This window comes from Aphelocoma coerulescens, unplaced genomic scaffold (assembly GCF_041296385.1).
Source record: "Aphelocoma coerulescens isolate FSJ_1873_10779 unplaced genomic scaffold, UR_Acoe_1.0 HiC_scaffold_75, whole genome shotgun sequence".
Lineage (NCBI taxonomy): Eukaryota > Metazoa > Chordata > Aves > Passeriformes > Corvidae > Aphelocoma > Aphelocoma coerulescens.
Genome location: NW_027184061.1, coordinates 10,106 through 71,053, shown reverse-complemented (window position 1 = coordinate 71,053; position 60,948 = coordinate 10,106). Strand labels below are relative to the sequence as shown.

The 60,948-nt window shown below is 52.9% G+C and overlaps 2 protein-coding genes across 2 annotated transcripts; both read right to left on the bottom strand.

Annotated features, from left to right (window-relative positions):
• Positions 1-4,648: 4,648 nt before the first annotated feature.
• Positions 4,649-52,168, bottom strand: LOC138102420 (zinc finger protein 436-like; the record flags this gene model as incomplete). Its single annotated transcript, XM_069000131.1, has 3 exons — positions 52,160-52,168; positions 47,130-47,378; positions 4,649-5,212 (listed from the first exon to the last, which is right to left on the bottom strand). Coding segments are annotated over exons 1-3 (822 nt in total), but the record flags the coding sequence as incomplete, so codon positions are not given.
• Positions 52,169-54,644: 2,476 nt separating this feature from the next.
• Positions 54,645-59,156, bottom strand: LOC138102419 (serine/threonine-protein kinase PAK 3-like). The gene is made up of 7 exons (XM_069000129.1): positions 59,106-59,156; positions 58,314-58,400; positions 57,344-57,461; positions 56,849-56,948; positions 56,233-56,429; positions 55,186-55,323; positions 54,645-54,734 (listed from the first exon to the last, which is right to left on the bottom strand). The coding sequence occupies exons 3-7, from the start codon at positions 57,428-57,430 to the stop codon at positions 54,645-54,647; spliced, it is 612 nt and encodes a 203-aa protein (XP_068856230.1). The 5' UTR covers positions 57,431-57,461; positions 58,314-58,400; positions 59,106-59,156.
• Between the last annotated feature and the right edge of the window lie 1,792 nt (positions 59,157-60,948).

The window sequence follows — 60,948 nt, the reverse complement described above, 5'->3', positions numbered from 1 at the left end:
ATAGCTCGCGTTGCTTCTTCCGTCCGCTGCAGGCTCTTGTTTCCTTCCGTAATCAATGCATATAAAGGTTTAGCAAGCGACCCATAATCATTAATCCACAGTCTGCACCACCCTGTCATACCTAGAAAGGTTCTCAGCTCTTTTGCTGTCTGGGGTCATGTCTCTTGGGTCTGGGTGGCTACTAGAAGGTCGTCCACATACTGAAGCAGTTGCTCTTCTCCCGGTGGGGGTTCCCAGGATTCAAGGTCCTTTGCAAGCTGTTCCCCAAATATAGTAGGGGAGTTGTTGTACCCTTGGGGTAATACACACCATGTGAGTTGAGTTTTACATCCACTCTTGGGGTTCTCCCATTCAAATGCAAAAATTTGCTGGCTGGCTTCATGGAGAGGGAGGCAAAAGAAAGCATCCTTCAAATCTAAAACAGTAAACCAGGTTAGTTCAGGTGTTAAACGAGTTAACAAAGTGTAAGGGTTAACAACCAGTGGGTACAAATCCTCAGTCACTTTATTGACTGCCCTCAAGTCTTGTACCAACCTGTATGACCCATCAGGTTTCTTCATGGGTAAAATGGGAGTATTAAAATCTGATTGACACTCCCTTAGCAATCCAATTTGCAAAAAGCTCTCAATAATTGGCCTGATCCCTTCTCTGTCTTCCCTTTTCAAGGGATGTTGCTTGGCCCTTACAGGCCATTTCCCTTCTTTAAGCTTCATTTGAATTGGCAGGGCAGTCTTTGCCCTCCCTGGGGTATCAGAGGCCCATACTCTACTTAATTTATTATCTTAATAATTTTTCATTTACTATTTCAGTTTCTTTAGTTATTAGCATTAGGCTCAGCAACTCTATATATTGTTGGTCTTTTACTTCCAAACTGATTTCTCCATTTTTAAATATTATTTTTGCCTCCAGCTGCTCTAGCAGATCTCTGCCCAAAAGTGCAGATGGAGTGTTAGGCATATATAAAATCAATAAATTCCCCACTGTTTTACCAACTTATATTTCAGTGGTTTACAAAAGTATGCCTTTTCAGATTGACCAGCTGCCCCTGTCACTACAACATAATCACTTGATATAGGTATCAACTGAATATATTGCTCCTGTATCCACTAAAAATTTCACTTTCTTTTCTTTGTTTCCTAGTTTAACTATAACCAGAGGGTCCCCTAGGGTAGGGGCTTCTTTTTTCTTCTTCTTCTTTTACCACCCTTATTAATTTTTACATCCTCTGTTTATGTCCCTCTTCCTAATTGCTATAAACTCCCCATGCCACATTAAGCAAAGTCTCTAGATTCCGGATTGTTGGACCTTGCATCTTCTGAAGCTTTGTTCGCTCCTGGGTCCTTAATGTTATAGGACCCTGTGGGGAGGGTGGTTCATCCTCTTCGCTGTCACTGCTTGGTAAAGGTGGGCAGAGGTTAGTTGTTATCGATTCCCCAGAGGGAGATGAAATAAAAAGTGGAGTGAGGTTCAGGGACGGAGATGATGGTAACTCTGATTCTGTATCATTTGCTAGCCCTCCCCCATCTCCCTTCTTAGGGGGTGACTTAAGTAGATCTGCCAGTTCTTGTTCTTGTGCTTCTACTTGATATACCCTGTTTCTGGTTTATTGAACATGCACTGCAACATCGCTTAGGTTTTTCATTATTAACTTTGTTATCCTTTTCAAAAGCCAATACTAAGGGATCAGAGGGTGGTCTGATCCCACACTCTTTTTATCACTCAGGTTGATTTTGAAGAGTGAAAAATAAGTCAACATAAACAATCTCTGGCCATTTTTGTTCATGTCTAAGAAAAGCATTAGTTGCAGTAATGTTTCATAATCCAGTGTACCAAAAGGCAGCCACTTCACATCCCTTTCCAGTTTATAAAGCGGCCACCATTGGATGCATAACTTAATAAGCTCTCTCTTGGTCTCTGCACCACTATGATTCACCATCTTTTCCCAGTGTGTCAAAACACATCCCAGGGGGCTACTCTTAGGAACCTCTTTGTTTCATTTGCCCCCATTTTTAAAGTTCACAAAAAAGCTTGTCCATAAAATTCACAACACACTCACACACTCCACCACTCAAAAAGAAACCAAAAACCCCTTCTTCTTATTCAAATATAAAAAAATTCACACGGCACATAATTCACACCACACATTCAAATGCTTAAAACAATTTACTCAAAGCACTTATACCAACAATTTTAAACTTATAAAACCCACCGCAAGCCTTTTGCAACCCCGAGCAAATATTCTGCTGGGGTTTCGCAAGGCTCCGCTAAAATCTGGCGAGCTGGCGAGTTCCAGCTTGTGCTGCCGCCTCACTCCCTCTGCCCAGCGGGGGGTTTAGTCCCCGCCGCTTCCGCGCTACGCCGCTCTGCCTCGCCGCTAAGGTTAAAAGTATTAGCCCTTCGTCTGGATGTTACCCCGCACCAAACTACCTAATTTAACTCACTTACAATCAAACTTTTCAAGATATACTAAAGGCTTACAAAACAAAATCCAAGGCTACAAACTCCAATCACTCCGCCGGTCGCCACGGTGACGCCGGGCGTAACTTCAAACTAGCTCCGCTCGCTCCTTTAAACACAAATTTAACAACTTTCAAGCACACAATTACCCCTCTTCCTTAATGTCTTAATCAAATTTCACCGTCACCCTTCACACAACTCAAAACTCACACACACTACTTAGTGCCTTTCTTCCAACTCACACACAAAAAATCAAATTCCTCCGCTCTTTCAAACACAAAAATCCTTCCACCAACTCCACTAAACGCAAACTTTTACAAGCTTTTCACACAAATACGTAGCTAATCTGCTTCAAATACACACAAATCACAATACCAGCTAACTAAACACACACACAACGCACTGCTAATTCATAATCCCAACGCGCTCTTTGGCATAACCCAGCCATCGTACCCCTGTCACGCTTGCGCAGCCCAGGGGGTCTGAACTCTCTGATCCAATGAGGTCCCTGTAGACCTGCGGCGCGTCTCTAACGCATGCGCACAGCACTCAAAGTAAAGTTGGTCTCTTTCTCTCTGTTCACCACTCATATTCCAAACTACAAGCTAATGCTGATTTTAAGCCACCAACCGAACCGGAGCCGACGGCGCTCCCGCCGCTACCGCCCATACTCCTCCGGTGCGCAACCGCGCGGTCCTCGCTCCCCTCTGCGGGAACGAACCAAGCCGGAGTCCGCACACACATACACAAACACACGCCGTACGGCCACGCACACTGCGCGCCCGGCTCTCCTCTACGAGAGACCAACACAGAGCCCCTGTGCCCCGTTCCCCTCCCTGGAAACAGAGGCAGCTCTGCATCCCCTCAGGGGAAACAGACCCTTTTTCCACGGACACTTACAACCAAACTTTCCCAGGCTTCCACTTCACACAGGGCGTCCTGCTGTGTCTTACAAGCTGCCTTCCTTAAGGTACCCTTCAATTTTATAAAACATACCTCTTTGTCCGTGGTTCCGGCAGGTCCTGGTCTCTCCCCAGGGTGTCAGAGGATCAAGGAGCCCCGAAAGAGCGGGGCAGGCGCCTGAGGGGGGTCCCTGGACTCCTGGCCCCACGGCCAGATAGAGCAGGGTCCCACCAGAGTCGCCAAAATGATTAACCAAAATATGAATATTGATCTAATATCAATATCCACCTGAGATGGACAAAAACTCTCTAACAGTTTAAAGTTAGAAAGTTTATGTTTTATTTGGCACCAGGCGCTGCGTGGCATAGCTCCCTAAGATGCAGGCCCTGATACAAGCAAACATGATACCTTTTATTTCCAAATATTATGAATATCCAAAATACAAATGTATATTCATAACATTAACACCTCCCATTCTCCTCTTCATATGGAAATGAGCTTAAATGTCATTAAGCATGCGTAGTGTGTGTCCTGAATTGAGTCGGTGGTCTTGAATTGGGTCAGTGGTCCCAAAGAAGATGAAGTAACTTATCTTCCTCATTTTGACCATTTTGCTTCTCTTGAGTTTTAACAATTCTAATTACTTTAGTGACCTGTAAGTTTCCTCTTGCATGACTTTTGGATGGGCTCCCACAAAGGGAGGAAATTGGTGATTGTCTTTATTCTATACACCAACTTATCAATGTTTCTGCTCCTTATTCTAGGCACAGCTAAACAAACATGCAAATGACAGATCATCAGTTATTTGGTAATCAGTTACTAACATCTAAAACTCTGTTTCAAGTCCAGCTCTCCTAACTATTTTGATTAACCCTCACTGGGCCCAAGCCTACAACTGAAATCCCAAGCCTATGACTAAAATCTTTGTTTCCTCTATGTTTCAACAGGAAATGCAAGGAAAGGCCCAGGAGCTGAGAGAAGGTCCCGGAGAGATCCCACCCCGAGCACCGGCACGGGCACAACAGACCCAGCCTGGGCACAGGGAGGGAATTTATTACCAACCAAATCCCAGCAGCACAAGGAGAAGGCAAAGAAATCTCTCCAACACCTTCCCCCCACCCAGCGCGGATCACCCAGAACGGGGGTCACCAGGGCTCTGCCCCACGGGGGTCAGTGGGGATCATCCAACGCCAATCCTCCCACGGGGGATGGAGCTGGAGCAGCGCACGAAGCTCTTCCCGCACTCGGGGCACTCGCAGGGCTTCCCTTAGCGGTGCCTCCGTTGGTGTTGGGTCAAGTGAGAGCTCCTGGAGAAGCTCTTCCCACACTCGGGACACTGGTAGGGCCTCTCCCCGGTGTGGATACGCTGGTGGCTGATGAGGTTGGAGTTTTGATTGAAGCCCTTTCCGCAGTAGGGGCAGCGGAAGGGCCTCTCATCCGTGTGAATGCGCTGATGTAGGAGGAGCTGGGAGCTCCTTGGAAACCTCTTCCCACACTCAGAACACTCGTAGGGCCTCTCCCCGGTGTGGGTGCGCTGGTGTGCCCTCAGGCTGGAGCTCCACCAGAATCTCTTCCCACAATCCAAGCACTCATAGGGCTGCTCCCTGGTGTGGATCACCTGGTGCTGGATCAGTTGGGAGCTGTTGATGAAGCCCTTCCCACATTCCCCACACTTGTAGGGCCTCTCCCCAGTGTGGATCCTTTGGTGCTGGATCAGGCTGGAGCTCCGGCTGAAGCCCTTCCCACATTCCCCACACTCGTAGGGCCTCTCCTGAGTGTGGATCATCTGGTGCCGGATCAGGCTGGAGCTCCATCTGAAGCCCATCCCACATTCCAAGCACTTGTGAGGTTTCTCCCCACCCTGACGCTTCTCCCCCAGCTCCGAGCTCCCCCTGGATCTCTGGCTGCCTTCCCGGCACAGGGGGGCTCTTTCCTCCTTGGATCTCTCTGGGCTGCGTTTGCAGCCCCTCCTCGTGCGGCATCTCCGGGGCTTTTCCTCCTCCTCCATCCAGCCATGCCTTGGGAATGACAAATCCTGGGTTGGGGGGAAAAACAAGGGGTGAGCGCCTCAGGCTGCGGATTCCTTCTGCCCGAGTCCATCACCAAGTATTTTGTGTCTGTAAAAACCTACAAAACACCAAGAATCAGACCAAAAGTCCCACTAACATCAAGACATAGACACAAAACACCCAAAACATCAAGTTCAGCTAAAACCTCCTCCAAAATACAAATACATTCAGCCCCTGAAAAAAAGCCAAAGCACCAACATGGAGCCCAATAAACCTCAGAAACACCAAGATTCACCCCTGGGAAAATCGTGGATCCCCCTCCCTGATCACCTGCTGGATGGGGGGGGCAACGCTCCTGGGGCTGGGGGGAGGCTGCAGATACAGCGAGTGCTGGAACCTTGCGGTGCCTCCTCTTCCACCTCCTCCTGTATCCCTACTCTTCCTCACACTCCTCTTCCTCACACTACTCCTTCTCCTGCAGAATCCCACCTGCTGCTCCCACGGCCATCGTTTCACCATTCTGGTCTCCAGCCCTGCTCCTCCAGCCTTTCTCCTGCTCCCCCCAGGCCCAGCACCCAGCCCTGGCTCGCTCTGCCCCCCAGAGCTCTCGGATCGCACAGCACGAGCAGCGATGCAGCTGCGGCAGCTCGGGCTGGGGCAGCGCTGGGCTCTCGGCCGCTCCTGCCCGCACTCGGCCCCCGCCGCAGCCACTTCTGCCAGCACAGCACGGCCCGGCCCGGCCTTGGCGCTCCCCCCCTCCCACCTCCCCAAATTCCCCTGGCGGGGGGCGCCAAGGCCGGGCCACACGTGGGCTCCAGCTGGGGAGCGCCGGGCGCTGCGGCTCTGCCTGGCAACTGCTGAGTCACCAGCGCCGCGCCTTCTGATTGGCTGAGCGCTGCCTGAGGGCCGCGCCTGCACCAAGGGGGGACACCCTGCTCCAGGGGGGATGTCCCGAAAACCGGGCACCCCCAGCGAACCAACAACACCAACGCCTCCTTACAAACACATGCTCTGAATCTGCTCGGACACAGCCACACGCACTTGCACACAAGCAAGTGACAGCACAAACCAGCAGCTCCACAAAATGGCACTGACTGACACACACTGCTGCTCAACCAAGCTCCTGCTCAATTCCTCAACTTCCAGAACAACAACAAAGCCTGAACAGAACCATGGACATCGTTTCCTAATCAAAAGGCAGTTTGCACATTCTCCCAGAGCTAATTAAGGACATGGACACCCAGCAGGGTAAAATGGGAAGTGGAGAAGGGGTCTCAGCAACAGGGGACGGATGGTGTTGGTGTGCTGGGAAGGGATTGGTTGAAGGGAGTGTGCAGGAATATGGTTAAGGCAAACAGCAGCAGGAGGAATCTATGTGGTAAGAAAGGAAAAGGAAGATGGAAAAGAGGAGGAAGTGAAAAAAGTGAGGACTGGGATGCTTTTCAGCGCCATCTTATCCTCAACATTTGCCAGCTGATCCAGATCTTTTGTATCCCCGCGTTCCAGGACATGACAGAAAAAGAAGTTCAGGATTTTAGGGTGTTTCTCTGTGGCGGGGAGCAGCAGGACAGGGCAGCACGGGCTGGGGGCCTGTGGGGAGCTGTGGGGCCGGGCCGGGGCTGTGGGGCAGCCGGGGCTCAGCGCCGGGCACTGCCTGACCCCAACACCCCCCGGGCAGGGCCGGCAGTGGCCCCCGGCCCCCAGGAGGCTGCGGGATGTGGAAGGATCAGGATTTACTTTCATTGATCTTGTTTGGGTCACTGGAGAAACGAATGATTTTGCAGAAAGCTCAGCAGCTGTCAGAGGATGAGCACCCACGGACAGTGAGATGCCACGGGTACGGCTGCTGCCATTGGCTTTGGCAAGAAGAAGAGCCAGACCCAGGGCAGATATTCAATTATCTCCCTGGAATTGAGGTTTGCAATTCCTCCCCCTGCTAATTCCCGACCTAGTGGGGGGTGGAGATCAGGGATGTCTGTTTCAAGCAGTCTGTGGCCAGAATCCTGTCTCTTGTGAAATCTCTTCCACAGGAAGCTCGGCTGGCACAGACCCTGCCTGGGGACTTTAAGGGAAGTTACACCACTCAACAGAGATGAGCTTAACATCTCAACAGACTGGGAATAGCCCAAAAGATACCCAAAAGATAACGCCCATCAACAGAACATCAACGCCCATCAGCAAACATCAAGGAACAGCTACCCCAGACACTGCCCCCGGCACAGCTGGAGACCCCTGCTCTGGAAAAGGCTGAGAAGGAAATCAAGGAGTGTGGACCTAATGAACATCAGAGGCCAAGCAATCCGGGGCCAACAGGAAACCAAATACTAAGAACTACCCAACTTGGAACCAATGAACATTAAACCTACGGATTTCGATGGGTTTAGACTGTATAAAGTTGAGGAAAAATCGAGTAAAACTCGTGTGCCATGGAATGATTTTCTCTGCACACCCGGGCTCTGTGTGGATGAAATGATTTCTGTTGCACATCCTGGCCAGAATAAAGTAATGCCTTGATCCTCTAACACTAAAAAGGTCGTTGGAGAGTTTTTGTTCTTCCAGGAGTTTTGTTGACAGGATTATATCACTAGAATTTTTTTTCTTAATAATCCTACTCTGACATTGTCAGCTGGGTTTGGGCCAGGGGTGTGAGAGTCAATTTTTAGTCTTAGGGGAAGAAGTAGAAAAATCTTTATTGGTTTAGGCGTTTTTCTGTGTATGTGTGTGCGTGGCTGTTAGTGATGGGAGAATTTTAGAATGGGTTTTTCAATGTTCACCTGTAGGCAGCATTTTGCAAAACTGGAAGAGGTTTAAAGATGACCCTTTAACTCATAAAGAGCTAAAAAAACATAAGAAAAAGAAAAAGAAAAAGAAAAAGAAAAAGAAAAAGAAAAAGAAAAAGAAAAAGAAAAAGAAAAAGAAAAAGAAAAAGAAAAAGAAAAAGAAAAAGAAAAAGAAAAAGAAAAAGAAAAAGAAAAAGAAAGCAGCTCTGGGGAGGGCACTTGTGAGTCACCTGATGGTTGCCCTGGAGGAGAAGCTTCCTTCCAGGCAGCCAGCAGAGGAGCTTTAGAAATGCAAATTATCTCTGCTGGGGGAAGTGTGCACAATGTCCCAGGCTCTCCTTGCCTGCCAGAGGAATTGGGCTGATTCCCTCTGCCCCTCACCCCAAGCTCTGCCTCCCTGCACAGACGGAATTTGCATCGCTAAAGGCAGAGCCCACACTGAGCATCTCGGACTCTGCAACAGAAATCCCTGAAGCTGCAAAGGAAAACAGCAAACGGAGAATGTTGGGAGAACTTCACTCACAAAAGCGGGGGGGAATCATCCCTCTCCCCACTCCAACATCTGCTGGCACTGTCTGGGTTATACAGGGTGCGTTTGACCACTGGGCTGCTTTTGCTGCCACAAGGTCAGCGAAATCACTTGGGAATCCAAGGATGTGATGATTTAATCAGAGAAAAGCGGTCAATTGATGCATCCCTGGATGGAGGGAGTGCCCGAAAATGGGGAAAAGATGAACGGCCACCAGAACAAATCCTACAACACCATGGAGCAGCCCCTGGGAACCCGAACAAATTCATACCAGGTGCCAGAGAACCCAGTGATCATTTCAATGCATCATTAGATTACAAGCTGTCCTCCAAATCATAACCAAGCACACAGCTCCAGCTCCTGACCTTCTCACCCACCAATCCACTCCCATGTTTCTATTTCCTCCCTTCCTTCCTTCCTTCCTTCCTTCCTTCCTTCCTTCCTTCCTTCCTTCCTTCCTTCCTTCCTTCCTTCCTTCCTTCCTTCCTTCCTTCCTTCCTTCCTTCCTTCCTTCCTTCCTTCCTTCCTTCCTTCCTTCCTTCCTTCCTTCCTTCCTTCCTTCCTTCCTCTTTCGCTCTCTTTTTCTCTGTTCTTTCTGAATCACAGCAGAAGGGGTGAGGTGCAGACGAGGGCCAGAGCCCGAGGAGAGGCGCAAGCAGGCCGGGGCAGGAGGGGTTCCCCGAGCCGCTGATCCCCCCCGCCCCGAGCAGGAGGAGCCGATCCTGGATGCCGGCAGAGGGAGCGCACAGCTCTCCTTCTCCAGGGCCTACGGAGCTGCCACATTTCACCCTGGGATGGCATCAGATTCTCTTCCAGCAGAAGGACCAGGAGGTTGTGGAAAATTAAATGACTCAAACTGCTTTTGGCAAAGAGATGGCCAAGGAAAAGTGGGGAAACAGAGAACAAAGGAAATAAAACTTAACAGAGCCATGAATATCGGATGTAATACAAAGTGGGGGTGCACATTAAGGGGCACATGCAGCAGGCGCATCGGGAAGTCTGTACCTTCCAAGGACCTCAGCCACGGGGGAAAGGGACACGGAGATGCGGCCGGGAAATCGGGAGAAAAAGGAGGCTGCATCCTCCAACACTTGGACAGAGCCCACGGGAAATGCCCCGTGGCCTCTCCCTTGCTCCAGGAATAAAGTTCCTTTTACAGGACTCCTCCGGCTCCTCTGGGCACACAAACCTCTGGCCACGGGAACTTTCCCGCACACTCCCGCCGACGGGGCAGCCACCTCTGTCCTACCCACAGCAGCCGGGACGAGCCAGCGCTGCTCCGGCACCGGCTCCTGCCGAGGCAGCAGCGGCAAGGAGAGCGCGGGCAGCCGCTCCCGCAGCGCCCTCACGCCAGGGCGAACACGGCGCCCACACGGCACAACGAACCCGCCCCAGCCCCCTGCCGCCCCCTCCGCCCGCAGCCAGCGCCGAGCCCCGCCAGAACCGAGCGCGGCTCCCACCTGCGCTGGGGCCGCCTCCGAGCTCCGCCGCCGCCTCACCGGGCTCCGGCCGCCGCCGCCGCTCCCGGGCCCGCACAGACGCTCCGCCAATGGCGCCTCTGCTGCGCCACGGCCGCCCTGCCGGCGGCTCCGGGCCCGGGCTGCTCCCCGCTCCGACCAATCAGCGCGCCAGAACCACGACTGACGGCAGCACCGCCCAATCGCAGCGAGGGGCGGGCTCTGCACACGGCCCAGCCTCGCCCCGCGCTCCCAGCGCCCCCCGGGCTGCGTGAGGGGAAAGCCGCAGCTGAGGAACAGCCCTGGAACGGGCCCGGCCCGAGCCGCCATTCAGCTGGGAAGGGAAACAAAGCTCTCCGCTGCTCCCGGCCCGACTTGCCCAGCCCTGCGTGTTGCCTGCCTCCGGCTCCTTGGGAAGCCCTGCAGCCTCCCGACTCCCGCCTCTAATTCGGAGCATCAGTGCATGGCTTTGATTTCCCCGAAAAAGGGAAAACCGCCCCAAACCCCTTTGGCTGAGTGCACGAGGGGAGAGATTTGTGGCACAAAACTCCAAAAGCTCAGGGCAGGGTAATGCGAAGTAGAAGAAGACCCTTCCGAACTTCTTCCTCCCACCCCTCCCTCCTTCCAGCTCCACCTCCCACCCCGGCAGTGCAGGACACAGGGAATTGGGGCCATGCTCAGTTCATCCCCGGTGCCTTCTCCCGCTGCTCAGAGACAGGAGTCGTTCCCCTGCTGCACTCTGGGCTCCCTCCCACCAGACAGTTCTCCAGGAACTTCTCCACCCTGAGTCCGTCCCACGGGCAGCAGTCCCCTCACACTGCTGCAGCCCCGGGGGTCACTCTGCCCCGGGGTCAGTCCTGCAAGGAGAGGCTGCTCCACGGGGCCCCTCTGTCCACGGGTCTCCCACGGGGTCACAGCCTCTCCTCAGGCATCCCCCTGCTCTGGTGGGGGCTCCTCCAGGGGCTGCGGGGGATCTCTGCATCCACGTGGATTTCCAAATCTCTTCCACATTCCAAGCACTTGTGGGGCTTCTCTCCACCCTGAGGCTTCTCCATCAGCTCTGAGCTGTGGCTGGATCTCCGGCTGCCTTTCTGTCTCACGGGGGGTCTTTCCTCCTCGCAGCTCCCTGGGCTGGGTTTGCAGCCACTCCTCGTGGATCTCTTCAGTTTTTCCTCCCCGCTGGATTCCTGCATCGAGGAGCTGCTCAAAGCGGCCTCTTCCACGAGGTTCTGCCACAGGGATTTGTTCCCCCCAGTCTCCATCTGCAGCTCAGTGCCTGGGGCAGGAAGGAGAAGGAGAGGAAGGGACAGGGAGAAGGGAAAAGGAAAAGCTAGAAGGAGAGGAAGGAACAAGAAGAAGAAACCAGGGAGGAAGGAGAGGAGGAAGGAAAGTGGAAGGAATAAGGACAGAACGAGGAGAGGAAGGAGAGTGGAGAAGGAGAGGATGGGATTTGCCTCCGTGCCATAGGGAAGGGGAGGGAGATCCCCCCAGTCCATCCCCAGCAGGACGGCGTCGGCAGCGGGGTTGTCCTGCAGCTGGGGGTGATGCTGGGCTGGGAGATGGAGCAGGAGAGAGGGGGAAAGGGGCAGTGACTTCCTCCCCACCTGCCTGGGGGTCCCGGGACATCTTCCTCTTTCTTGCAGCCTCCTTCTCCATCCGGCCATGGCTTTGGAATGACAAATCCTGTTTTCAGGGCAAAAACAAGGGGTGAGTGTGTTAGGTTGGGGGTTCCTCCAGCCCAAGTCCATCTCTAGAAGTCACCAGGCATTTGTGTCCATAAAACCCTCCAAAATATTAAGATCCAGCCACAAAAGCCCCAAAGACACAGCCCCAAAACTCCCAAAATCTTGATATACAGGAAAAACTCCTCCACAATAGGAAAATTCTGCCCTTCAAAAAACCAAACCATCAACATTTAGATCAATAAACCTTAGAAACAACAGGATTCCCTCCCTCACCCCAAAAATTTAGAAAATATCAAGATTTGGCCCAAGAGATCCAAATTCAAACAGAAAATGCCAAGATTCAGCAAAAATAACCTCTCAGGAGTTCCCTCTCTCTGGGTTTCTGGGGGTCCTGTGTATTTTGAGGTTCCCCCATATCCGGAGTTCCCGCCTTCTCTGGGCTACGAGGGGTCTGGGGAATCCCAGGGGTCCCCCCTTTCCAGGCTCCCCACTTCAGTGTCCAGGGGGTCCCTGGTTCCGCTGCTCTCCATCCTCCCCCTCCCTTCAGGCTGCAAGGGGTCCCACAGCTGCGGGATCACCCCTCTCTGCTCTTCCCACTCCGTGACTCTCGGGCTTCCCCCAAACCTGGATCTCCCAGGCAGTCCCCAAAACCGGTGTCCCTGAAACCGGTGTCCCACTCACTCTGCACTGTGACCGGGTGATCGCCACATGGTACCAGAGCCTGACCCAGGGAGACCAACCCACACGTGGGGGGAGACCCCGCATCCCCCCACCCATGGCCAGGGCTCTGCTGTGAGCCACCAGCGGGAACCCCCCCCAAAAAACCCTCCCAGGGACCACCCAAGATATTTGGGGCAAGCTTCCCCTCCCCGGTCCCCTGCAGAATGCGGGGGGGCGATGCTCTCGGGGCAGGGGGGCTGCAGATACGGGGAGCGATGGACGCACGTGCTGCCTCCTCTTCCTCCTCCTGTTCCTGCTCCTGCTCCTCCTCTCTCCCTCCTCTTCCTCCCACTCCTCCTGCACTTCCTGCTTCTGCTCTTCCTCCTGTCCGTTCTCCCCCTTCTCCTTCATCCCTCCTCCTCCACCCCTTCTCCTCCTCCCCCCAGGCCCAGTGCCCACCCTTGGCCCCCTCCCCCCAAACCCATCGCATCCCATGGGAGGAGCAGGGATGGAGCTGGGGCCGGTCAGGCTGGAGCAGCGCTGGGCTCTTGGCTGCTCCCAGCTGCTGTGGGGGAAGCCAGGAAGGGGAAAAGTGAGAAGATTGTTGTGTGGAGAAAAAAGTTTGCGGCTTGGCCCCCTTTGGTCTCACCGCCGGAGCTGGGAGATTTTGGAGAGGGGAATACAGAGATGGGTGGGGGATCCCAAGGGATTTTGGGGACAGGGTGAGGGGTTGTGGGAGCCACTTGCTGGGGGCAGTCAGGCCAGAGACCCCTGGGCTGGACTCCTGGTCTGGGCATTCCAGCTCCCATTTTCTGCTCTCTTCCTCCCTTTTTCCCACCTCTCTCAGTATTTTCCCATTGTCCCATCCACACCCCTGAGACACCCACATTCACCCGAGTCCTGCTGGCCCCCAGACCCGTGAGCTCCCAGCAGCACCAGTACCACCGGTACGGCCCCAGCTGCCAGCACACGCCCCATGGCCAGCGCCAGGCAAGAGCTGCCAGCCCCAAAGCAGCCAGGCTGTGCTGTGGAGGGGTCCCCATGGCCCTGCCCCACACGGCACTGGGAGCACCAGTCCGGACCAGTGCAGAGGACAGGTGGGCAGCATCAGAACCCATGAAAGTGGTTCCACCACAAGCCATTTAGAACCCCGAAAAGTGGTGGAAAGCATCAGGATCCTCCCAAAAAAGGCCTCACCTCCACCTCCGAAAATGACCGGGGAATCTCCCAAAGGAGTTTACAACCCCCAAAACTGGTGGAAAGCAGCAGGATCTACCCTAAAATGGGCTCCCCATGTCCTTCCCTGTGGAGCCGCACTCCAAGTGCAAGAGCCAGGTGTGTCCCCCCTCCCAGTAACACATCCCTCAGGATTGGAGGGTGCCCCAAAACCTCCTCAGGAACCGGATCCCCCAAACGTCTTCACCCCAACATGTGTCTGTCTCATTCCAGACCCCATCCCAGCCATCCTGCCTCTCCCAAATACAGCCCCGTTCTTACGGGGGCCAGAGCTGCCTCTGGGGGCGTTGGTGAGTGCAGGGGATCCTTTATCCCCCTCGTGCAGCTCCAAGCTCCCGAGGGCAAAGCCCTGGTTTCTAGGGCTGTGCCCGCTCCTCAGATCTGTCGGATTTAATACCCAAGTGTGGCAGGGACACGGCCCCGGGAGCTGCGCTAATGCCCGACGGTGCCCGGGAGGGTCTGAGGGGAGGGGAGTTCATAAGGACTCCCCCCGCACCCATCACTGCACACGAAAAGCTTTTTTAGTGCATGCCAGCGATTTTTCGTGGTTTCTGGGCTCGGCGGGGCCGAGGCGGCGGCAGCGGGAGCCGCGGGGCCCGGCCCGTGGGGGCGGCCGGGGGTGAAAAGTGCGCGGCGACCCCAGCGCGGTGCCCGAGGGCTGAGCGGAGCTGGTCGGGAACAACCCCCGGAACCCCCCGGTGCCCGAGGGCCGAGCGGAGCTGGTCGGGAACGCCCCGCTCGTCTCCGCCGCTCCAAGCCGCTTTCCCGGCTCCGGCTGCCGCCGCCGCCCGGCCCCGGCGCGGTCCCGCGGGGTCGCCGCTCGAGGCGCAGCTGGAGGGGCTCGATCCGGGCCGCGCCCCGCCCGTCCCTCGCTGCGCCTCCTTCAGTGACTCGGGGCGGCCGAGATCACTCGGGGCGGCTCCAGGAGACCCCAGAACTCCCCCCGGCTGCGGCTCTTTCGGTGACACGGGGCGGCCGAGAGCCCCCGGTGCTGCCCCGACGGTCCCTCGGTGCGGCTCTTTCAGTCACGGGCAGCGGCCACTCCCGGTGCGGGGTTTTTGTTATTTTTTTATTCTGTTCTCTCGAGTTTAGTCCATTCTCACCTCCCATCCCAAGCCCCTCCAGTGCGGCTTTTTCACCACCGTCACCTCTCGTCGCTCTCTCGGTGCAGCTCTTCAGTGACTCGGGGCTGCGGAGATCCCCGGGTGAGGCTCTTTCATTGCATTTTATTCTATTCTCTCTATTGTTTTTTCTGTTCTCACCTCTCACCCTCCTCGGCGCTGCCCTTCTAGCCACACCCGACAGCGCCCGTCCCGCCGTGCGGCTCTCGAGTGACACCGGGCGCCGCGGACATCCCGGTGCAGTTTTTTATTCTATTTTACTCCATTCTCTGGATTTTATTCTACTCACCCTCCGCCCGTCCCTCGGTGCAGCTCCTTCAGACGCGGGCGGGGGAGACGCCTCTCGGTGCGGCTCTTTGGTTGTATTTTATTCTCTTCTCTGTATTTCCTTTCGTTCCCAGCTCGCCCGTCCCGCTGAGCGACTCCTTCAGGGACCCGGCGTGGCACAAACCCCTCGGGGCGGCTCCAACAGAGCCCCGCCCGCCGCCGCTCCCCGAGGCCTCCCCGCTGCTCCCCGGCCATCGGACACCGCAGGCCGACCCGGCCCCTTCTTCCTCTTCCTCTTCCTCTTCCTCTTCCTCTTCCTCTTCCTCTTCCTCTTCCTCTTCCTCTTCCTCTTCCTCTTCCTCTTCCTCTTCCCCTTCCCCTTCCCCTTCCCCTTCCCCTTCCCCTTCCCCTTCCCCTTCCCCTTCCCCTTCCCCTTCCCCTTCCCCTTCCCCTTTCCCTTCCCCTTCCTCTTCCTCTTCCTCTTCCTCTTCCTCTTCCTCTTCCTCTTCCTCTTCCTCTTCCTCTTCCTCCTCCTCCTCCTCCTCCTCTTCCTCTTCCTCTTCCTCTTCCTCCTCCTGCCGGGATTCAGCCCCCGCCGCCGCCCGGCTCCTTCTGCCGCTCCTGCCCGGCACGAAGCGGCGCTGCCGCTGACGGGGCCGGAGCGCGGCTGCCCCGCGACTGCCCCGCGCCTCAGGGCCGGGCCGGGGAGTGACCGCACGGCTGCGGAGGGACCCCCGCTGGACACGGCAAGGATTCCTGTCCCTCCGGGGGAAGCACGGACTCACCGAAACTCCCATCCCTTCTCCGTGCGCCGCTGGCCAGAGGAGGGAGGGAAACGGGGATTGAGCTGGAGTTTTACATTCAATCCTTACAAAGCAGAGTCACAGATGGAGCTCCGCTTTCAGCTTCAAACGAGGGAATCCAACGGGAGCGCTGGCGCTTCTGTAACCTCTCAAACTGTTCCTTGATACTCGACACTTTAGTTCTGGCCATAGGAAGCGCTTCAGCAGCAATGTCTCTCCCAGCCACTGGTTTCTGGCTCACACCCAGCTCGCAGCTCAGACAAGAAACCCAAAGTCCCAGGAGAAGAAGCTCTGCTGTTACTTTCTTTATTCAGAGTTCTTTTTATTATATTTTAGATATCATCTATATTTTACTGGATTTTTTTTCTTTTTCTAAAATCTCGTGCTTATTCTCTCTTTGCCCCCTCCAGCCCTTGTCCCCCTCCCGGAGGTTTGTGGAGCACTGCTGTCCCTCAGCCCTTCCTGCCCCGGCACCCGCGGCCGCTCCGGTGCCCTCAGGCCCCGGCTGGAAGCAAAACCACAAAACCCTCTGGAAAGGAAGCTGGGCTGGGGGAAAACCCTGCAGGGGGGATTGAACCCCAACACAGCGATTGCTGAGAGTTGGAGATTCCAAACGCTCCAAGGGGCCCGAGGGAACCGCGCTGCGGCCTCGGGGCCTCCCTGGGGCACCGCGGGGACCCCCGAGCAGAGCGACTCTTCCCGCCCCTCAAAATCCACAGCTTTGGGTCAGCTGAGAAAAAGAGCTGGAAAAAGGGGCTGGAAAAGGGGCTGGAGCCCGAGGGGACCCCTCAGCCATGGCCCGGAGCAGCCGCAGGAAAATGCCCCAGAAACCAAGGAAATCGATGGAAGTAATGAGGAATTTTGGAACTCTTTCCGCTGCTGTTTCCAGAAGGTCCCGGCTGGGTCCTGCCGGGAGGAGCCGGGGGTGGGGAGGGGCTTCAGGGCTTAATTGGGGAGAAAAGTTGAATTGGGGCAAGGAAACTTTAATGGTGGGGAGAAAATGTGAATGGAGGGGATTTGAATGGGAGGGGATGATTTGAATTGGGCAGAGAAAATGAAGTGGGGGAGGAGCCCCCCAGCCCTCGGCTGTGCCCCGAAGGTGCTGCCAGCGGTTCCCCTGCTCCCACCCCCCGGGCTGGGGGCGTGGAGCTGCTGCTACTCCCCGGGAATGCCACGGGATAAAAACTCCACTCAAGCTTTTATGTTCCCAGTCACTCCCAATAAGATCCCAGTTGCCCCCAACATGGTCCCAGTTGTTCCCAGTCATGCCCTGTAGGGTTCCTTTCACTCTCAGTCCCTCCCAGTAGAGTAAGGTAGGGCCCTGGTCACTTCCAGTATGAACCCAGTCACTCCTAGTCAGTCCCTCTATGATGCCTTTTGTCCCCATCATGGTCCCAGTTGCTCTAAGCATGATCCCAGTATGTGTCCAGTCACCCCCAGTATGATTCCAGGTAACTTCCCAGTATGAGTCTGGTTTGATTCCTGTCACCCCCAGTATGATCCCAGTCACTCCCAGATGCTCCCAGCACTAGGCCAGTCACTGCAACATGACCCTGTCACTCCCGGTATGATCCCAGTATGACCCCAGTATGGGCCAGCTGCTCCCAGGATGATCTCAGTTGCCCCCTGCATCTTTCCAATTGCACCCTTTCACCACCACTGTGGTTCCAGTCACTCCCAGTACAATCCCAGTCATTCCTAGTATGATGCAAATCACTCCCAGTATATCCTAGCAGCACCCATTGGGCCTCAGCATGTTCCCAGTAGCCCTCAGTGTGGTCCCAATATATCCCAGTATAATCCCTGGTGCTCCAAATGTGGCCCTGCCCAGTCCTGATCCTGGTCCCAGTGTATCCTCCTGTCCCATTCCGTCCTAGTCCATCCCATTCTGTCCCAGTCCATCCCATTCTGTCCCAGTCCATTCCGGTCCCTTCCCAGCAGCCGCTGCCGTTTCCCGGATCCTTCTGCCCTCCCCCCCCCAAAGCTGCCCCCCGGCCCCCTGACGGGGATCGGGGGCTTCGTGTTGGGCTTCGTCTTCCTGGCGCTGGGGCTCGGCTTCTACCTGCACAAGCAGGTGATGGGAGGGGCCCGGGGGTCGTGTCCCCCCTCCCCCGGAGCTCTGTGCTCCCTCCGGGGCCCCCCAGCCGGGTGTCACCCCCTTTGCTCTGCCCACAGAGCTCCTGAGCCGCCGGCGGCCGCAGCCCCTCCCCGTGGCCTCGGGCCCGGCCGGGACCCTCGCCCCATCCCCGCGATGATTTTGGGGGGTCGTGTGTCCCCCCAGCCTCGCTGTCACTCTGCCCCTGCCCGGCTGCTCCCAGTGTTCCCAGTTCGCCCCGGTCCCGTTTATTGGGCAACAGTGGGAAGGGACTTTGGGGGATCCCGCGGGGGGACCAGGAGTGGGGGGGGCAGAACCGGCCCCAGGATGGATCGGGAATGGGGACCCCCGTGTGTCACCCCTGTGTCATCCCCCCCGGGGGGTCCTTGGGAGGCACCTGAACCCCAAATCGGCACCAACGAACCCCGAAGGCGCAGAGACCCCCCCCTTAAGCCGCCCCACAGCCCCCAACGACCAACCAAAATTCCCCGCGAGTATCAGATAATCAGAGCAGGCGTTGAACAACCTTCAGCCAATCAGAGCGCGCGGCGCTGGTGACTCACCAGTTGCCAGGCAGACCCGCAGCGCTCAGCGCTCCCCACCCGGACCCCACCTGCGCCCCCCCCTCGCCCCCAGCGCCCCCCGCCAGGGGAATTTGAGGAGGGGGCGCGTGGGGGGAGCCCAGGCCGGGCCCAGAGCCCAGCGCTGCCCCAGCCCGACCTGTCCCGGCTCCATCCCGGCTCCTCCCGCGGGATGCGACCGCGCTGGGAAAACGGGGGGCCAAGGGTGGGCGCTGGGCCCGGGGGGAGCAGGAGAAGGGATGGGAGAGGAGGAGAAGGAGAAGGAGGCATCTTTTAATGATATTTTATTGAGTCTCATGTTTTAGAGACCAGGATCAATACTCCCCGGCCATCAGGGCGAGTCCCTCAGGGCTGCGGGGCCCTGCTGCCGGCTCACCCCGTGCCAGCCCAGCGCCAGCGCTCAGCGGGGCTTTGGCTTCCCGTGCCCTTTCCCGTGTCCCCAGCCCAGCGTCACCACCCCCGTGTCCCCAGGTCGTGCCCCACCCCTGCCCCCCTCCCCCTTTGTCGAGACACGGAGGATGAGAATTTCCCCACCATCCACCCCAAAGGTTCCCCCGAGGCCATTTCCTCTCGTGCTTTCCCTTGGGAGCAGAGCCCCACCCCTCCTGGCTACCCCCTCCTGTCAGGGACTTGGAGAGAGCCAGGTCCCCCCTGAGCCTCCTTTCCTCCAGGCTCAGCGCCCTCAGATCCCTCAGCTGCCCCTCAGAAGTCCTCCAGAGCCTTCCCCAGCTCCATTCCCATCTCTGGACGTGCTCCAGCCCCTCCATGTCTTTCTTGACGTTTGAAGCCCAATCGCTGCCCTGTCGCTGCAGGTGCCAAAACCCCAGGGAGACTCCTTGGAAATGGGGGTAGAGAGGAGCCCTTCAAAGGGAAACGTGTGCAAAACTGCTGCCAATGGCCGAGCGGGTTTGGTGTGGCTGCGGGAGGGAGAGATGCTCCGGGACTCCGCCTCGGCCCCGGAGCGGAGCGGCCCGTGCTGCCCCGGGGCGCGCGGGGCTCGGCCGTGGGGCGCGCGGGGGGGAACGGACACACGGGCACCGGACACACGGACACGCGGACAAACGCTCCCAGCGCTTCAGCGGCAGCAGCGGCAGCAGCGGCAGCAGCGGCAGCAGCGCAAAAGCAGCGAGTCCACGAACCCTCTGCGTCCCTTCTCCTGCTCCTCCTCTCCCTCTCCCAGTGTCTCGCACCCTCTCCCGCTCTCCCTTTCGTTCCCCAACCCCCCCTCCCGCGGCCTCCCTCTCCCCAGGCCCGGCCGGGCCATGCCCCCGGCCCGCCCCCGGCCCCGGGCGGGGCTGCCCCCTCCCCGCCCCCGGGCGTCCCGCCGCGGTCCCGCCTCCGCCCGGCTCTCGCCGTCCTGGCTGTGGCGCTGCTGGGCGGGCATCAGTGCCTGGCTCCTGGGCACCATCGCCAGCCCCTGGCTCCGGCTGGCCCGACCCCGAGCCCGGCCCCGGCCTCGGCTCCTCCCGGGGCCCGCCGGGGACACAGGCGGCGCGGCCGCTCCCGCCGCCTCCGCAGCGTCTTCCCCGCTCCGAGCTCCGCCGCTCTTGAGCGCGGCCGCCGGCCCCGAGCCGCCGGTGGCCCCTCCAAAAGAGCCCCCATGTGGGGATGGCCGGCCCGGGGCGGTTGAGCGGCGCTCGGGGGCCGTTCCTGGCCCCGGGCCGAGCGCTGACGGCCGCGTCTCGCGGGCACGGAAGGCGCAGCAGGGCCTGAAGGAGCGCTACCGGCTGGGTTCGCTGCTGGGGCGCGGCGGCTTCGGCAGCGTCTTCGCGGCCACGCGGCTCTCGGACGGCGCCCCGGTGAGTGGCGGGGCCGGCGGCGGGCGCAGGAGGCGGGGGGCAAAGGAGGAGGAGAAGGAGCATGGGGCTGGGCACGGCGGGCGGCGAGCTCAGCCCGCTGCTCCCCTTGCCTTGCAGGTGGCCATCAAACGGGTGCCGCGGAACCGCATCGGCCATTGGGGCGAGCTGGTGAGTGAGCGAGGGGCAGCGGGAGAAGCCGGGGCGCGACGGGCGGGGATGAGCCGAGGCCCGGCAGGGTGGAAGCCGCCAGAACGCCTCGAGGGAGAGCGGCCGTGGGGCCAGCGGAGCGCGCAGAGCGTCCCCGGCTGGCTGAGGGCTTCCCGAGCCCCGGCACGGCATCAGCCCCGCTGACGGCACCGTGCTCCTCCCGCAGCCCGACGGCACCCGAGCACCGCTGGAGATCGTGCTGCTGGACAAGGTGTCCGCTGGCTTCCCTGGCATCGTCCAGCTCCACGAGTGGCTGGAGCTCCCCAGCAACGTGCTGATGGTGCTGGAGCGCCCGGAGCGGTGTCAGGACCTCCTTCACTTCATTCGGGCACGGGGCTTCCTGTGCGAGGAGGTGGCGCGGCACCTGTTCCGCCAGGTGCTGGAGGCCGTGCGGCACTGCACCAGCTGCGGGGTCCTGCACCGGGACATCAAACCGGAGAACATCCTGGTCGACCTGGCCACTGGGCAGGCCAAACTCATCGACTTTGGCTGTGGCACCTACCTGCAAGCCACAGCCTACACCAGCTTTGCAGGTGAGCCCACGCAGGGGGAGGCTCCTGGTAGCGGCATCTCACAGCCCAACATCTCACGGCCCAACATCTCACAGCCCAACATCTCACAGCCCAACATCTCACAGCCCAAGCCGGCTGTGGCAGGGGGGATTCTCCCTTTTGCTGCCAGTCATGGCAGCCGGAGTCTTCAGCTGAGCTGCTTTTGAGCGGTGCTGGCTGAGGGGCCATCTTCCAGCCCTGCTGGCAGCCTCTGCCAGCCACTCTGCCCAGGACTGGCGCTGGGGCTGGGGCAGCCAGCGCCACAGAAACACGCGTGGGTGGGGGTAGCAGAGAGGGGGGGCCAGAACCTGTGCTCCAGCCCGTTTGGTGTGCAGGCGAGACAGGGCTCGGACTGCTCTGCTGCCCGTGGTTGCCTTGGCTTAAGAATGGTTTCTGGGGCAGTGCAGGCAGGGAGGATGAAAGCGTGGTTTTTCCCCAGCACCAAGTGGGTTTTCCCTTTGCATGGAATGCTCGGGCCTTGCCAGGGCTTCCGCTGCCCTCTTGCAACACCAGCGGCTTCTTTTCCAACCCCCAGTTTGTACGCAAGTCCCAGGTGCTGGCCAGAGGGCAGCGGGTCACGCCGCGTGCCGCTGCTGCGGCCCCCGCATGCCCAGGGATGCTGGGGCGAGGCTCTGGGAGCAGGCAGCGTCCCCCTGAAGAACTCCATCTCTATTCCATAGGAACACCATCCTACAGCCCTCCGGAATGGACCCAGTTCGGCTGGTACTACGGCGAGGCAGCGACCGTCTGGTCCCTGGGCATCGTGCTGCACCAGATGGTCTGCGGGGAGCACCCTTTCAGGAGGGGCTGGAACAGCACCTGGGGCCGGCTCTCGCTCCCACGACGGCTCTCTCCAGGTGGATCCTCGTCTCTGCAGCACGGGGGGAATAGCAGTGCTGGGAGACAGCAGCGGGCTCAGGAGCATCCCACACTGGCAGCTGCTGAGGAGGTGGCAATGTCCTGCTCTCCTGCTCTCCTCCAAAAGAAAGAATTGATGGCAAAGTTTAGGCACAGCCCTGTTTAGGCACACACAGCACGGCCTGGGCATGGCAAGAGTGGGGCAAAGCGGACAGGAGCCTTCTGCAACTGACTGGCGCTTTCTGCTTTCTCTCCACAGAGTGCCAGAATCTCATCCGACGGTGTTTATCCGTGCTCTCCTCGGAAAGGCCCTCATTAGAAGACCTGTCCTGTGATCCCTGGATGCAGGATATTCACGTGCCATAGGAGAAGGGAGAGAGCCACACGCACGCTTTGACCCAGGGAGCCGGTAAGTTCCAGCTGCACACGCGCCTTGGCAAGAAGCAGCAAAGAAAGGCAGAGATTTTGTCCTGCCTGAATCGCTGCGCAGGGCTCCTCAGCTGGGCACGCGCAGCCCTGCTGCTGGAGCTGAGCTGCTCTTCCCAGCACTGGTGGCCCCCATGCCAGCTGCTTTTGCTTGTCCTTCTTCAGCGACAGCCGGGGCCCTGGGCAGAGCACTGACAGCCTGCTCCAGCCCCAGGGAAGAAGGAGCCCCTGGAGAAGCTGTGCCAGGTGCGGCTGCTGCTGCTGGAGACATGGAGGGTGACATCAAGGATGACAAGCTCTTCCTCCAGCTGGCAAGCTGAAGATGATGGACTTCAATTGTGGCACCTTCTCCAAAGCCAGGCTCCACAGCGAATTTGCAGATGAGTCCACACGCAGGGGGATGCTCCCAGATTTGTGCATGGCACAGCCTGGCCGGGAAACAAAGGTTCCCCCCTTTGCTGGGGCAGATGCAACCAATTCTTCAGTTGGCTGCCAAGCTGCTTTTTGGCAGGGCTGGGGGGATGGGCTGGGCTGGTTTTGAACTGGGAGTCTGCTCCTGGCCCTGCCAACAATCCCCAGCACCCACCGTGGCCCCTGCACTGGGGCTGGGGCTGGGGCAGCCAGCCCGACACAAACAAAGCCCCATGGTGGGAGCAGAGGTTGGACACCAGAAGCTGTGCATGGGCTGCTTCGCTCTGCAGGCAAGGAAGGGCTTGGGCTGCTCCACTGCCCTTGTTGGCTTTGGGCTCAGCATGACTTTTGGGGGCAGTGCAGGGGGAAGGCAGAAAGCGTGGGCTGCCCTGGCCTGTGGGTGGGTTTTTCCCTCGCATGGTGGGCTTGGGCCTTCCTCAAGGCCCCAGCAGAGAGAAGATTTTTGACCATTTTCCTTGTTTTCCGTTTTTGTCTGTAATCTCTTTTCATTGATTTATGGTTTGTTTTTCCAAAGGAAGCGTTCTAGGTGCTGTCTGGTCCGGATGGCGAAGTGCTTGGAAGCAGCTGTGGCGTGGATGGGACGTGCCCTTGGAGAAGGGCTGAGGACACCGTTTGGGAGCAGCTTTTCTTCTGGTGGCAGGAGGCGTGAGGTGGGTGCCCGTCCTCTTGGCACGGCTGGGATAAGGGCTTTTGGGAGACGGCAGCGGGCGCAGCAGCATCCCGCTCTGGGCAGCTGCTGAGGAGGTGGCTGTGCCACGGCCGGCTGCAGGCTGGGCACGTGTCCTGCCCTCCTGCTCTCCTGCCAGAGGCAGCAATGCTGGGCAGCTTTGGGCAGAGCTCTGTGTCGGGAAAGGCGCGGGAGACAAGCTCATGATTTCATGATCGGCAAGCCTCGATTTTATTGTCTTTTCATCTCTTATTTATACAACACTTAAACAGCTCATACATATTGCAAAACCTGAGCTCACGATTGGTCATCTTCTCTCGTGGGAACAACACACCCCGCGGTGATGGTTTCTTCATTCCAGTCTGCTCTGGCTTGTGTCCTGTTGGACACCTTGTTGATAAGAAACCCCTTTTCCCACGACAGGCTGACTCCTACATCCTGCAAGGCTCTATTTTATCATGTCCTCTGCTGCGCAGCCATTCCTCAGATAAGCTCTCTACACTTCCCCCGTTTTCTTTATGTGCTATCATGCTCAGAGTTGTTGTTTTTAGCAGTACCCTCTTGATACAAGTTAGAGCGCAGCTGAACAGGACTAATCCTACCAAAACCATGATCAATAAGAGAAACAATGTTTTTACCATGCTTCTTACCCAACCACCCAATCCCAGTTCACTGACCAGCCCATCTAGGCCAAAGAAACCTGTATCTTCCTTAATTTTTTGAGAGTGATTTATAAGCTGTTGAATCTCTGCATGAATAGAGCGAGAATGATCATTTAGATTCATGCAGCATAATCCCTCAAATTCTTCACACCCGTGTCCATGAGCTAACAACAGAAAATCAATAGCAGCTCTATTTTGTAATACAGCATGCTGGACTGTGCTTAAATCATCTGCAAGTGCGGACAGTACTCTACTTGTTTCATTTGCTTGCTTCACTACCCAGCAGCTTAATCTCTCTATATTGCGATGAGCTCGAGCTGCTGCCCCTCCAGGCAAAAATAGTGATGAAAAAATTACCTCCCACTTGTTCCACAAGGTCAATTCATCATCACAATTTGATTGGAGGGTCTGGGATAGGTCTCTGCGCCATCTGGTGGGGTGGGTTTTATTTGGGTGGTGCTGTGGAAGGGCTAAACTAAGCTGTCCGATTGTACACGGACCGCCAACGGGCAAGGTAGGGATGCCGGACCAAGCACGATTTTCACAAATTAGAAAATATCCAGGGGGCAGCCTTCTGGGTATGACTGTGCCTGGTGCAGGTTTTTCCTGTGTCCTACCAGTGTGGTTGCACCACGATTTTTCCCATTCTAAACTGTTCCCTATGGGAGACAACCAAGTAGGAGTAGATACATTTTTCCAGCAGTTGGTATGCGTGCCTTCAGAGCCGTGTGAATTTCTGCTATCTATATAAAAGCAACTAGTGGCGTTTAAAGAATCAATCAATTCAATCTCTTGCGGCTCAGGCCCGAATGGGAGGCGGTCATCCCAAACATCATACTGCTCGAAACTTTCAATGATGTTATTGCCAGTAATTCGGCCTGATCGGAACCCTGTATTATTGGCGGCTGACCTGAAATGGAGCCAAGTTGTATTTGTTAGGGGGACTCCTATTAGGCACGTAAGAAAAGGAGTACTTGGGGTAGCTAAGCTGGCACAGAACGTAGTTGTATTTAATTCGTGTGCCAAAGATACCCAAACATTTTGCCTTGGATCGAATAGCTTAGGAGGGTATCTATGCTTGAGGGCCAAAGTGCCTGGGACGCTTAGAAGACCCAATACGGCGAGTATACCGGCGGCACACATTGTCCCAGTCACGGGGTTTAACCTGCCACAGCTCTGGGACATCAAGGCCTGTCTTGCAACGGGCTTCTAGGATAGCGGAACGTTTGTTAGCTAGTATTTTCTCTGCAATATGCTTTAATTCCCACCGCAATTCTCTTAGGTGGAGGTCTTCAATATTTTTTAGTAACGCTAAACTCTGATCTAGAGGTACTCCCGTTAGTTTACCAAGATTTTCCTGAGCTGATGCTCGATTCCACTGAAACTCACAATTGAGGCACCTCAACTCTGTGGACACTTGTCGCTGAAAGATCCACCACTGTAAATTACAACCTCTGCAATGAATTCTAACCCGAGCTTAAATGGCAACAATTATAACAAACAATGCATGAGCGTTGGCAATGTGGCAAAAAGTCCGCGTATAATCGGGGAATGAGGGACTCTTCAATTTCCCGTTCAGAGTCTATTAGAAATTTAGTATGGGATTCCTCTTTGGTGTTATGTAGCACTTGTGAGACCACCTGTTGGAGTCGTCTCTTCTTTCTCTGTCACGGACTGTCCCTGCGTATAAGCTGGCTTAGTCCATTTTGCAGGGATCCACTGCGGTCCTGTCGGGGTAGAAACACAAACATAACCTCTGCCCCAGTACAAAACTTTGGCTGGGTCCTGCCATAATCCTGACTGGGGGTCTTTAAATCTGACCCACACTTCTGGTTGCGGATTAGAAGGTGGGGTAAAATGGATTATGGCAGGAGGAGACTGTCTATCTCCAAAAATGCAAAGATGATTTAAAACAAATAAGCATTTCAGTAGTTTGTCTTGGGTATTAGGAATGTCAGGATATTTTTCTAGATACTGTTTTAATGTACCGTGTGCTCTTTCCACAATTGCTTGACCCGTGGGGGAGTGAGGAATTCCCCTTTTGTGGACAATATTCCATTGGGTCATATATCTGGCTATTCGCATACTACAATAGGCGGGCCCATTGTCTGTTTTAACTGTTATAGGGACTCCCATAATAGCAATACAGCTATTCATGTGGCGTTCAACATGTTTGGCTGTTTCTCCTGCTTGAGCAGTTGCCCACATAAAATGACTATAGGTGTCTATAGTAACATGAACATATTTTAGCCGTCCAAAGCTGGCGACATGAGTGACATCCATTTGCCAAATTTCGTTAGCCTTTAGGCCCCTGGGGTTAACACCTGCTCCTAAACCTAGCCCCTTATTGTGGAAACTGCACACGGGACACGCTTTAACTATGGCTTTTGCCTCTTCAATTGGGATACCGAATTTCCTTGACAAGCCTTTGGAATTCTGATGGAAAATAGCATGGCTTTCTCGCGCCATTGTTTGTTTCGGGAGAATGTTTTGGGCAAGTGAGACAAGTTTATCTGCTCTTTCGTTTCCTTCACCCAGGCCTTCATTCCACATATGGCTGCGAATATGGAGAATGGAATAGGGGTGTGACCGTTCTCTTAGGGCGCGTTTTAGTTGCAGAAAGAGTTCATAAAGCCTTTTGTTTTGTACTTCCTTAATGACTGCATCCTCAATTCTTGAGGCGACGCCCACTACATACAGCGAGTCTGAAACTACGTTTAAGGGTCCTGTGAGGTGGGTTACTGCCCAAACGACTGCAAGTAATTCTAAGGTTTGCAGGGTATCATCTGACGAGGCGTTTATTAAATGCTGATGCCATTGCTGGTCTTGTTTCCATACGACGGCTGCTTTCCTTGTCTTTCTTCCGGCGTCTGTGAATGCAGTAATGGCATTGTGGATAGGCTTATCTTCTCGCAAGGGTTTTGAAATCCAGTTCCATGCTCCTATCCACTGTAATGCCTTGGGAAACAGGGGACTGGTCTGAATTTTGGCTCCTGAGGACAATAGAGCTTCCGTGAGTAATGAAGAATTTAGCAAGTACCAGTCCAAGGCAGGTTTTTCCATTGGGAGATTGATGCACTCAGGTTCTTGTCCTCCAATTTCCAAAATGCGCAAACGTCCTTTCTTAATTAAATTAGCCAAATTTTCAAGTTTTGTGGTAATAGTTTTTCGTTGCTGCAGCTGTGGTGATATCCATTCTAAAACCGTCAGCTCCCCCGTTTTCTTTAGCTGCGTAATTGCGCCGAGGAGGTGAGTTTCAGAATTCCAAATAGTAAGAGAGAGGGGGATGTCTGGATTAAGACGCGAAACAAAACCGTCTGTGATACAGGTGGTGATTTGTTGTAGAGCTTCTTGCTGCTGCGGCATTAGGTGTACCGGTTTGCATGGATCTGATCCTTTTAGTAAGGGACGGAGCTGATCTAAAAGAACATTGGGGATTCCTACTATTGGCTTCAACCACTGCAGATCACCTAACAGTTTTTGAGCGTCATTTAAAGTGGTGATTGAGGCTTGGATATGCAGTTTTTGAGGCTTCACTCTTTGATTGGTGATGACCTATCCTAAATACTTCCACGGGGAGGATATTTGAATTTTGTTAGCAGCTATTACTAAGGACCATTCTTGAAGAGAGGAGGTAATAAGCTGAATTTCTGTTTGGTCAAAAGGCTCTTTCTGCGCAAACAAAATATCATCCATATAATGATAAATGATGGTCTGAGGTAGCTTTTGTCGCAGTGGCTGCAACGCTGCATCGACATACAATTGACATATGGTGGGAGAGTTGCGCATTCCTTGCGGCAATACGGTCCACTCAAAACGTTTGTCTGGTTCACCACGATTAAGAGCAGGCAATGAAAAGGCAAATCGCTTTGTATCATCTGGATGTAGTGGAATTGTGAAAAAGCAATCTTTTAAGTCAATAATAAGAAGAGGCCAATCTTGTGGCAACATTGCTGGATTAGGGAGTCCTGGCTGCAGCGCTCCCATAGGCTCCATACGAGCATTGACAGCTCGAAGGTCTTGTAGCAGACGAAATGTGCCATTTTTCTTTTGGATGACAAAAATTGGGGTGTTCCATGGGCTTGTCGAAGGCTTGAGATGTCCTTGTTGAAGCTGCTCATTGACTAGAGCGTGTGCTTGAAGCAGATTTTCCTGTTTTAAAGGCCATTGCTTAACCACTACAGGGTTATTGTCAGTCCATCTTAGTGGCAGCGGGAAATTCCAAGCAATGGCCCTCAGCAGAAATGGTGATCATCGGTAAGCACAAAACTCATTTGGGCCAATACATCTCTTCCGATGAGGCAGTTGACTGTGGGGGGTAGAGGGGCGATAGAAAAAGTTGCGATAGTTTTCTTGCCCTCAATTTCTACAGTTATCAGCGGAGATTTGTGTGCTAGTTTCATTCCTCCGACACCAGTGATGGCTGTCATTGCTGGCAGAAGAGGCCAATGTGAGGGCCATGTGTTCACATTGACAATGCTGGAGTCTGCCCCTGTGTCTAGGAGGCTCTGTAACGTGATTGTTTCTCCTTTGTAGGTTAGGGCACACGGCTTCCGTGGACGGCTATTAAGATCGATGGTGAGCAAGGTTAGTTCCCCAGTTGAGCCGTAGCCTGTATGAGCGTTTGGTTGAGCCTGCAAGGGTTGCATGCCTTGTGTGGCTTGAGGCAAAGGTACAAATTGAGCTAGTCTTTGGCCTTTAGGAATCCTTACAGGTGGATGAACAGTATAAGCCAGTATGAAGATATCACCCTGTGAGTCAGCGTCCACCACGCCTGGTTGAACGAATAGTCCTAGGGCAGTGGCAGATGATCGGCCAAGAATCAAGCCTCCTACTGGTGTACCATTGAGGCAAATGGGTCCTGTGAGTCCTGTAGGGATGTTATGGATTTCAGACGTCAGGAGATCACAGTCTACTGAGGCTGCCAAGTCCAGGCCGATGCTGCCACTTGTTGCTGGCTGGAGGCAGGGCAAGGGTTTGCAGCTGCTACTTGTGTCCCTGCGCGGCTGCTGGACGCGCTGCTCCGGGAGTTTCCCTGCTTCTTGTTACGGCAGGCATTCGAGTTATGCGTGTTGGATTGGCATTTGTTGCACCAAACTCCGGATGCTGAGCACTCCCGACGAAGGTGACCCGACTGGCCACATCGATAGCATCTCATTCTGTTTCCCTCTGGAGGCAACCGGGGGCGCGTGGCTGCTGCTTGGAGGGGAGCAAGGGCGGCCATTACCTGCATCTGAGAACTAGCTGCTTGTTCCTTCAATCCTTCCCCCAGCTTTTCTAACGCGTGGACTAAAAAGGCTTGAGCACCTGAGGGCAAGGTCGCAGCTTTATCTAGTAATGCCTGAGTGGTCCAATCACCAGGTATAGAGGTAATCAGAGATCTAGTGGCAGGATTGCTATTTTGCAAAATGCACTGTCTTAAAATAGCATCTTGCATATGATCGGGTATCCCTGCCCTAGAGATAGCATCCATAACCTTATCAACAAAGGAGCTTAACGATTCATCACGACCCTGCTTGATGCTCATATATAGGGGGGTCCCTCCCGATGTCCTGACTTTATCTATTGCTCTCTTAGCTACTGCCATTGCCTCCCTAAGTTTATGTGGCCCTAGTCCAGCTTGAGCTTCAACTCTGAGACACAGGCCCTGTCCCATAAGCTCGTCTACAGTAAGGCCTGTTAAGGGGTCCCCTTGGGGTCTGGGGAGATTAGCGCTACTTGCCGCTTCCTCTCTCCACCTTGCCTCAAAAAGCAATCTCTGAGAGGGGGTGTAAATGAGTTTCGTGATGGCCAGGATATCGGCAGGCAGAAGAATGTGGGCATTAAAAAGATAATCTAACATCTGCTTAGCTGGTTCACTAGACACCCCAAAGTTACTGACTGTTGCTCTCAGCTGGGACAGGAGTTTCCAGTCGAGATGGGCAAACTGCGCGTTCTGACCCCCTTGCGCATTAGTAGTGAAAACAACAGGGAAAGCCATCGCTTCTTGTGCCGCTGCTAGGAGCTCGGAATCTCCCCTTTCCATGCCGTCTCGGGCAAGCGCCTGCCACAACTCTCTCCTCCTTGCTGCCATAGCCTCCGCCGGGTCAGATTCTGCCCCAGGGACAGGCTCCGTGGCATTAGAGGGGTCGGGCGGCAGCGGCGGGCATGAGGGGGTTAATGCAGAAGCGGCGATTGAAGCGGAAGGCGGGGGGGCCGGCAGGGGGGTAGGCAGCGTGGGGGATTGACTGTCAGTGGGGGGTGGCTCTGGCGGGATCTCAATAGTGGCAAAGGCAGGGGGGTTGGGGGCTGTAGGGAAAACCGAGGAGTCATTATCTTGGTTACGGGAATGCGCTGTCTTAAAACCTATGACTGCTTGCTTCTCTGCCTGCACTAACAGTAACTCATTATGAACTGCTTTCCAAAGTTTGCTTATTTTCTTGGCTGACTTATCATCGTCTAAAACAAGGCTAAAAAGTTCATCCCCGTACCTCCGCCATTCTGCTAATTCGTGAATGCTGTGAGGGTCGTTAAAGAAACCATAAGAACACGCGTGAGTTAGTAGGGAAGGGAGGTCTTTTTCTAAGTTAAAAGCTTTAAAGTGACGCTTAAGAAGAAAAGCTTTAAATAAATCCTGTGCTGCTTGCCTATCCATACTTACGGTACCGTTGCTAGCCCTCCAGGCTTCGGCAGCACGTATCAGCGAACCCACCGGTGTGGTCGTTCGGGCACGGAGACGGAAACAGTTGTTCTCCGCTCTTATTGCCGTCCCTCTAGCTGCAGGACCTGAACCCAACGCACCTTTCCTTGTGGAAGTGGGGGCAGGGGGGGGTAACTGACGTGCCTTCTGTTCGGGCGTCAGATGTCGGGAAAGGCGCGGGAGACAAGCTCATGATTTCATGATCGGCAAGCCTCGATTTTATTGTCTTTTCATCTCTTATTTATACAACACTTAAACAGCTCATACATATTGCAAAACCTGAGCTCACGATTGGTCATCTTCTCTCGTGGGAACAACACACCCCGCGGTGATGGTTTCTTCATTCCAGTCTGCTCTGGCTTGTGTCCTGTTGGACACCTTGTTGATAAGAAACCCCTTTTCCCACGACAGGCTGACTCCTACATCCTGCAAGGCTCTATCTTATCATGTCCTCTGCTGCGCAGCCATTCCTCAGATAAGCTCTCTACAGCTCTGAGCACGGCGAGCACGGCCTGGGCACCGCGGGCGGCTGGGACAAGGGGGACGGGAGCCTTCAGCTGACGGGCGCTTTCTGCTTTCTCTCCTTGCAGCCAGGCTCTGTGGATGCTGAGGCTGCTCTGGGCTCCGCCAGGGCTCTGCTGCGGCTCAGCCCCGGGGCCACGAGAAGCCAAAGAAGAAACGCCGTGACCTGCAGCAGAGACGTGCTTGAGCAGCTCGGCAGCGCAGCTCAAGTTTGCAGAGCGTGCACCTCCGGGGGAAAATATGACACCCCCCCAATAACAAACTTGTTCAGTAACTTCTGAAATGAAATCAGTCTGGGATGACCCCCAATGCCATTTTTCAGCTTGCTCAAGCTGAAGCTCAGCCTTTCTCTCAACAGTTCTCTCCCCCACCTGCCTTTTGCTCCACAAGTGCTCCCTTTTTCCCCCAGTGAGTTCCCAGCTCACCGCAGTCCCCATTGCACTGTAGCCTTCCTTGATGCCCCTGGCCACGAGGAAGAGTGAGCCCCAGGTTTAGGGACTCATGTTGTCACTGGCTGAAGAACAGCAATGTCTCAGAGCTCTGGTGAGATTTGGGGGTCATTCAGAGCTGCTCTCCAGGCCTCAGCTCTGCTCACTGCTGGGTTCCCACTCCCTTTTCCTCATTCTTCACAGAGCAGGATGAGCTCTGGGAATGCCCCTGACCCACGCCCCTCTTCCTAGCCCAGCCACCCAGCCCAGTTAGGCTTAAGCTGGAGCTTCTCTGTCTCCTCTGGCACCCCAGTGCAGTCCCCTCTGCGGGGAGCAGCAGCCCCAGAGCGCAGCACACAGCAGTGCAGGCCGCACCTGGAGCAGCTCCCTGCAGCCATGGCCTGGCTCTTTGTGGCAACCAAATGCTCCCTGTGTGCAGCTGTCCCTGGAGGATGGCCCCAGGGCAGAGCCCAGCCGGGCTCCCACTGCATCCCCTGGAGCCTGGGGCAGACAGCGCTGGCAGAGCTGAGGTTCATGGTGAGCACCCAGAGCTGTGGCTCACAGTCGGTGTTTGCAAGCGTTGTGATCTCATCTCCTGCAACCTGTGGGGAAAACGAGCTGTGCAGCCAGGCCAGCGCTGCCCCTCTGGGCAGGGACGAGGCTGAAGGCCTTTCCTGTTGCCGAGGAGGCGGCATTAAGCCTTAGCGGGGCCTGGCAGCTGTGGAGCCGGATCTCGCCCGCTGTCCGGGACTCGCTGCCCACCAACCGCCCCCACCCGCCGGCTCCGTTCTGCAGGGACAGAAGGCTCTGGCTGTGCGAGGGTTTCCATCACGTCTGTGTACCCGTGGCTGTGGAACGCACACGGAGAGGGAAAGTGTCAGTCCCGGTGCTGGCACACTCCTTCCTTTCCATACAGGACACGTCCCTGCGCACCCCGTGTGTGGATCTATTCAAAGGAGAGGCGTGGATAGAGATTTCCCACAGAGCTCTGACTCTGGTGGAACTCACCTTGTCAGCCAGCAGCCAGGGCATTTGTTTCCCAGCTCTGTGTCAGTCAGTGCCCCAGAGCTGAAGGGAGCAGCATTTAGAAGCAGTTTCCAGATTTCTAGGCAGGCAGTGGAGCTGACAAGCATCCGTGCAACTTGCTGTGTTCATCAGGAGGGGCTGCTGCTTGTTTGGGAATACAGTACAACGGAGACACGAGACTTGGAAAAATCCCAGCTCTTGGTGGATTTGTGCAGGAGGGGGAGCAGCAGAAACACTTTGTGTCTGCTTGTGGGGACACAAGGTCCAAGGAGCGGGGCTGGCAGAGGGTGACCTGGGCCGCTGGCAGCTCAAGTCCCGCGTGTTGGGTCTGCCTGAGGGAAAGTTCACGGGCCTTCCAGGGCTGTGCTTTGCATTGGTAGCTGGACGGGTGCTGGAAACAGAGCGGTGTTCTGGCTACTGCCCAGCAGCGCTGTCCCTCTGCCATTCCTTCCCCCATCAGAGGGGATGGGAGTGGGCAGGATCCTGGCAGGGGACACAGCCAGGCCAGTGGACCCAAATCAGCCAAGGGGATGTTCCAACCATATGACTCCAGATCAGATGTATAAAGTAAAGGGAGAGAGGAGGAAGGGCACCTTTTCCCCCAGAAGCTGAAGTTTCCCTGAGTGTTCCAGTTCCAAACTCTTGACCCTTTTTGGAGGCATAAGGTTCTCACCCCATAGTCTTCCAATCAACCCCCAGCTGTAGACTTTTAGAGCAGTCAAATTAATCAAGTTCACATTTTCTAGCTATTGCTGTGTCATTTCCTTGATATCCATGCGAGAGGGGACACAGTGATGGATGGGTTTGCATGGGAGGTGCAGAGCCCGGAATGGAGAGCCTGAGTGTCCCAGCAGGATTTGCAGGAGTGTGGAGGGCAGCTGGAAAGAAGACGGTGGGCAATATTCTCCTGCCTCCATCTTCCAAGGAAGCTTTGATTCAATCCCTGTCTGCATTGTGCCATGGGGCCTCCAGAGGCCCAGGGAGGTGTCTGGGTGGCCCCAGAAGGCGCTTGCAGAACCCTGGGGCAGCAGGGAAGGGGCAGGAGCATCCCTGTGGTGCTGGGAGAGACACCCAGAGGGGGCCACCCCTGGTGCCCAGGCAAGAGCTGCATTCAGGCAGCCAAATTCATGCAGGGTCTGCCCAGGCACCGCCAAGGACCAGTCCAGTGAGCTCCTGTCCTCTTTCACCGCTTTGTATTTTCTTTGTATTTCTTTGTATTTATTTCTTTGTATTTATCCTTATTATTATCTTTGTATTTGTTGACCCTCAAAATGCCATTCGAAATCATTTTCCCTCAAAATAAATACTGACTTATTTTAGTGTGCTGCTTTGGACAAATTTGGAGGAAAATATCCTCTGACAGAAGGCAGGTTACAACCAGCCCTCTCCCACCAGGTCTGGCAAAAAAATATTTTCCTCTGAGGAAAGTGAAAGAGAAAAAGAACCTATTTATTTAACAAACACACAGCAAAAGGATAAAAATGCTGAATACTAAAACCTCTCACTGTGGAGAGAAACCTGGGAAGATTTCAGAGTCCTTCTGTAGGTGTGCTCTCTCTCCTCCTCCTTGGAGCTGGGTTGGTGTCCTCCAGGGCCTTGGTGGAAAATTTTCCCGCTGTGTTCTTATGTTGAAACAGTCCAGAAGAGAAGAAGGGAAAAAGCCCAAGTCCCAGGAAAACAAATTTCAACTCTCCGTCTCCCTCCGGAGAAAAGGAGCCGAAAGCGCGCTGGAAAGCAAGCAGGGCGCTCCCTCCGCTCTTCTCGCTGCCGCAGCAGAACGCAGAGGAGTGTGTGTCTGTGTCCTTGAACAACCGCTTTGAAAAGTTCGCTCGGTGTTTTCTCTCTCCCCCGTCGGGCTCAGTTTAAAGGCACAGAAAGGCACAGGATTGATTTCTGGGCAGAGAGCAGCGATAGGGGATACACATCATAAAGTCACCCCCAGACAGGAATGTATGCAGTTGGAGAGCTCTACAGTCCTGTGTCTTTAGTTCCAAGGGTATGGAAGTGTCCTGGGTTGAGGTGTATTCTATTACCATCCTCATGAGCTGTTGAAATCAGGTGGGGCAGTGTTTCCTTGCCTCCTCCCCCCAGACTATCTTTCTGTTAATGGCCCATCATTGTCCTGCCCCATGACTCAGAGATAACTCCCTCCGGACTATCTTCTGTTAACGAGCCTAATCAACACTTGGCCTCATGACTCATTACTCCATTGTGAGATGCTCCACCCAGAGGGAGGAACCAAGCATCCCATCGTGGATATAACTGGGACTCTGAGCACCAAAGACACTGGCTCCACTGGATTTCCAGAGGACAGGAGCTACACAGCCACCGCTGGACTTTCTGAGGAAGAGCAGACCCCTTCTACTACAGGATCACCACTTCAGAGGACTGCAGCCACCATTCCACCAGACTGCTACCACTACCCTGCCTAATAGGGACTCAGGTTGTATCTTGACTCTGTCAGTATTTTCTTTTACTTTCTGTTCCTTTTCTTTAATTTCCATTAAATTGTTATTCTGACTTGGTGCCTCTCACTGGTTTGTTTTCAAACTAGTACATAACTTGGCGCCCAAGGTGGGGCCTGCCCTGAGAGAAAGTCAGAATTACAATCTTGTATTAACAGAAACCTATTCACCATGGTGCTCAGCTTGTCTGCATGGGTTCTGTATCTTGCTCTCTATATTTTTCCTCACATGGGGAACTGCCTACCTGTTGTGTTACTCCTGTTAAAACCAGGGACTGGTATGAGAATTGCTTTATTGGTTTATTATGTCTATAGCATAATAACCTGCGAGGCGATGAATACCATTCGGAATATATACTCAATTTTGTTTGGCTGTCCGAGTCTGGGCTCCTATGTCTGGGATCTCTTCAACAATCGCACCCAGCCCCTGGTGGGAGGAGTAGAGAGTGGTTTCTTCCAGCCTTTCAGGCCAAGCACAGCAGTTTTTGAAAATATTGAGTTCCCTCTGGATGTTAAGGATGGTATAATCTTCTTGTCAGCTCTATTCTCTTTTTTCTCTATGGCCTGCATTGTGTACACCATGCTTAGAAACAGAACGCTACTTAGTGTGGTGCAACGTCTGCTTGAGGAGGAGGTAAAAAGGAGCAAAGCAGCAAATACCATGTCTACACAGACTGCCACACAGAAAGGAACCAAAAGCAAAGCAACCGCATCCATCTCTACACAGACTGTCACAAAGGAGAGAGGAAGAAAACGCAAAGCAACCGCATCCATCTCTACGCAGACTGACACAGAGGAGAAAGGAGCCAAATGCAAAGCAACAGTGTCCATCTCTACACAGACTATCACAGAGGAGAAAGGAACCAAGAACAAAACAACAGCGTCCATGACTACGCAGACTGACTCAGAGGAGAAAGGAACCAAAAGCACTGTCAGCGTCCCCATGCAAACCACCACTGAACCAGAACAGCCCAAACCGATTGCAGTTGCCCCCGTGCAGAAGAAGAAATCAAAAAGCAAGTCAGTCCGCATAGTGACTGATGAGGATGCAGCAGGACCTTCACATCCAGCAGAAGAGGCAGAGCCGGAGATCATCACTCAGTCACTATCCCTGGGTGAGCTGCGTGACCTGCGGAGGGAATTCACGCGCCAGACGAACGAGTCCATCCTGACCTGGCTGCTCCGCATTTGGGACGCTGCAGCCAATGACACCATTCTGGACGGAAGTGAGGCCAGGCAGCTGGGATCTCTGTCCCGGGATGTGGTCATTGACCAGGGGATCGGGAGAACCCAAGAAACTCTCAGCCTCTGGCAGCGACTGCTTACAAGTGTCAGGGACAGGTACCTTTGTAAAGAAGACCTCCAGGTGCACCAAGGGAAATGGAGCACAATGGAACAAGGTATCCGGTGCCTGAGGGAATTGGCTGTGCTGGAGATCATTTTCTCAGAAGACGAGAGATTTCCTAAGAGCCCAGATGGTGTCTAGTGCACGTCACAGATGTGGTTGAGGTTCACACGCCTTGGACCAGAGATATACTCCCGTTACCTGGCAACGCTGCAATGGAGGGAAGGCGAGGACAGGGTGGGCGTCTTGGTGAACAAACTGAGGATTTACGAGGACACCGTCACAGCCCCGTTTCGCACCCATGTCTCATCCGTGGAAACAAGTCTTTTGGCTGAGCAAGTCCGGAGTTTGATTGAAGAAGGCCATCAGAAATTGAAAAAGGCACTTAAGGAAGAGATTTACCAGATCTCGCCAGAACCAACAAGAGTCTCTGCCATTAGGAGCCGGCGTCCCCCAACCAGGGAGAGAGGATACACCCCACGAGGTAATCTCTGGTTTTTTCTTCAGGAACATGGAGAAGACATGAGTAAGTGGCATGGAAAACCCACCTCCTCCTTAGCAGCCAGGGTACGTGAACTAAAAAGAGGGACAACTACCACAAGAAGCGCATCTAGAGTCAACATTGCTCCGGTCTCTCGCACACAGAACTCCAGACGATACCAGAATGATAGTATGACTGATCCTCTTGAAGGGACCTCAGGAACATACTCACCGGAAGGGAGCAACATGCACCAGAACCAGGAATAGAGAGGCCCTGCCTCTAGCCAGGTAGAGGAGAGGGATAATCGGGTCTTTTGGACTGTGTGGGTCCGATGGCCTGGCACAGCTGACCCACAAAAATACACGGCTTTGGTTGACACAGGCGCTCAATGTACTCTGATGCCATCAAGGTATGTGGGAGCAGAACCCATTTCTATTTGTGGGGTGACAGGAGGATCCCAGCAGCTGACTGTACTGGAAGCTGAAGTGAGTTTAACTGGGAATGAGTGGCAGAAACACCCCATCGTGACTGGCCCGGAGGCCCCGTGCATTCTCGGCATAGACTATCTCAGAAATGGATATTTCAAGGACCCAAAAGGACATCGTTGGGCTTTTGGGATAGCTGCTGTGGAGACAGAAGATATCAGACAACTGAGTACATTGCCTGGCCTCTCAGATGACCCGTCTGCCGTGGGACTGCTAAGAGTTGAAGAACAACAGGTACCAATCGCCACAGCAACAGTACACCGTCGGCAATACCGCACAGACAGAGACTCTGTGGTTCCCGTCCATGAGATGATTCGTAAACTGGAGAGCCAAGGGGTGGTCAGCAAGGCCCATTCACCTTTCAACAGCCCTATATGGCCAGTGCGTAAGTCCAACGGAGAATGGAGACTGACGGTGGATTACCGTGGCCTGAATGAAGTCACACCACCATTGAGTGCTGCTGTGCCGGACATGTTGGAACTTCAGTACGAGCTGGAGTCCAAAGCAGCGAAGTGGTACTCCACTATTGACATTGCCAACGCCTTCTTCTCCATTCCTTTGGCAGCAGAATGCAGGCCCCAGTTTGCTTTCACTTGGAGGGGTGTGCAATACACCTGGAACCGACTGCCCCAGGGGTGGAAGCACAGTCCCACCATTTGCCATGGACTGATCCAGACTGCACTGGAAAAGGGTGAGGCCCCAGAACATCTGCAATACATCGACGACATCATCGTGTGGGGAAACACAGCAAAGGAAGTATTTGAGAAAGGAGAGAAAATCATCCAGATTCTCCTGGAAGCTGGCTTTGCCATCAAAAGGAGCAAAGTCAAGGGACCTGCCCAAGAGATCCAGCTCCTGGGAGTAAAGTGGCAAGATGGACGACGTCAGATTCCCACCGAGGTCATCAACAAGATCACTGTGATGTCTCCACCGACCAGCAAGAAGGAAACACAAGCTTTCCTAGGCGCCATAGGTTTTTGGAGAATGCACATTCCTGAGTACAGCCAGATTGTGAGCCCTCTCTACCTGGTTACCCGCAAGAAGAACGATTTCCACTGGGGCCCTGAACAGCAGCAAGCCTTCGCCCAGATCAAACAGGAAATCGCTCATGCCGTAGCCCTTGGCCCAGTCAGGACAGGACCAGAGGTGAAGAACGTGCTCTACTCTGCAGCCGGGAGCCATGGTCTGTCCTGGAGCCTCTGGCAGAAGGTGCCTGGTGAGACTCGTGGTCGACCACTGGGATTCTGGAGCCGAAGCTACAGAAGATCTGAAGCCAACTACACTCCCACAGAGAAGGAAATCTTGGCCGCCTATGAAGGAGTCCAAGCTGCCTCAGAGGTAATCGGCACAGAGGCACAACTCCTCCTGGCACCCCGACTACCAGTGCTGGGGTGGATGTTCAAGGGAAAGGTTCCTGCCACGCATCACGCCACCGACACCACATGGAGCAAATGGATTGCTCTCATCACACAGCGTGCCCGTATTGGAAACCCGAATCGCCCTGGGATTCTGGAAATTATAACAAACTGGCCTGAAGGTGAGACTTTTGGATTATCTTCTGAAGAAGAGGAAGAGCAAGTGACTCGTGCTGAGGAAGCCCCACCATATAATGAGCTACCGGAGACTGAAAGACGTTATGCCCTCTTCACTGATGGTTCCTGCCGAATTGTAGGCACTAACAGGAAGTGGAAAGCTGCAGTATGGAGCCCCACACGACGAGTTGCACAAGCTACCGAGGGACAAGGTGGATCGAGTCAGGTTGCAGAACTTAAAGCCGTCCAGCTGGCTTTGGATATTGGTGAACGAGAGAAGTGGCCGAGGCTCTATCTCTACACCGACTCGTGGATGGTAGCTAATGCTCTGTGGGGATGGCTGGTTCGCTGGAGAAAAGCCAACTGGCAGCGCAGAGGGAAACCCATCTGGGCCGCTGAGATTTGGCAGGACATCGCCGCCCGAGTAGAGAAGCTGACCGTGAAGGTTCGACATGTGGATGTGCACGTACCCAAGAGTCGGGCTAATGAAGAACATCGCAACAACGAGCAGGTGGACCGAGCTGCCAAGGTGAAAGTATCACAGGTGGATCTGGACTGGCAGCACAAGGGAGAACTATTCCTAGCTCGTTGGGCCCATGATGCCTCTGGTCATCAGGGCAGAGATGCAACATACCGATGGGCCCGTGACCAAGGGGTGGACCTTACCATGGACAGCATCTCACAGGTCATCCACAGTTGTGAGACCTGTGCTGCAATCAAACAGGCCAAGCGGGTGAAGCCTCTGTGGTACGGTGGACGATGGTCAAAGTACAAGTATGGGGAAGCCTGGCAAGTTGATTACATCACCCTTCCCCAAACCCGCCAAGGCAAGCACTACGTGTTGACCATGGTTGAAGCAACCACTGGATGGCTGGAGACCTACCCTGTGCCTCATGCTACAGCCCGGAACACCATCTTGGGCCTGGAAAAGCAAGTCCTGTGGAGACATGGCACCCCCGACAGGATCGAGTCAGACAACGGGACTCATTTTAAGAACAGCCTCATCAAAACCTGGGCCAGAGAACATGGTATCGAATGGATATATCACATTCCTTATCATGCACCAGCTGCCGGAAAAGTTGAACGCTGCAATGGACTACTTAAAACCACCCTAAAGGCACTTGGTGGGGGGACCTTCAAAAATTGGGAAGTGAACTTAGCGAAGGCTACCTGGATGGTCAATACCCGAGGGTCCATCAATCGAGCTGGTCCTGCCGAGTCTGAACCCTTGCACACAGTGGATGGAGATGGAGTCCCTGTGGTACACCTGAGAGGTATTTTAGGAAAGACTGTTTGGATTAATCCTACCTCAGGCAAAGGCAAACCCATCCGTGGGATTGTCTTTGCTCAAGGACCTGGTTGCACTTGGTGGGTAATGCAAAAAGATGGGGAAACCCGTTGTGTACCACAGGGAGACCTAATCTTAGGTGAGAACGGTGTGTAGGGTTTCATTGTATATATATATATATATATGTATGTGTGTTTAGAGTTTAAGAAGGTATTGATTTGGGATGATGTAGATGGTAATAGAATAAGGGGTGGATAATGTCCTGGGTTGAGGTGTATTCTATTACCATCCTCATGAGCTGTTGAAATCAGGTGGGGCAGTGTTTCCTTGCCTCCTCCCCCCAGACTATTGTGAGGAATGAGACAACTCTTTTTAGAAATTAAAACAATTTATTAAAACAGAAAAATTGAAAAATTGCAAAAAAAAAAAAAAAACTAACAAAATATAAAAATTTGGGATCCAGATGGCTCGAGAGATATGCCCCAGGAGCGCAGGGATTCAGGAGCTTTAGGCTTAAGACAGCTCTGAACCTCAGGTAGAGAAAAAAAATAAACTTGCAGTTTAGGCTGGTCAAAAAGAAATCTATTTCTAAAAAGCCCCTAGAAAGGGGTAGGCTTCTCCAGCACTGCCTTAGCAAGCTGGAGAGGAAGGGACAATGAGACTGACCACGTGTCTTTTTCTTCCTTTTATAGCTTTTGCTCCGCCCACAGTCCGCCCACAGTCCGCCCACAGTCCACCCCCCTGGTTCAAGGCGGTTGGTGTTTTCCCCTTGACAGACCACCTCTGTCCACCAATGGCTCCTCCTGGTCAGAGGGGTGATATCAGTTGAGATAAGGGTCATGTGCTTATGGGGGGCTGGGCTGTTTGTTGCAACCGGGGTTTTTAAAATCTGCCTTGAAACCAAGATACAAGTAAAACATAAAAATACATCCAACACATCTTAAAACACTTGTAAAGGTATACAGTAAACACAGGAAGACCATAAAAACTTGATTAGTGTACCTGAACTGATGGATTGATTTTAACATTCAATTTAAAAATATTAAGCTCAAATTAATTAAAGCACTTAATATGCAAAGACCAAGCACAAATAGGGATTTCATGTATGACAAGTCCCCCCTTTTTCTCTTATGTTCACATCTTTGGTCTTTGCATTTAAGTGGAGGTGGATAACTCTTCAGGGATAGATTCAAGCTCTTTAAAACTGTCCCACACTTGCTGGGCAATTTTTCTCTCCTTTCTAGTTTTCTTATTGTTACTATTATTGATATGCATAATCTTTTGAGTGAATGGTGGACGCTGCTGTTGTCCTTGAAGATCCTGGATCAGTGGCATGCTTTGGACGACAGTGGTGATTAGACGGATGAAACAAGGGATTAAACAAGGGAGAAAAATAAGTCCTGTAAGGGAAAGTCCAACAATAATTAAAGCTTTCTTCCACCATTGTCCTTGGAAAATATTTTCCCACCATTCAGAAGTGATCAAGGGCTGCCATTTCTGCACTGGAACATGGGCTAGTTTCCTGATGTTTTGGGTAATCTTGGTGATGGCTTCGCCGTGATCATCAATATGGATGCAGCAGTCTGAGGTGTTAAACTTGCCACATACTCCACCTTCTTCAGCTAGTAAATAGTCTAATGCCAGCCTATTTTGGTACACGGCTGCTCGAGTTTGCCCTTGCTGTGTGTTAAGTAGTTCAAGAGCAAGAGAGGTCTCATTAGTGATTACCTCAATTAGTGCTTGCAGTCTGATGATCCGGTTTAGCATGTAGATGGGAGTTCGGTACCCCCAGCTCCCATCCTGTGCCCATGTTGCAGGTCCATAAGTCTCTAGGATCCTCTCAGGTGGCCACTCTTCTTCTCCCCATCTCTGGGTCCCTCCTATTACATGTCTCTTAGTACGGAAAAGTTCATCATAAAGGGAGATTCCAAGGTGGGCTCCAGCGTTTTCAGCAAGTAGGAAGAAGTTTGGTTGAATGGCTCCAAGAGTGCAGCTCCCTTTCCAGCGAGGTGGTAAGTTGGAATAAGCTCGGTTACCACAGATCCAGTAGAGGTCTTGTGGTGCTTCCCAGAAGTGGGGTTGTATACTTGCTGCTGTAATCCAGTACTTGGAAATTTGTGGCAGGACAGAATATGGATTTCCTTGATCCCAGCACTGCCAGAGTTTTTTAACAGGATTCAAAATGCAATTTTTGTTTTTAACCTTTTCTGCAGACCAGAATACATCTGGTTCTTGAGGTATCCACCAATGTTTTTGCCCATCAGTTACCAGGTACCTTTTGCATATTGTCTCACCAACTTCTTTTAAAAATTTTCTTCCTTTCCTCCAGATGCATTCTTCTCCAATAACAGTATTGCTTAGCAGCCAGGTTTCATTGTCATGTCGGGTTGTGGGGGAGAGATTACTCAGTCGGAGTAAATCGGGGGGTCCAAGACTGACTCCCCGCCAAGGCCAACTCTCCGATTCTAAAGTTCCTCCGCACACCCAGCAATTTGTTAAATTTAGCTGTTGTCCAATCCTTTCTGCCAGGTCAATAAACAAGTTTTTCCTTGACATCAAAGGATTGTTTTCTTTTTGTTTTTCCTTTTCTTCTATGACCACCTCTTGGATCAGGTCAGTGTCATAGGTCTTTCTTTTTAACAAATCTTCTGTCTTGGTTATGTATCTAAAATTGAAACAGAGCCAATCGTCTTGGGAGGGGCACTCTCCCTTCTACTTATGTATTTGGGTGCCAATGTTTTTGCCAATCCAGTACTTGTGACCTTTTTCTGAGCAGATACTCAACCTTGTTATGTTATAACAAGATGGATTAACATAAGTATGTGCTCGGAAAAAGTGTCGAATTTGAAATGAGCCTCCTTCTGCCTGGTACACAGTCTTGTAACATCTGTTACAGCGGCTGTCGGCTGCTTGTGTAAAGGGAGGCCAGAGGACCCAGAGACAGATGACACTTAGTAGCAGGATGTTGCTCACTTTCCCCTTTTGGCATACCCGAGAGGAGCTGTCAGCATTTGGGTTGCCTCTGCTGGTGGGGGTTGTCATCTTTGCTTCTTTCGTCCTTTCTTTAGGCATCTCACCTTCAGATGGTTCTTCAGTGACCTCAGGCTTCTGGAAACTCATGGTTATTTTAGGGTTGGCCTTGTCAAAGATTAGAGTTATTGTGCCCATAATTTTGGAGTCTGATTGGACTGTTATTGGAAGAGAATGCTGGCTTCAAATGGAGCCTTACTATACAGTTGATGTGACAATATGGTTGTGTGAAGGCAGAATCTGTAAAAGGGAATAACAAAGAACAGAATTAACAGCAAAATATTTTCAACTTAGTTTAACAACTTGTAGCTAGCACTTATTACTGAGGTATAACTGGGGAAGAACTGGGAGTACAGGATTTTATTAACTTGGAGTGAGGGATGCTGAGTGGAGCTTTCAAACAGGGTGTTTAGTTTGATGGTTTGTCTGGAGGTTTCTTCTCTTCAATTGGTGGTGCCACTGGACCCTTCACCCTCTTGACATGCGTCCAGCCCTTTTCAAATGTCCGGACAGCTGTTTCAGTGGTTAGCTGGACCTGAAATGGACCTTCCCAGGATGGGGTTAATGACTTTTCTTTCCAGGATTTTATTAACACCCAGTCACCTGGATTGATGTGATGTAGATTAAAATCAAGTGGGGGAGTTTGTGGTAGAAAACCTCTTTCCCTTAGCAACTCTAGATTTTTGGCAATTATCTGTACATATTGTTGTACATTGGTGTTTCCACACTCTTTCACATTCAATTCTTGTGGTGTAGCAAGGTAGGGTAATCCATACAACATCTCATATGGTGAACAACCCAAATCAGATCTTGGCTGTGTCCTGATTCTAAGAAGAGCAAGTGGAAGGCATTTTACCCAGGTCCATTTTGTTTCCAGCATTAATTTTGTGAGGGTGTTCTTGATTGTCTGGTTCATCCGTTCCACTCTCCCAGAGCTCTGTGGATGCCACGGGGTGTGTAATCTCCAATTTGTTCCTAATTGCTGAGCCAATTGTTGTACAATTTGGGAGGTAAAATGAGTACCTCGATCTGAATCTATGCGGTGGACTATCCCATAACGGGGGATAATTTGCTCGAGGATCACCTTACTCACTGTCTGGGCTGTTGCATTGACAGTTGGAATAGCTTCCACCCAGTGGGTAAGGTGATCAACGATTACCAACAGGTATTTCCACCTCTGGACAGGAGGCATTTCTGTAAAGTCAATTTGAATGTTTTGGAAAGGTCTGATTGCTAATTCAATTCCTCCGCCCGTGTTCTTTTTCATTACCTTTTTGTTAACTTTTTGACAGATTACACAGTCCCGGGTTATTTGGTTGGCTATTTCATAAACACCAGTGCATCCAAAGGTTCTGAGATAGTGATCCGCCAGAGCCTTTGAACCCCAATGATTGCTTTGGTGAATATTTTGTAGAATTTCTCGGGTTAAATTTTTGTTTAAAATTTGGCGTTTATCTGGTAAATACCAGCGGCCTTGAGAATCCTCATTGGCACCAATTAAAACTAATTTCTGTTTTTCCTGATCAGTAAAAATGGGCGTGGGTAAAATGTTAGTTTGTGGAATAGTGTCAGATGTGGTGGTGTTAGTTGGAAGTTGGTTTACTTCCATCACTTTTACCTCTTCTTCCACTGCTGCTTCTTTTGCTGCCAAGTCTGCTAGGTTGTTCCCCCGAGCTTCTTTTGTGGTTCCCGATTGATGACCTGGAATATGCACCACTGAGATCACCTGAGGCAGTTGCAGTGCTTTTAGAATTTTTAGGATCAATTCCTTATGTAGGATATCTTTCCCTTTGGTGTTTAGGAACCCCCTTTCGGACCAGATTTTTCCAAAGGTGTGGACTACGCCATAAGCGTATCTGGAGTCAGTGTAAATGGTCCCGATGCTTCCTGCTAGTCGGTGGAGTGCTTTTTCTAGGGCATAGAGCTCACAGACCTGAGCTGACCAGGTTGGTGGCAATCTGCCCTTTTCTAGCACACACATTTGGTGTCCATCGACCACTGAATAGCCAGAGCATCGCTTTCCACCCACCACTCGAGATGACCCGTCAATGAAGAGGATTTCCCCTTCATTGAGGGGACAGTCCACCAGGTCCTCTCTGACTTTTGTTTGGATGTCAATTATCTCAATGCAATTGTGTTCAATTTCTTTTTCTGATGGGGTCCCATAAAGGAATTGAGCTGGATTTTGGTGTGTACACACAACTAACCTCAGGTGGTCTGAGTGCATGAGAATGGCTTCATATTTGACTATTCTTGGGTCAGTTAACCACTCTGCAGCCCTGTGAGCTAAAATGGTTTTGATTGAGTGTGGTGTATGCACTGTCAAGTCTCCACCAAAAATGAGTTTTTGACTCTCCGAGACCAGAACAGCTGCTGCGGCGATGGACTGGATGCAGACGGGCCATCCTCTGGACACTGGATCTAGTAATTTGGAAAGAAAAGCAACCGGCTTCCTGACTCCTCCCCACTCCTGGGTCAAGACGCCATAGGCAACTCCCTTCTCCACATTAACAAATAGATCGAAGGGTTTTTCTAGTGAAGGAAGGCTTAAAACAGGTGCTTTTGTTAATTTCTCTTTCAGATTTTGTAATTTTTGTGTGTCTGAATTAGTCCAATTAAAAGGTTCTTCTTCTATTAGTTTTTCATATAAAAATTTGGCAGATTGTGAATACTGATCAATCCACAGTCTGCAGTATCCAAATAGGCCTAATAATTGCCGGATTTCTCGTTTTGAAGTTGGAGGTGGTAGATTTAGGATTCCTTCTACTCTTTCAGCACTGAGTTTTTTTGTGCCATGGCCAATTAGATGTCCCAAATACTTCACCTCCTGTAGCACAAATTGTAATTTAGGTTTTGACACCCTCAGCCCGTTCCTCCCTAGAAAATTCAGTAACTTAATTGTAGCAGTTCTTACCGTAGACTCCTGTTCCCCAGAGAGGAGCAGGTCGTCTACGTACTGAGTTACCTGAATCCCTTCGGGTGGAGAAAAGGAACTTAGCAAATCTTCTAGCGCTTGGCCAAAGAGTGTGGGTGCCTCGGTGTACCCTTGAGGCAGGCGAGTCCAGCGCAGCTGCTGCCTCCGTCCAGTGTCTGGATCCTCCCAGGTAAATGCAAAGATGTCTCTGCAATGAGAATCTAGAGGACATGACCAGAAAGCATCTTTAAGGTCAATAACAGAGAACCAGGCATGTGCTGGGGGTACCCGACTCAGGAGTGTATAGGGGTCCTGCACCAGTGGGTACCTGGTTTGGACTCTCTTATTGACCTCACGCAGATCTTGTACAAGCCGGAATGACTTATCTGGTTTCTGGACAGCCAAAATTGGAGTGTTGTAACTGGATTTGCAGGTCTCAAGAATTCCATCTTGTAATAAGTCCATGATAACAGGCTTCAGGCCCTTTCTTTTGTCCTTGGAGAGGGGATATTGTGGTACACGTACTGGCTGGCTATTTGGGAGCAACTCAATTGTTAGAGGTGTGATGTCCATTTTTCCCCGGTTGCCAGGTTTGGCCCACACCACCGGGTCAATGTGTTGCTCATCTACTAAAGATAAAACAAACAATTTAGTGGTCATTTTTCCACCCTGCGGTACCACCCCAACCCTCAGAGGTATTTGGAAGTCACGTCCTAAAAGATTGATCCCAGCTTGAGGTAGGTATAGCACATCCCCTGTATGGGTACGTCCTTGTATGGAAAGGATTACATTTTTAATTACAGGAACAGCAAAGCTTTCACCATTAGCACCATATATATCTAATGTATCTTGAGAAATAAAACATCCTGGAGGTGTTTTAGTGACACAGGTTCTTTCAGCACCTGTGTCCACTAAAAACTCCACTTGTTGTCTCTGGGGTCCAGCTTCTAATTTTATCAAGGGCTCTTTAAGATGTTTTTGCCCCAGAGAATAAAGCCCCTGACCCCTTCAGTTGTTCAAAATTTGTCCCTCCATTTGAAGGACTCCTTGATCTCTCTGCTTTTTAAAACAGTACCACTGCCCGTGGCCTGGTTTATTACAGTATGTGCAAATTAACCTCTCAGGTCTTTGAACAATTGGGGTAGATTGTTTATTGCAAACACAAACCTGTGGCTGTTGTTGAGGGCAGATTTGGGTTTGCTGTTGTGGGATGCCCCTTTGTGAAGTTCTTTGTGTAGGAGGGTTGTGGATTGGAGCATTAGTACTGTTATTCATTATTCGGCTTTTAGCCTTCATCCTCTCTTCATCCCTCCTAACAAAGACTTTTTGGGCTTCCTCCAGTAATTCATCTAGTTCCCTCTCTGGCCATTTCTCCAATTTTTCCAATTTTTTCCTGATGTCAGGCCAGGAGTGAAGCACAAAATGTACCTTTAGCATAGTTTTGCCTCCCTCACTGTCTAAGTCAATGACAGAATAAAGTTGAATGTTATTCCTTAACCGAGCCATCCAAGCTGTTGGGGACTCATCCTTTTCCTGTTCCCCACAAAATGCTTTTTTCATATTATTAACTCGAGGAACAGCTTCTCTAATCCCTTTTATAATTAAATTTCTGTAGTCCTTCATGTTCCTCCTGCCCTCTTCTGAATTTGGGTTCCATTCAGGGTCTGTCAGTGGTAATTTTTGTTCTCCAATTGGGCCCTGATTAGAATTATTTTCTCTGTCCCAGACTGTCACTCCTGCAGCTCTAATCAATTTTCTTTCCTCAATGGTGAATAAGGAGTGAAGGATGGATTGTATCTCTCCCCAATTATAAATATTAGGGCCGAGGAATTGATCAAATTGGTCAGCTAGACCAATGGGGTCAGCCATCAGGCTTTTCATTTCTTTTTTAAATTCCCGTACCTCAGATGAAGCTAGAGGTACAACTACATAACCAATTCCTCCTTGAGCATTTCCCATGGGTACCTCCCTAAGAGGTAAAATTTTAGACTCATGGGGAGTGCTCAGGCAGGTGGGACAGTCAGGTGTTTTAAATGATTTCTTTCTAGTGCAAGATGCTGGGCCATCCTGGCTAGAAGAAATCCTTTGTCCGGTTGTCTTTTTGTGAGAGCAGGAAGGAACAGAATTTTCTTTTTCACTTTCATTCTCATTTTCTGAGTCCCTTTCGATTGGGTGGCTTGATGAAGGAAGGACCCTTTCTTGTTCAATTTGGACCCTCCTTTCTGGAGGAGTTACTGGAGGAAGGTAGTCTAGGGGGTCCCACTTTGGTTTATTTAATTTAGGTTTTTGTTTTTCTTTCTGTTTGTGTTCTTCTGCAATGGAAAAAATTTGGTTTGAATTTTTATTAAGTCCAATTGAATTAGATTTAGTTTCCTCTTCCAATTCTATTTTTTTGCTTTGGTCTTCATTTTGTTTTTGCCAATAATTTAACCAAATTTTAGCATAGTCTAATTCATCAGAATGTTTTGGAGCTTTGTAATGTACATAAGAATGCAAAGCCTCACAAAGCCATTTTTCAGAAGACCCATACTTGGGCCATCTGAGACCATCTTTGTTAATTTTATGTTTTGGCCACTTAAAAACACAGTACCTAATCATTTGACACTGGTCTTTTTCTTTAGTTAAAAGATTTTCTTCCCACTTTAGGAGCATTTGCCCTAACGGACTGTCTGGGAAGATTTTGTATTTCTTCATTAGGTCTTTCTTTTTGCTATTCGCTTGTCCCATTTTGTTACTGGGAAGCAAACAAGTAGCTAGTGCAGAAGAAAAAAAATTTTTTTTTTTTTTTTTTTCTCTAATTAAATAAACCAAAGTATTGTATTATATAAAACAATTAAAATATTGCATAAGGAAATAATATTACAGAATAACCTAAATTCAATACACTATCACAATAAAAAAATGATAATAAAGTTATAAGCATAAAATACAATACAACTAATGTAGAGAAAAGCAAGCAGGGTTAGTAGATATATAAGGGAATAAATGATGGCGAATCTGTGGGAAAAAAATTAGATATGGCAGGCTGGTGAGAAACAAATATGTTGCAAGAAAAATTAATTTTAATTATAAAAAGAATAATTAGTGAATATTTAAATTGGTTAAAGTATAACTGAAATTTAGATAGTTTTATACATATATACTTAAAATTTAAGAAACAAGAGTTGTCTTTATTAGCAAAGGAGAGATAAATTTAAAATATTTATAACCAAATTAAAGGAAAAAGATTATAATGAATAACACAAACAGTAATTCAAAATATCAAAGTAGTGTCTTATGATTAAAGCAGATAAAGCAAATTACAACTACAATCCAATAACCCAAACACTCCAAACAAACAGGAAGTATAAAGGTGCTAGATAGCACTGACCACAAGAGTGCAGCTAAAACAAGTTCACACATGCACTTAAAACGGCAAAGGGGTGCAGTTCAAATTAAAAGGACACAAAATGGCGGCCGACCACGTGGCGGCCCGAAATTTCAAAATGGCGGCCGACCACGCGGCGGCGCGAAATTTCAAAATGGCCGCCGACCACGCGGCAGCCCGAAATTTCAAAATGGCCGCCGACCACGCGGCGAAAAGAAAAAGAGAGGGGTTTAAAATGAGGTTTCTCCTCAGTTCTAGACCCGAGGAGACTGAGACACTAATAAAAATGAATTTGGGGCTGCGCACACCCCTAAAACGTGGAAACCTCCCCCCAGAAAGGCTGATCACCACACTCGATCTTCCCCTCTGTGTCTCTAAAGGGGTGATCCCTCGTGGTGCCCTTAAAAATGAACCCTTTCAAGCACACTCACACACACACTGGGGGCGGCCAACCCCCCCACACACTCTCTCACAAAAGGAATTCCACTCGGAGGTTCCCCAAAAACTAATAGCCCTTAAAAAGGGTAAGTCCCTAACTAAGTTCCCTTTAAGAAGGGTTCAAGCCTTACCACAAGTCTTTCTCCACCGGAGGTGTCCTTTCTCTGCTGCAGTAATCCTTGTGGGAGCCCAGAAAATCCAAGGAGAAAAACCAAAAAAATCGCAAAAATTCAAAAATAGTAAAATTAACCAAAATACCTGGATTTTAGGGCAAAAATAGGATCCCGGAGAGCCCCCAAAAGAGTTGTGAGGAATGAGACAACTCTTTTTAGAAATTAAAACAATTTATTAAAACAGAAAAATTGAAAAATTGCAAAAAAAAAAAAAACTAACAAAATATAAAAATTTGGGATCCAGATGGCTCGAGAGATATGCCCCAGGAGCGCAGGGATTCAGGAGCTTTAGGCTTAAGACAGCTCTGAACCTCAGGTAGAGAAAAAAAATAAACTTGCAGTTTAGGCTGGTCAAAAAGAAATCTATTTCTAAAAAGCCCCTAGAAAGGGGTAGGCTTCTCCAGCACTGCCTTAGCAAGCTGGAGAGGAAGGGACAATGAGACTGACCACGTGTCTTTTTCTTCCTTTTATAGCTTTTGCTCCGCCCACAGTCCGCCCACAGTCCGCCCACAGTCCACCCCCCTGGTTCAAGGCGGTTGGTGTTTTCCCCTTGACAGACCACCTCTGTCCACCAATGGCTCCTCCTGGTCAGAGGGGTGATATCAGTTGAGATAAGGGTCATGTGCTTATGGGGGGCTGGGCTGTTTGTTGCAACTGGGGTTTTTTTAAAATCTGCCTTGAAACCAAGATACAAGTAAAACATAAAAATACATCCAACACATCTTAAAACACTTGTAAAGGTATACAGTAAACACAGGAAGACCATAAAAACTTGATTAGTGTACCTGAACTGATGGATTGATTTTAACATTCAATTTAAAAATATTAAGCTCAAATTAATTAAAGCACTTAATATGCAAAGACCAAGCACAAATAGGGATTTCATGTATGACACTATCTTTCTGTTAATGGCCCATCATTGTCCTGCCCCATGACTCAGAGATAACTCCCTCCGGACTATCTTCTGTTAACGAGCCTAATCAACACTTGGCCTCATGACTCATTACTCCATTGTGAGATGCTCCACCCAGAGGGAGGAACCAAGCATCCCATCGTGGATATAACTGGGACTCTGAGCACCAAAGACACTGGCTCCACTGGATTTCCAGAGGACAGGAGCTACACAGCCACCGCTGGACTTTCTGAGGAAGAGCAGACCCCTTCTACTACAGGATCACCACTTCAGAGGACTGCAGCCACCATTCCACCAGACTGCTACCACTACCCTGCCTAATAGGGACTCAGGTTGTATCTTGACTCTGTCAGTGTTTTCTTTTACTTTCTGTTCCTTTTCTTTAATTTCCATTAAATTGTTATTCTGACTTGGTACCTCTCACTGGTTTGTTTTCAAACTAGTACAGGAAGTGTCGATGGGTCCTTTGGTAATCGCATAGTTCTGGATCAGTTCCCGCCGTGTGGAGCCATTTTTACGCAGAAGTCAGTGTATTCACACAGCACAGATTGTTGTGTTTTCCTGTGTATCAATTTCTGTGTAAACCTGCATCCCGTGGTACAGTTTTATCGATGTATGAATTTCTGTGTAAAGCTGCGTGGCCTTGTAGAGTTTGGTTCAGGCTCTGTGGGTGTTGAGAGAGTGCGATGGATGTTTGGCTTTCTCTCCAGACGTGTATCTGTACAGGTACCACCGTGTGACCCATCAGACATTTAACTGTGTGAACCAAAAGGGATCTTTGTATCTTTCCATATGGAGAGCAGAGATGGAACAATCTGCAGGAAGCTCGTAACAGAATGTTGGGATTTTGGGAGTTCTCCTGGGGTTTTTTTCTGTTAAAGGAATTTGCCCCATACATGTTGCCACGGGGACAAATTACTGGGTGCTTAAGAAAAACAAAAGCCCTGGCCATAGACAGAGGGGTGCATCTTGCTACTCTTTTTTTCACCTGGCTGTGTGGGCAGTCAGTCCCTGGCGTTTTGGATGACGGAGAGAGAGGCTGCTTCTTCGGCTGCTTTCCTTCTACCGGAGAGACCCCGGGATTCCCAAGCCCGCCTTCCCTGCCCCACTGGGAGCCAGGCTGTGGCTGCCCTTCCCCTGCCATTGCTTCAAGCCTTCGCTGCCCTGTAGCCCCGCTCTCCCTGCCTGCCGAGACCTCCGGGGGTTCCCACCACAGCTCAGGAATTTTGATACATCTCGTCTGAAACCCAGGATTTGTGCTCATCCCTGCCATTCCAGCCTGCCATTCCAGCTTGCCATTCCAGCCTGCCATTCCAGGCTGCTGTTCCCGAGGGTCCGGCCAGACACCGGGATCGGCTGTCCAGGGGGTTTTTGAAATCTTTGTTCCATCCCTTCCCCGGGATCCCAGGCCGCCAGTGCCGCGTGCTCCCTGAGCTCGCTCCGGAGCGCCCCCTGCAGCCGCGGGGGAACCATCGCACCTGCCCTGCTCACCGGGAGCCGCCAGCGCCCCTGCCGGCTGCGAGCGGAACTGCACCCGAGGGGAAAGGGCCTGACAGCCGAGAAGGCTGGGACTGGGTTTGGGATTGTTTGCTGTTACTGCCATAGTTATTGCTGTTTGTTTGACTGGTTATACACATATAGATATATATTAGTAAAGAACTGTTATTCCTGTTCCTCATATCTTTGCCTATAAAGGTCCTTAATTTCAAAATTATAATGATTCAGAGGGAAGGGGGTTGCAATTTTTTTTTCTTCCATTTCAGTCTGCCTTCCTTGGCAGACACCTGTCTTTCAAACCAAGGCACTGGGAGCAATTGGGACCACAGTGGGGGCAAATACAATCATACAGGGAGTGACTGGGTTCATACTGGAAATGACTGGAGCCACACTGGACTCTTACTGAGAGTGAAAGCAACCACACTGGGTGTGAATGGGAGCCACTGGGACCATGCTGTGGGCAACTGGGATCTAATTGGGAGTGACTGGGACCATACTGAAAACAGTGGGACTGACTGTAAGCGACCGGGATGATGCTGGGAGTGACTGGGAACCACCACTGAGGCGGTGGCGGAGCTTGGAGGCGGCCCCAGAGCAGGTGGGAGCCGCGCTCGGTTCTGGCGGGGCTCGGGGCTGGCTGCAGGCGGAGGGGGCGGCAGGGGGCTGGGGCGGGTTCGTTGTGCCGTGTGGGCGCCGTGTTCACCCTGGCATGAGGGCGCTGCGGGAGCGGCTGCCCGCGCTCTCCTTGCCGCTGATGCCTCGGCAGGAGCCGGTGCCGGAGCAGCGCTGGCTCGTCCCGGCTGCTGTGGGTAGGACAGAGGTGGCTGCTCTGTCCCCGGGACTGTTCCTTGGAAGGTTCAGACTTCCCGATCCGCCCTCCAATATGCACACACCCGTTTTGTTTGTTTTAGTAGAACAAAGCAGTATTAATAACTCCATTGAGTCTTTGTTCTTCTTCTCTAAGTTCAGGAATTTCACATGGCCTTGGCTGAGCAGCAGTTCATGGCAATCAGTAACATTTTCTGGAAGTGATAGTTTCTTTCACTCCTTCCTACCTACAGCTCCCTGGCCCTATCTAAAGCAGATTCACGGGCTTGGCTTGTTTAAGTCACATTCACCTTATTCCTTTCTCCCGTCACTGCCGGAGCCCCTCCCCTGCTTGCGCTCGCAGGTGCCACCGAATGCGTGTCCCGGGATCGCATCTCCCCACCCGCAGCCTCCAGCGCCCGCCCTGTCCCGGGCTGGCCCTGGGCTGGCGACAGCGAGCCCGACAGAAACCAACGCCCGCGGGGCCACCGGCACCGGGGCTCAGAGCCGTGCAAGGGAAGCTTTGGTTTGCAGGGACAGAAGGGCCTGGGCTCCTCCCCTGCCCCGTTTGACTTGGTTTAGGATTCAATGTTTTGGCCGACGTAGAAGGGGGAAAAGGCGTGGTTTTTCTCCAGCACTGGGCGGGTTTTTGCCTCGCATGGAGCACTTGGGCCTTCCCCGGGCCCCCTCTGGCCTCTTGCAGAACCAGTGGCATTTCCCACCCCACGCGGTTTGTAAACAAGAGTCGGCTGCAGTCGAGAAGGCTCCAGGTGCCTCCTTCCAGGCTGACTCTGCCGATGCTGAGGCTGCTCTGGGCTCTGCCGGGGCTCTGCTGGGGCTCAGCTCTGGGCAAGGCTGGGCCCGCTCTCCCCTCGCATTGCTCCGGGCAGCTGAGTCACGGGGGAACAAGGAAGGGACATGTCAAGGGACTTGAGGTTTAACAGAGCTTTTATTCAAAAAACTGCCATAACTACCAGGCTGTCCTAACCACCATAACTAACTAGCAGTGCTAACTACCGTAACTATCCACTTGTCCTAACTACTATAACGAAAAGCTGGCCCCAGGTGCTTCAGGTCCTCCGCTGCTCCCTCAATTGCTTTGCTGCAGCGATCAGAGGGCTCAGGCTGGAGAGAGGCTTGGCTGATGATAAAAATGGGTGCTGCCCAAAGGATGAAAAAGAAAGAAATCAACTGTTACTTTCCCAAGTCAAGCTCCTCACAGGCTCTGTTGCATCAGGACAAAGGGGAATGGTTTGAAACTCAGGAGAGGGAAGCAGGCTCAGATTAGATCTGAGGCAGAATTTTTTTATCAGAAGCATGGGGAAACACTGGCAGAGGGTGCCCAGAGATGTGGGAGGTGCCTCCTCCCTGGAAACATCCAGGCTCAGGTCAGGCAGGGCTCTGGGCCACCTGATCTGCTTGAAGATGTCCCTGCTCCTTGCGGGGCACATGGTCCAGATGACCTGCAAAGGACCCTGCCAAGCCAAACCAGGCGAGGATTCTGCTGGCTTTGCATGTGAAAAGCAGCGAGACTGGACACTATTGGAGGGGGCCCCACGAGAAAACCCCCCCCTCGCGCTGCTCTTTCCCCTGCAGCCGCTTCGCATTCACCTGCAGCAGCTCCTGGGCAGACCAGCGCCGCTCCTCGTCCGGCTCCAGGCTGCACTCCAGGAAGTCCCGCAGCAGAGCCGACAGGCGCCTGGGCTCCTGCAGCTGCGGGGTCCCGTTCTGCCGGATCAGACAGCGAGCCTGCGCGGAAAGCAAACACTTCTGAAAAAGCTCTGCCAGCTTCCTTCACACCCACGAGTGCTCACAGCGACCCCGGTTTCTCAGCCCCAGTCTCCAGGGACACTTTCCTCCCTGGCAGAGATGCTGCTCAGAGCTCATTCTTCTATGCCAACCAAAAAAGCCAAACGCTGCTGCAGCCACAGCCATTCCAACATCCATATGATGGCTTAAGAGCCAACGTCATTGGCTGACTTTGTTAGTTGGAACCTCCATCAGAAATAGCCCATTTTGCTTCTCCAAATATGGACACCAGCTTTACAGGCCATTTGCAAGAGTCACTGTGGTCTGCCTGTGGTATTTCCAAGGATTCTTACATCAAATGCATCCCTGCAGTGCCACTGACACTCAAGTAAATGCATTCAAGATGTTCCATCCCAGAAACTGCCAGGCAAGGAACCCGAGGTTTGGGTTGCTGAAAGCTCAGCCTTGGTGACATGGAGAAAGTAGCTTGGGCTAGGAAAGAAATATGTTAGACTATGGGGATGTTAAACAATCATCTGCATGTTTTAGACAAGTTTCCCAGTGAGAAGAGTCAGGGGGAGTTCATCTCGCAGAACCTCTTTCAGAAACTCCTTCAGAAAACTTGTTGGGTTTGGGTGTGGGGTTTGGGGTTGGTCTGGGGTTTTCTGCAAGGTAAGATTAGAGCTGATGCTCTGGCTTCATGTTTTCAGGTCATCCTTGCAGACAGAAGAGCTGCAACAACTTAAAACCCAAAGCAATTTCTGGAGACTACAGAATATTTGTCTGTGCTCAGGCTCGAGTCCTCTGGGAATTCCCTTCCCGATGGGCAGAGCCCTCCGGCTGCTCCTCCCAGGGCGGTTCCCACTGTGCTCACAGGCCTCTGCAAACTCTGGGAAATTTGCCTCTTACCATGGCTGCCGTGTGCTCAAAGTAAGGAGGTTCTCCTTCCACCATCTCGATGGTCACAATGCCCAAGGACCAGATGTCCACCTTGGGGCCATAAGGAGAACTGCTCACAACCTCTGGGGCCATCCAGTGAGCAGTGCCCACCATGGAGCTGCACTGCTCCTGCTCAGGGCTGAGCTGAGCGCAGAGGCCAAAATCAGCTGAGGACAGAAACAAACACTGTCAAAGGCAGCTGGAATGAGGAAACCAAGCACAAAGATTGCCCACTCTCAGTCTGAGAATGCACTGCTGAATCCAGTTGGAAAAGTCCTCAGGGCTGTAGCCAAGGCAAGATGGAAGTGGACCCTTAAAGGAACCCTCAGCTTTCATGCAGTGGCTTTTAGTGATTCCCTTGAAGCTTCAGATTCCAACTCCCGCCCCTCTGCAAGGGCCACACCCAGAGCAAAGCCACTGCTGACACCCTGCTCCTCTCCTGAGCTCTCTGCATGGAGCAGCCGCTCTCAGCTGGCAGCAGGGGCCGGGCACCGCCACCAGCAGCACTTGTGGGGCTCTGGCCGTCACTGGGAAGCAGCCCCACACCCGCAGCCCGGGAGCACCGTGCCTGACCAGGAACACCCACCCAGCTTGACAGAGCCGTCCGTTGCCAGAAGGATGTTGGAGCTCTTCAGATCTCTGTGGATCACCCGGTTTGAGTGGAGGAAATCCAGGCCCTGCAGACACTGAGAGAGAGCAAGAAACACGAGGGTGGAAATCCATGGCCGGAATACACAATCCCACAAGAAAGGACAGTTTAGAATTCTGCCAGCAGCAGCTTTGCTGTGCCAGGCCAGGAGTGCAGTGCAGACAAGCTCCGGGCAAATGGTTCAAGGCAAAGCTGAGAACAGCAAATCAAATCAAAAAAGACAGAGAGTCCCACAACAGCAGGAAAGAGGACAAGAGCAGAGTGGAAGTGCAGTGACACTGGCAGGCCGTTCACTTCAGAGGCTCTTTCTTCTGCAGCTCATAAAAATAACACAGAAACAAAGCTCTGAGCATGGAGCCACTCCTGTTCTCAGGCCCTGCTTGGAAGGAGCATTGTGTCCAAGCCATGGGAAGCACGAGCAGGATCCCTCACCTCCCGACTGACAGCTGCCATCTCTCCTTCAGCCATGTGTGTCTGTCTGACAATGTCCTTCAAAGTTCCTCCATCCATGTATTCCATCACCAGCCAGAGATCTTCATCAACAAGGAAGCTGGAAGAGGCAAACAATGGCATGGAGATGAACATGCACTGCTCAATTCCCTGATGGAAATGCCTTGAGTGGAGTTTTGTTTCCAGGTCACTTGTAAATGAGGACAGAATCCGATGCAGAGACATTCCTGCCAGGCTGCACTGTCCTTGGGATCTGCACAGTCTAAAGGAGAAGGAGACGCCTGTGGGAAAGGAGAGGCCTTAGATGGCAAGTAGGTGAAAAATGCAGTTTAGCAGCAGCCCAGATCAATGCTGAACCACAACACTTGCCCCCAGCTGGTTCAGCATCTGAACTCAGCACTTCCACTCTGTGAGAAGCTCTTCCCACACTCCCCACACTCGTAGGGCCTCTCCCCTGTGTGGATTCTCTGGTGGAAAATCAGTCAGGAGTTCCACCTGAAGCCCTTCCCACATTTTGAGCACTTGTAGGGCTTGTCCCCATTGTGAAGCTGTTCATGGACCCCCAGCTCCAAGCTCTGGCTGGATCTCCGGCCGCCTTCCTCCTTGGACCTCCTTGGGCTGTGTTTGCAGCCCCTCCTCGTGCAGCATCTCTGGGGCTTTTCCTCCCCCTTAGATTCCTGCCCCGTGGAGCCACTCAAAACGGCCTCTCCCACCAGGTTCTGCCACAGGGATTTGTCCTCTCTGGGCTCCGTGCTCAGCTCCCTGTCTGGGGGAGGAAGGACAAGGAGAGGATGGGATTTGCCTCCGTGCCACAGGGAAGGGGAAGGAGATCCCCCCCAGTCTATCCCCGGCAGGACAGCGTCGGCAGCAGGGTTGTCCTGCAGCCGGGGTGATGCTGGGCTGGGAGATGGAGCAGGAGAGAGGGGGAAAGGGGCAGTGACTTCCTCCTCACCTGCCTGGGGCTCCCGGGGCATCTTCCTCTTCTTCGCGGCCTCCTCCTCCTCCATCCGGCCACGGGTTGGCAATGGGAAATCCTGCTCTGGGGGAAAACAAGGCCTGAGCGCCCTGGGTTTGGTGGTTCCGCTGCCCGAGCCCAGCTCGAGAAGTCGCCGCTCCTTTCAGTGCCGAGGGGCCCGGACCCCACTCATCTCCAGCCTCCCCCACCCCTCCAGGCTGCAGGGGGTCCCCCGGCTCCGGAATCGCCCCCCTCCGCTCTCCCTACTCCGGGGCTCCCGCGTTCCCCCCCGGCTCTCCCGGGGATCCCCAAAACCGATATCGCCCCAACACCCCCCGCCAAGGGGCATTTGCGGCTCAGCTTTGGGGTCCTGCAAGCTCTGAACATCGCCTGCCCCGCAAAAAACCCTCCCGGAGACCCCCGATGGGTTTGGGGCGAGCTCCCCCTCCCCGCTCACCTCGGGATGCGGGGGGGCGATGCTGCCGGAGCCGGGGGAGCTGCGGCCTCAGCGGGCGGGCGGGGGAACCGCGCGCTTCTGCTGCTGCTCCTCCTCTTCCTCCTCCTCCTTTTCCTGCTCCTCCTCTTCCTCCTCCTCCTCCTCTCTCCCTCCTCTTCCTCCGGCTGCCCCTCTGCTCCCGCCCCGGCCCGGGCAGGTTCCGACACCCCAAAGCAGCCGCGCTGTGCCCTGGGGGGGTTCCCAAAGCGGCCCCGCCCCGCGCGGCACTGGGACCGATACTGAGAGCAGCGGGAAGGAACTGGGAGCACGATCCCTCCCAGTACGGCACTTACTGGGAGCACTGGGAGGCGACAGCGACTGGCGGCGGCTGCAGCCGGTGCTGGGCGTGGCCAGGATGAGGGCGGGGTTATGCAAAATGCAAGGGGAATACCGCGGTGTGATTGGTGGGCATGGATGGGCGTGGCTATGGAAATAGCGGAACGTTTCCCGCCGTGCGTTTGCTGGAGGTGGGCGTGGTTATGTAAAATAGGTGGGCCCTGCTCGGTGTGGCGTCAGTGCTCGTGGGCGTGGCCATGCAAATCACGCTGTCATTGCCCAGTGGTTTGTCGTTCTGGTGGGCGGGGTTATGCAAATAAGAAGGCCGGTCCGCATTTAGTTGTTGGACGTGGTGTCCGGTGTCCGGTCCCGGAGCGTGGAGCCCGGTTCGGGGGGTGTCCGGTGTCCGGTCCCGGAGCGCGGAGCCCGGTACGGGGGGTGTCCGGTGTCCGGTCCCGGAGCGCGGAGCCCGGTTCGGGGGGTGTCCGGTGTCCGGTCCCAGAGCGCGGAGCCCGGTTCGGGGGGTGTCCGGTGTCCGGTCCCGGAGCGCGGAGCCCGGTTCGGGGGTGTCCGGTGTCCGGTCCCAGAGCGCGGAGCCCGGTCCAGGGGGTGTCCGGTCGCGGAGCGCAGAGCTCGCTCTGGTCACTCGAGGAGGGGAAGTTTTGGGGTCCCCAGAGTCCCCTGGGGTGGGTAGGGAGGGATTTAGGGTCCCCAGGAGAGGGGGCCGCCCCCCGAGCTCCCCCCACACTTTGTGCTGTCTCCAAGAATGCCCCCAAATCTCCTCCCATCATAGGGGCGCGGACCCCCATCCTAATCCCGATCCCGATTCCGAGGGCGGCTGATCCCGATCCTGACCACGGTTCGGACCCCAATCCTGGCCCCAATCCCGATCCCGGGGGTGGCTGACCCCAATCCCCATCCCAGGGGCGGTTGATCCTGATCCTGACCCCGATCCTGACCAAGGTTCGGACCCCAATCCTGACCTCAGTCCCGATCCCGAGGGTGGCTGACCCTGATCCTGACCCCGATCCCGATCCTGATCCCGGTTCCGGTGCCACGTGAGCGCTGATCCTGTTAAGAGCCTTTGCCCGGGGGGGTGACAACCATGGCCGCCCCCCCGGCGCGCACTGTTCCTGTCACCGCTGCTCCTCGGGCATCGGCCTGGCCGTGGCCGTGAGGCTTCCTGGGTGAGGGGGGTGTCCCCAAATGTCCCCAACGCGGGAGGGGACACGGGATGCACCGGGAGGGGATGGGGGGGACACCCCCGGATTGTCCCCAACACGGGAGGGGGATAAGGGACAAACCGGGAGGGGATGGGGGGACACCCCAGGACTATCCCCAACACGGGAGGGGGTCCCCGACAGGATTTTGGGGTGTCCTTGACGGGATTTTGGGGTCTGCAGTTCTGGCCACCACGCAGAACCTGTCACAGCCAGGCTTTGGGGTTCCTGGGGTGTTCCTGAGGGTTTTTTGGGACGCCCTCATGAATTTTTGGGCATTTTTGTGGTTGCATGTGGGACCTGTGCCAAGGGATCCCTGATGGAGTTTTTAGGGTCCCTTTCGGGATTTTGGGGTCTGCAGTCTTGGCCACCATGCGAGACCTCTCCCAGCAGGTTTGGGGGTGTTCCTGATGGGGTTTTTGGGATCCCTGACAGGATTTTGGAGATTTTGGGATCCCTGGCAGCTTTTTGGGATCCTGAATTGCCCAAACTGGGCTAAGAGACACTTCAGAGACAGTCAGAGAAGTGGGTATTTGCTTTATTCAGCACTGGATACGAGGGGGATCTCTCCTCCAAAAAAACACACACACACACACACACACACGGCACTTCCTACAACACAATATTATGGGTAAAACTC

What these genes read in the sequence shown, in the direction of transcription:
- LOC138102419 (XM_069000129.1), bottom strand. Translation starts at nt 57,430, where the DNA reads ATGGAATACATGGATGGAGGAACTTTGAAGGACATTGTCAGACAGACA. An exon ending in TTGAGCACACGGCAGCCATG is followed by an intron (nt 55,324 to 56,232) that starts GTAAGAGGCAAA and finishes CTTTCCGCGCAG; the next exon opens with GCTCGCTGTCTGATCCGGCA. An exon ending in CTGCCCAGGAGCTGCTGCAG is followed by an intron (nt 54,735 to 55,185) that starts GTGAATGCGAAG and finishes TCCTTTGGGCAG; the next exon opens with CACCCATTTTTATCATCAGC.